The 72,089-nt window shown below is 41.0% G+C and overlaps 1 protein-coding gene across 1 annotated transcript; it reads left to right on the top strand.

Annotated features, from left to right (window-relative positions):
• Window positions 1-45,100: 45,100 nt before the first annotated feature.
• CIBAR2 (CBY1 interacting BAR domain containing 2) lies at window positions 45,101-71,447 on the top strand. Its single transcript, XM_072636229.1, has 9 exons — window positions 45,101-45,273; window positions 55,722-55,956; window positions 58,796-58,864; window positions 58,979-59,080; window positions 60,478-60,483; window positions 62,188-62,292; window positions 64,203-64,316; window positions 66,810-66,911; window positions 68,557-71,447. Exons 1-9 carry the CDS (start codon window positions 45,254-45,256, stop codon window positions 68,677-68,679), a joined length of 876 nt encoding a protein of 291 aa, XP_072492330.1. The 5' UTR covers window positions 45,101-45,253; the 3' UTR covers window positions 68,680-71,447.
• The last annotated feature ends 642 nt before the right edge of the window (window positions 71,448-72,089 follow it).

The raw sequence follows: 72,089 nt of genomic DNA, 5'->3' as shown, positions 1-72,089 counted from the left end.
TAATAGTACCTCCTTTCAGGATTGTTGTGAGGAACAAATTAGAAAATTGTCAGTCAGTAGGTCAACAAGCAGTTATGAAGCATTTAATTGACTGGGAGGCACTTAATAAATTGAAAACCATTCCATTAATGTTAGCTGTTATTATTTTCACCATTATTAAAAGATCCAATCCCTTCTCTCAAGGAGCTTACAATCTAGCAGGGGAAGCCAGACATCTACACGAGAAAAATAATTCATAGCACAACTAGGACCTGCTGTAGTGGGAAGGGCTTTGGTTCCAACACCTGAGCTCAGTACTCAGCTGACACTTGTTAACTCTGGGTGAGTCATTGAGGACAAAGTGGTCTAGGGTAGACCACTGGCTTTGGAGTCAGAGGGTGCAGGTGTTAATCCTGATCCCACTACATAGTATCTACTTGACCATGGACAAGTTACTTCTCTCTGGGCTTCAGTTTACACATCTGTAAAATGAGAAGTTGGACTCCACAGTGCATAAGGTGCTTTGTAGTTCTAACTCCGATGATGCCACAAAGATTAAATTTTCTCATCTGTTAAATGGGCAAACTTTCTAGACTTCAATATTACAGCTCATCAGTAGTCTTCCCTTGCAGCATCCCTCGGTTCCTGAGATGGTCTCATCCTGCTACCCCTCCCATTGGTGCTTCCCTTTGGGGTGTCTGTTCTGGAGAGGTTCCCAAGCTGGCCGGCCTTAACTCCCATCCCACCTGGGCTTCTGACTTTCTGGACTTCAAAACCATACCCCTCACCAGGTATCTTCACCCCACCCCTTTTCAGCTCCCTTTTGTGAATCAGCTCCCCCATTAGCTTGTAAGCTTCCTGAGGACAGGGCTGTCCATCTCTTTTGTATTTATATCCTCAGCACTTAACACAGTACCTGGCAAAGCATGAGTAATTAACAAATGGGTGAGACCTTGCCTTGCCAAATGATGCTTGAGTCTTCAGCCTTATGGGACTGTTGTGAGGAAAAATGCTCTTAATTATTATTTTAAAAACACTTTCTTACAATAATCTTGTAAGACAACCACTTCAATTATTTTGCCCACTTTACAGATGAGGAAATTGAGTCTTAGAGAATGATGGTGATGAGGATGATGTGCCAGATGACTGATACAGGCATTCAGAGAAGGAAAAATGTGTCTTGAGTAGAAATTCATGGAAGGTGCCTCTTGAGAAGGACCCAAGCTTCCAGTCCTTGCTTTTCCTTAGTCACTTCTCTCTGTTGGCCTCAGTTTCCTGCTTTGTAAAATGAGAAGGCTGAACTACATGCTCAGAAACATACTGTGATTGTGTGACTCATGTACAATGAGGCGGAAGGGAGGCTTCCCATATGGGGGAAATGTGCAGAAGAAGCAGGCTTAGACTAGGGTGACTGGGAAAGAACAGCATGTGCAGGGGGGTTGCAGAAGATAACGAACTGTTCTCCTACTGGCTCTTTCTCTCAGGAATGTGTCCTGACATTGAGCCTACCAGCCACACCAGCATCCTGTGGTTGAAAGAATGCCAACCTTCCAGTCAGGACAACTGGGTTCAAATCCTGATTCTGATGGTACTTCCAAGCTGCATGACCCCACCTGAGTTTCACTTCCCTCATCTGTAAAATGAAAGGGGTTGGACTAGACCAGGAGTTCTCAAAATGTAGTTGGGGGAGTTCTGGAGAACTCTGAGACCTTTTCAGGGGGTCCTTGATGTCAAAATTATTTCCATTCTAATACTATGATGTTTTAATTCCTAAAATGGTAAATACTGAAAAATATGACCCACATAGGGTAGCTAGGTGGTGCCATAGTGCATAAAGCCCTGGGCCTGGAGTCAGACTCATCTTCATGAGTTCAAATCTAACCTCATACACTTACTATCTATGTGACTCTGGACAAGTCACTTAACCCTATTTGCCTCAGTTTCCTCATCTATAAAATGAGAAGGAGAAAGAAATGGCAAACTCCTCCAGTAACTTTGCCAAGAAAATCCCAAATGGGGTCATGAAGTGTCAGACACGACTGAAATGATTGAGCAACAGTACTGACACATACACAAAAGCTCTTAGGGGAGGTTTTTAATTTTAATAAATTTAATAATTTTAATAATTTTTAAGAGTATAAAGGGATCGTAAAAGGGAGGGCTAAAAGAAGGAGGGGAAGGCTGCAGGAGGAGGGGGAGAAAAGTGAATACTATTGAGGAGGGGAAGGGAGACGGGAGAGCTAAAAGCACAAATGGTGGGAAAGAGGTTGGAGGGAAATACACAGATTGTAATCATAACTGTGAATGTGAATGGAATGAACTCTCCCATAAAACGGAGACGGATAGCAGAATGGATTAAAAGCCATAATCCAACAATATGCTGCTTACAAGAAACACATTTGAAATGGGGGGATACACATAGGATAAAGGTCAAAGGATGGAGCAGAATATATTGTGCTTCAGCTCATGTAAGAAAGGCAGGAGTAGCAATCCTAATCTCAGACAAAGCGAAAGCAGAAATAGATCTAATCAAAAGGGATAAGGATGGAAACTATATCCTGCTAAAAGGCACCATAGACAATGAAGCAATATCATTACTAAACATGTATGCTCCAAGTGGTATAGCATCCAGATTCTTAGAGGAGAGGTTGGGGGAGTTGAAGGAAGAAATTGATAGCAAAACTATACTAGTGGGGGACCTCAACCTCCCCCTCTCTGAACTCGATAAATCCAACCTCAAAATAAACAAGAAAGAGGTTAAGGAGGTAAATAAAACTCTGGATAAGGTAGATATGATAGATCTTTGGAGAAAATTAAATGGGAATAGAAAGGAATATACCTTTTTCTCAGCGGTACATGGAACATTTACAAAAATTGACCATGTACTAGGACATAAAAATCTCACAATCCAGTGCAGAAAGGTAGAGATAATCAATGCATAGTTTTCAGATCATAATGCATTAAAAATTACATGTAATAAAAGGCCATGGAAAGAGAAACCAAAAATCAATTAGAAACTAAATAATCTAATTCTAAAGAAGGGTTGGGTTAAAGAAGAAATCATAGAAACAATCAACAATTTCATTCAAGAGAATGACAATAGTGAGACAACATACCAAAACTTATGGGATACTGCAAAAGCAGTTATTAGGGGAAGTTTTATATCTTTGAATGCTTACATAAATAAAATAGAGAAAGAGGAGATCAATGACTTAGGCTTGCAGTTGAAAAAGCTAGAAAAAGAACAAATTGAAAATCCCCAAGTAAATACCAAATTAGAAATACTGAAAACCAAAGGAGAGATTAATAAAATTGAAATTAAGAAAACTATTGAATTAATAAATAAAACCAATAGTTGGTTTTATGAAAAAACTAATAAAATTGATAAACCTTTGGTCAATCTGATTAAAAAAAAGAAAGAAGAAAACCAAATTACTAATATTAAAAATGAAAGGGGTGAACTCACCTCCAATGAGGAGGAAATTAAAACAATAATTAGAAACTACTTTGCCCAACTTTATGCCCACAAATTCGATAATCTAAACGAGATGGATGAATATTTTAAAAAATACAAATTGCCCAGATTAAGAGAAGAGGAAGTTGAATACTTAAACAACCCCATCTCAGAAAAAGAAATTGAACAAGCCATCAATGAACTCCCTAGGAAAAAATCTCCAGGGCCAGATGGATTTACAAGTGAATTCTATCAAACATTTAAAGAACAGTTAATTCCAATACTACATACACTATTTTTGAAAATTGGGGAAGAAGGAGTTCTCCCAAATTCTTTCTATGATACAAATATGGTTTTGATACCCAAACCAGGAAGAGACAAAACAGAGAAAGAAAATTATAGACCAATTTCCCTAATGAATATAGATGCAAAAATTTTAAATAAGATTTTAGCAAAATGAATACAGCATCTTATCATGAGATTAATACATTATGATCAGGTAGGATTCATACCAGGACTACAGGGCTGGTTCAGTATTAGGAAAACTATTAGCATTATCGATCACATCAACAACAAAGCTAACAAAAACCACATGGTTATCTCAATAGATGCAGAAAAAGCTTTTGACAAAATACAACATCCATTCCTACTAAAAACATTGGAGAATGTAGGAATAAAGGGAACTTTCCATAAAATAATAAGCAGTATCTATCTAAAACCTTCAGCAAGCATTATATGCAAAGGGGATAAGCTAGATGCATTCCCAATAAGATCAGGGGTGAAACAAGGTTGTCCATTATCACCACTATTATTCAATATGGTACTAGAAATGTTAGCTGTAGCAATTAGACAAGATAAAGATATTCAAGGAATAAGAATAGCCAAAGAAGAAACTAAGTTATCACTCTTTGCAGACGATATGATGATTTACCTAGAGAATCCCAGAGATTCAAGTAAAAAATTACTTGAATTAATAAACAACTTTGGCAAAGTTGCAGGGTACAAAATAAACCCACACAAATCTTCTGCATTCCTATATATTAGCAACAAAGTCCAACAGCAAGAGATAGAAAGAGAAATCCCATTTAAAGCTAGGGTAGACAGTATAAAATACTTAGGAGTCTACCTGCCAAAACAAACCCAGGGATTATATGAACACAATTACAAGACACTTTTTGCACAAATAAAGTCAGATTTAAGTAAGTGGAAAAACATTAGTTGCTCATGGGTAGGCTGTGCTAATATAATAAAAATGACAATTCTACCCAAATTAATATACTTATTTAGTGCCATACCAATTAAACTATCAGACAATTACTTTCTAGAGCTGGATAAAATAATATCAAAATTCATTTGGAAAAACAAAAGGTCCAGAATATCAAAGGGACTAATGAAAAGAAATGCTTGGGAAGGTGGCCTAGCACTACCAGACCTCAAACTGTACTATAAAGCAGCAATTATCAAAACCACTTGGTATTGGCTAAGAAACAGAGAGGTAGACAAGTGGAATAGACTTGGCACTCAAGATGCAGTAGGCAAGGAATATAGCAACCTTCTGTTTGATAAACCCAAGGACCCCAGCTTCTGGGATAAGAACTCATTGTTTGACAAAAATTGCTGGGAAAACTGGATAACAGTGTGGTGGAAATTAGGCATAGACCCATACCTGACACTGTACACAAGAATAAAGTCCAAATGGGTACATGATTTAGGTATGAAGATTGATACCTTGAATAAACTGGAGAAGCAAGGAATAGTGTATTTATCAGATCTATGGAGAAGGGAAGAATTCTTTACTAAAGGAGAGATAGAAAGCATTATGAAATGCAAAATGGATAACTTTGATTACATTAAACTGAGAAGTTTTTGCACAACCAAACCCAATGCAACCAAAATCCGGAGGGATGTAGTAAATTGGGAAAGAATTTTTACAGCTAAGCTCAGGGATAAAGGCCTCATTTCTAGAATATATAGAGAACTGACCCAAATGTATAATCATACAAGTCATTCCCCAATTGATAAATGGTCAAAGGATATGAACAGGCAATTTTCAGAGGAAGAAATTAAAGCTATCTATAATCATATGAAAAAATGCTCTAAATCACTATTGGTTAGAGAGATGCAAATCAAAACAACTCTGAGGTACCACATCACACCTATAAGATTGGCAAACATGACAGAACAAGAAAATGATAAATGCTGGAGAGGATGTGGGAAAGTTGGAACACTAATTCATTGTTGGTGGAGCTGTGAGCGCATCCAACCATTCTGGAGAGCAATTTGGAACTATGCCCAAAGGGCTACAAAAATGTGCATACCCTTTGACCCAGCAATATCGCTACTAGGACTATATCCCCAAGAGATCATAAAAATGGGAAAGGGTCCCACATGTACAAAAATATTTATAGCAGCACTCTATGTAGTTGCCAAAAACTGGAAGTCAAGGGGATGTCCATCAATTGGGGAATGGCTGAATAAATTATGGTATATGAATGTAATGGAGTACTATTGTGCCATAAGAAATGATGAACAAGAAGACTTCAGAGAGGCCTGGAAGGACTTATATGACCTGATGCTGAGTGAAAGGAGCAGAACCAGGAGAACTTTATGCACAGCAACGACCACAGTGTGTGAGAGTTTTTTCTGGTAGACTTAGATTTTTGTAATAACACAAGAACTTCTTACAAAAAAAAAAAAAATCCCAATGGTGGATCTCAAGGCAAAATGCCTTCCACACTCAGAGAGAGAAATATGGAAGTCACTCACATAATGTAGCAGATCATGTTTGTGTATGTGTATGTGTTTGTGTATCATGTTCTGATTTGTTATACGATTTCTTTCATTTATCTTAGTCTGACTACATAGCATGACTATAGTGAAAATATACTCAATAGGAAAGTATATGTAGAATCTATACAGAATTGTATGCAGTCGTGGGGAGGGAGGGGGGTAGTGGGGGGGTAGGTGGAGGGGGATAAAATCGCAATTGTATGGCAGTGATTGTTAAACATTAAAAAATAAAAATAAAAAAAATTAAAAAAAGAGTATAAAGGGATCCTGATACCAAAAAGTTTGGGAACTGCTAGACTAGTTGATCTCAAAGGCCCCTTCAAGCTCCAGTGTTCTCTGATTCTGTGGCTAAAGATGGGCATGGGAGAAGACCTTTGCTTACCTTCTGACTCCAGGTCCCATTTATGGAATGCTCTTCATAAAGAATCCAGGTCATTTCTAAATTTCTAAACCATTATAAGGATTACATAGTACCTTCCTTATCACAACCATGAGAGGGAGGGAGGACAAATCCTATTTCCTCTATTTCTCCAATGAGGGAAATAGAGACCCAAAGAAGGGGGACGTGACCTGCCTGTTGTCACACAGTGAGTCAGTGCCCAAGCCAGTTTCAACCCCAGGTCTCCTGGCACCAAATGAGGCCCAGTTTCCATTACGCCAGCCTCTCTTCTCACTTCTAACAAGCAAGGCCCTGTCCTCCCTGGGCCAGCTGTTCCCTGGGAGTTCTGCTGTGAGAAGGAACAGCCCTGTCCCTGGCCAGCAGCCACAAAAGCCAGGGGTTTCCTCTCCCTGCCTGTGGTGAAACTTCTCCCAGCAAGACAGGGAGGGATGTATTTACACTATGCTTAGGCTATGGCCCCACAGCCTCAGGGAAGAAATCAGAATTAGGGCAGGGGTGCCTGGGATGTAAAGACTGTGAGATCCTAGAGGGAGAAGAGAGGGAGCCATGGGAAACACAGACCAGGAATGGTATGTGTTCTTCAAAGCCAAAGTAGTGGTCAGATCTGGTGAACTCAGTCAGGATAGACGGACTCTCAGGAACCTTGGGAAAAACAGTGATATCCTGGAAAAAGTACTGGACATGGAGTCAGGAGAGACCATCAGCCTTAACTAGATGTGGACCTGGGGCAAGTCTCTTAGCTTTCCTGGCCTTAGTTTCTTTGTCCATAAAATGGGAGAAAAGTCGACAAGTATTTATTCAGCACTATGTGCCAGACATTCTACCAAGCTCTGGCAAGACAAAGAAAGGCAAAGCTAATCCCTGGCCTCAAGGAAGTCACAGTCGAATAGGAGAGACAACATGCAAACACCGTGTACAAAAAGAATATATGCAGGTTAAGTTGAGGGTAGTCTCAGAGGAAAGGTACTGAGATTAAGGAGGGTTTTTCAGAAGGTGAAATTTTGAAGGAAGCTAGAATACAGAATGGAAGAGGTGAAGAGTTCCAGACATGGAGGACAGTTTATGAAAACACTCTTTCCTCCCTGGAAGGAGGTGTTATTCACTGTATTTAGGGTGGGAAAGGACTTTAGAAGTCATGATACAGTTGTAGAAACTGAGGCTTGGGAACCTTAGAGGGCATCATGTTATGGCATCCCCCAATTATACAGATGGGGAAACTGAGGCGTCTAGCTAGGTGACTTGGCTGAGGTAACATGGGGAATAACAAAGGTAGGATTCAAACCCAAGTCCCTTGGCTCTAGAGTCAGTGGTTTTTGGTTTTGTTTTGTTTTTTCCCACCAGACTGTGCTGTTTCTGTCAATCTTTGCTTGAATTTGTCCTGTTTTTGGTTTTGTTGAAGGAGACTCCCAGGAACCTTCCCTGGCTACCTTGTCTCACAGTGATCTTTCCCTATGTTGAATCCCTCTAGAACTGACTGTACATCTCACATGTTGTTTCTCAAATACTACCTTATACCATTAGTAATCTTTTGATGTATGACTATTGCATCTTCTCTATGGGACCATAAGGTCCTCAAGACCAAGAGCTGTGTTTTGAATATTTTTTTCTATGCCCCACTACACCTAGCACAATTCCAAGCACTTAGTAGGTCTTTTGCCAATAATACAAAACACAGCACAATAAGCAGTAATGGACCAGGAGCCCAGAGGGTAAGCCTTGACTCCAACTGGCTAACTACCTGTAGGATTCTGGTCAAGTAACTTAGCTTTTCTGGGTCTTTGTGTCCTCATCTATAAAACGAGCTGGGACTGTGGTGGACAGAGGAGATGATCTCTGAGTGCCTCCTTGGTTTCTCATTTCCCCCTTGCCTGAGGCCCCTAGATTCAGACAGAAGTCCTGCTCACTCAGAGGCTTGGTATCCTGAAAATGTTCCCTCCCTGCTGAGAGGGGGATGGTTTGACCCTGACTGAGAGTGGGGAAACACATGGGAACACATCCCTGGCCCTCCTTACCCCTCCAGTGTGCAAATCATATAATCTGCTGGTAAATCAGTCAGAGTCCACTCCAGAGAGGGGAGAATTCCCATCCCCCCTTTTCTGAACAGAAAGAACCACAGTCTATAATCTCCACCTTCCCCTCCCTCTACCCACACTACACAGGCTCTTAGAAATAGAAACAAACACATACCCACTGGCCCCCCAAAAGTGAGACATACACAGTCCCACATTTGTATTCGGTCTCTGGGAGACAGAGACATGGAGGGAGTGTACATGTATAGAATGTACATGTACAGAAGACAACCAGACAACACATCTCCTCACATCAGTCAGACACATTCCCTCATCACGGGTATAACTAGAAAGTTTGAGTCTCCAGCAGGGGAAACATCCACAAAGGCTCCCCTTACCTTCATTGGATTGCAAAATAATAGACCTCTGATTCCTTGCAATGCAAGGACTAATTGGCCAATATTCACCCATCCATCCATTCATCTGTTTGTCCTCCTATCCATCCATCTATCCATTCATTCATTATGTCAGATGGTTGAAAAATATCCTGAGGTGCCTACCATGCTTTCACTAAGGTCCTCTTTTGATACTTTTCCCCAATAAATTAATGAACAAGTGGTTTAAAAAGAAGAAATACAGACTATCAATGTCCTTATGAAAGAATACTCCAAATCACTAATAAGAAAACCAGCAACCATGTCAAAATAAGGAGATGGGATATCATGGAGGGGCTAATGTGCCTTTGGTGGAGCTTTGAATTGGTGTAATCATTCTGGGGAACAATTTGAAATCACACTAGAAAAGTCACTAAACTGGATGAACTCTTTGACCCGGTATATTAGCAAGGACCCCAACATACACAAGAGGGTTTGCTATACAGGTTCTTAGATCTGCTTTTCCAAAAGGAAAGCAACTTTTGAGAGGTCAGCAATCACTTTAATCAAGCACATATAGCATTCACTTAGTTTAGGGGAAATAGTCAGCACCCTGAACTTCAGAGAAAATACAAACAGAGAAATAAAGACCAACAGACAGGGCTTCTAACTATCTGACCATAAGCAATACATACATCATAGATCAACAGAGAGATAATTGTCTGATCATACATACATACTTACCAGAGAGAGAAGCACCAACATGTGGGTTTTCAAAGCTGGGGGGGGGGGGTTCCTTAGAGGCTTCCCAGAGTTTCATCTGTCCAAACAAACACTTCCAATGAGTAAGTCCCAAAGTGAAACCTCACCTCAAAGTATTTATACACTTTTCAGTGCCAGAAGGCATCACAACTCAAGAGAACCAGTGCCTCATTAGAAAATTTTAAAAAAGGCGTGGGCCTCCCCTAATCAAGTTTCCCTTAATTGGCAGGCCCAGTAATGGATGGGGAAGATCTTTAACTCTCAAAATTACCATTACACCCAGGGAGACCAAAGACATAGGAGAGGGAGATAGATAGATAGATAGGTAGATAGATAGATAGATAGATAGATAGATAGATAGATAGATAGATAGATAGATAGATAGATAGATAGGTAGGTAGATAGGTAGATAGATAGATAGATAGATAGATAGATAGATAGATAGATAGATAGATAGATAGATAGATAGATAGATAGATAGATGGATGGATGGATGGATGGATGGATGGATGCATGGATGCATGGATGCATGGATGCATGGATGCATGGATAGATAGATAGATAGATAGATAGATAGATAGATAGATAGATAGATAGATAGATAGATAGATAGATAGATGATAGATAGACATAGATAACAATGTTTTTGTGGTAGCAAATTTGTAAGCAAAGTGGATGCCTAAAGATTGGGAATGACTGAGCAAATTGTGCTATAGAAATACAATGGAACATTATTGAACTGCAAGAAACAATAAATGTGAAAAAATCAGAGAAACTTGGGAAGATTTGTATGATTTACTAATATAAAGCAAATATATCCAGGACAATTGCACAATGACCACTAGAATATAAAAGAAAACATCAAAAGATGTCAGAATATTGATTGATACAGTGACCAATCATGATTTCAGAGTACCAATTGCCAAACGTGTCTTGGGCCCTTTGGAAGAGAGGCAGTCATAGGCTATAGGCGCAAAATAAAGCATATGTTGTCATATGTGACTAATGTGTTGCTTTATTTTGTGAAATTGTATTTCCTTGTTATAAAAGTGGACTTTGGTGGAACAGAAGAGGAGTCCTTGGGAAGTGATGGCGATGTGAAAATTAAAGGATAATTGATTAAGCGTTAGATACCAATCAATAAACATTTATTAAGCACCTATTTAATAAATGTATTGTGGCCCCCCTAAAACCTCATTATGATGTGTGGGTGACTTTGTGCTTGTAAAGGTTATGCCAGCAGATTGCAACTTTTAAAGGCTTTAAATATCATCCTGATTTAATGCAACCTTCAAGCTTTTATTAAATGTCTATCAGAAAAAAAGGCAAGGGAAAATACAAGATATACAGTATATGGAATCTGTATTTATTTCCGAGAACTAACTTAGTTAGGGACAGAGAGACTCATTACCAGGTTGAGCATAGAATGGTGAATCTTTCAACCACAGTAACTCTCAAAGAGGTGCATTTTGTGGGTGAAGAAGTGATCTCTTTCCCACTGATATAATCACAAATCCTTGAAGTATTGAAGGACCGGAAACTGTGTTCATATCCCTATGTTAGAACCTACATGAGAGACGGGAGAAACTTTAGAAATAATCCCTCTCCTCAACGATGGCAGAAGACAACCAAACATACACAGGAAAATTCTACCCTAACTAGGTGGCATGTGCCAAGTGTCACCCCCATCTGCATCTCCCCAATCAGACTTCAGATATAGTAGACATTCAGAAGAGGGAGAGGATACTTTGTAAACATCAAAGCATTCTACCAAATGATCAGTCATAAAACATTTATTAAGCATCTACTGTATTCCAGGAACTGTGTAAGACACTGGAGATACAAGTACAAAGAATGAAATCATTCCCTACTTGCTTACATTCTAATGGAAGAGACAACAAAGACATATAAACGTGTGCTATGTAAATATGAAGTGACTAAATGCAAATCCATACAGTATGGTTTGGGAGAGAAGGCACTAGCAGCTGGGGGTGTCAGAAAAGACTGCATGTAAAAGATAACCCTTGAACAGTTTTAAAGGGACTCTATAAGGCAGGAGTGAGGAGATGATGCATGACAAGGATGTGGGACATCCATTGCAAAGGCACAGAGATAGGAGATCTCATGTTATGTATGGAACAGAGAGAAGATCAGTTCGACTGGATAGAAGAATGTGTCAGGGAATAAGGTCCAAAAAGACCAGAAAGGCTTGGGACCAGATTTGTGAGTCTTTAAAAACTACCAAGAGGTAGTACTACTTTAACTTAGGAGCAATAGAGTTGACTGAGTAGTGGAGTTAAATGGTCAGTTCCTGGGTTAAGGAAAATTACTTTGTCAACTATGTATAGGATAGACTGGAGTGGGAAGCAACTTGCGATAGGAAGATTGATTAGGAAGCCATTGTAATAGTCTAGAAGTGAAGTAATGAGGACCTAAACTAAGGTGGTAGCTGTGTGAGGGGAAAGAAGATTTCCTGTATGAGGGATATGGTGAAGGTGGAAGCTGCAATATCTAACAATTTATTGAATATATGGAATGGAGAGTGAGGAACTGAAGATGATATTGGGGCTATGAACCTAGAAGACTGAAAAGATGCTGATGCCTTCAATGGAAGAACTGGGGAAATCTAGAAGAGAGGAGGGTTTGGAGGAAAAGATAACACTTTCATGTATGAACATGCTGAGCACGAGGTGTCCCTGGGGCATATGGTTTGAAATGTCTCATAAGGAACTAGCAATGCAAGACTGAAGCTCAGGAGACAGAATAGGGCTTGATATATTGATATTTGTGAGTCACTGGCATAGAAATTGACAGTTAAATCCATGGGAGCTGATGAAATTAACAAGAGAGAGAGCAGCAGGAGGAGAGAGCTTAAGACAGAATCTTAGGGAATATCCACTGTTGGAGGTTGTAATAAGGATTGAGAAAAAGAGACAGAAAAGGAATGGCCAGGCAGGTAGGAAGAGATCCAGAACTATTATCACAAAAAGCCTGAGAGGAGAAGGACAACAGGCATGTTGGTGAAGAAGGATGCGAATTAAGAAAAGATGATTCAGAAAGAATTTAATTAATATTAATTAATTAATTATTAAATTAATTGAATTAATTAATTTGTTGAATTAATATTACTTTAATTTCTAAATTTCATTAATTAATGTTAATTAATCTATTAAATAATTCAGATGATTCAGATTCAGAAACTAAGAGAGCCTTGGTAACTTTGGAGTGGAGAGTTTCATTTCACTTGATTAGGTCATAAGCCAGATTGCAAAGAATTTTGGAGAGTGCCCAGTGAACGAATGGAGAGAAAGCGAGTGTAGACAGCCTTTTCAAGTTGTTTGGCTGAGAAAAAAGAAGGCATGACAATAGCTTGAGGGCATGGTTGGTGAGAACTGATATCTTTGAATACAATAGCAAAGGAATCAATTAACAGGGAAAGGCTAAAGATCTGAGAGGGGATGATTGAGGATGCAATCTGCTGGAAAAGATGGGAGGGGAAGGGATTAAGTAAAGATGTAGAGGAGTTGACCTTAGCAAGGCAAAGGACCACCTCTTTGTCACAGACTGGGAGAAAGGAGAAGAGAGTAGAAAATGGTGTCAAGAAGTCTAGAGATGAAGAAAATGAGGCAGCTTACATTGAATGGACTCAGTGTTCCCAATAAAGTAAAAAGGCAGAATCCTCAGTGGTGAAAGAGGGGAGGGAAGAAAAGAAAGGTATAGGGAGCTTGAGAAGCAAAGAGTTTTAGAACAGATTCTTTATAATATATGGAATCATTCAGGGAGGAATTTTAGGACTGCCCTGCTGCAGTTAAAGTTGGATAACACATATTTGCAATCTACTCAGTCAGTTCAATTATGGGTCTTCCTTAACAGACTTCAGTGGCTGGTGAGTAGGAGTAGAGCAGGTGGATGGTAGGGGTAATCCAGAGCTGATGTTCAGCAAGAAATGAGTTTAATTAGGACAAAGGGGCAAGGGATAGAGAAGGGGCAAAATGAAGTTACAGTAAATATATAAGAAAGTACTAAGTAGTGGAGAGATTGGAGGTGTTGATGAGTGTAAAGAATATAATTTTAAAAGGCATAGAGTGAAATGGAATGATGGGAGATTATGGTTGGATGGATTGATGTGAAGAGTTTTTCGGGGGGTGGAGACAAGATGGAGGAGTAGAAAGACGTACATACTATAGCTCTTCCCCCATAGCCCATAAAATACCTGTAAAAATGACTCTCAACAAATTCTAGAGCAGCAGAAGCCACAGAATGACAGAATGAAAGAGATTTCCAGACAAAGGTAACCTGGAAGGATGATAGGGAATGTCTATTCCATGGGATGCTGAGTGGAGCAGAGCTCAGCCCTGGCCATATGGCACCAGGAGGAACAGGACTGGAACAAGCCTCTGGGGCAGAATCCGCAACAGGGAGGGTCTCAGATCCCTCAACCCACAAAAGCCAAAGAAAGCTTCATAGGTCAGTAAAAGGGCTTTCCCAACTGGGCAAGAGGGGAGCTGGGTCCCCCCCAGCACTGACCTCAAGCAGCAGCAGCAGCAGTGGGGGCAGCAGCAGTGGGTATCCATTTGTGAAGCACTCAGCCTAAAGCCCCTGGGGGAATTGAGCAGTTGATCTCAACCTCAGCCCTGAGTGGTGGCTCTGCCCCCACCTAAAGCCCCTGGTGAAATAGAGCAGCTAATCTGAATCTCAGCCCTGAGGGGAGGAGGAGCACTAGGACCCTCCTCTTCACAAAGGATTCAGAAGTCAAGTAATGGCTGGGAAGATGCCCAAAAAAGGGGGGGAAAAAGATCATAGAAGGTTACTTTATTGGTGAACAGATATTTCCTTCCATCCTTTCTGATGTGGAAGAACAATGCATACTGTCAGAGGAAGTCAAGGCTTCTGAATCCAGTACCTCCAAAATGAATATGCAATGGGCTCAGGCTATGAAAGAGCTTGAAAAGTGAGTCAACAGCTTGCTAAAGGAGACCTAAAAAAATGCTGAAGAAACTAATACCTTTAAAAATAGGCTAACTCAATTGGAAAAAGAGGTCTAAAAAGCCAATGAGGAGAAAAGGGCTTTAAAAAGCAGAATCAGCCAAATGGAAAAGGAGGTTCAAAGACTCGCTGAAGAAAATAGTTCTTTAAAAATGAGAGTAGAGCTGAGGGAAGCTAATGACTATATGAAAAACCAAGAAATTACAAAACAAAACCAAAAGAATGAAAAAATAGAAGATAATGTGAAATATCTTATTGGAAAAACAACTGACCTGGAAAATAGATTCAGGAGAGACAATTTAAAAATTATGGGACTATCTGAAAGCAATGATCAAAAAAAGAGCCTAGACATTATCTTTCATGAAATTATCAAGGAAAACTGTCCTGATATTCTAGAACCAGAGGGCAAAATAAATATTGAAAGAATCCAGTGATCACCTCCTGAAAGAGATCCAAAAAGAGAAACTCCTAAAAATATTGTGGCCAAATTTCAGAGTTCCCAGGTCAAGGAGAAAATATTGCAAGCAGCTAGAAAGAAACAATTAGAGTATTTTGGGAATACAATCAGGATAACAAAGGATCTGGCAGCTTCTACATTAAGGGATCAAAGGGCTTGGAAGAGGATATTCCAGAAGTCAAAGGAACTGGGATTAAAACCAAGAATCACCTACCCAGTAAAACTGAGCATAATACTTCAGGGGAAAAAATGGTCATTCAATGATATAGAGGACTTTCAAGCATTCTTGATGAAAAGACCAGAACTAAATAGAAAATTTGACTTTCAAACACAAGAATCAAGAGAAGCATGTAAAGGTAAACACGAAAAAGAAATCACAAAGGACCTTTTAAAGCTGGACTGTTTACATTCCTTCATGGAACGATATATTTGTAACTCTTGCAACTTTTCTCATTATTTAGATAGGTGGAGGGATTACACACACATGCGTACATGCATGCACGCACGCATGCACACACACACACATAGACAGAGAGCACAGGTTGAGTTGATTTAGAAGGGATGATATCTATAAAAAAATAAAATTAAGGGGTGAGAGAGGAATATATTGGGAGGAGAAAGGGAGAAATGGAATGGGGCAAATTTTCTCTCATAAAAGAGATAAGAAAAATCTTTTTCAATGGAGGAGAAAAGAGAGGAGGTGAGAGGGGAAAAGTGAAGTTTACTCTCTTCACATTTGACTTAAGGAGGGAATAATATGCTCACTCAATTTGGTATGAAAATCTATCTTATACTACAGAAAATTAGGGGAGAAGGGGACAAGTGGGGTGAGGGGGATGATAGAAGGGAGGGCAAATGGGGGAAGGGAATAACTAAAAGTAAACACTTTTGGGAAGGCACAAGGTCAAATGACAGAATACAGTAAAGAGGGGACAGAGTAGGATGGAGGGAAATATAGTTAGCCTTATACAACATGACTGTTATGGAAGTCTTTTGCAAAATGACACATGTATAGCCTGTATTGATTTGCTTGCCTTCTCAGTGGGGATGAGTGGGGAGGGAGGAAGGGAGAGAAGTTGGAATTCAAAGTATTAGAAATGAATGTGGAGAGTTATTATTGCATATAACTGGTAAATAAGAAATATAGGTAATGGGGTATAGAAATCTATCTTGCCCTGCAAGAAAAGTGAGAAGATGGGGATAAGAAGGGTGGAGTATGATAGAAGGGAGGGCACATTGAGGGAAGGGATAATTAGGATGCAAGGTGTTATGTGATGGGGGGAGGAAAGAGATGGGGAGAAAATCTGGAACTCAAAATTTTGTGGAAATGAATGTCATAACCTAAAAATAAATAAATAAGTAAATAAATGAAAAAGGATTTTTCATTAGAAGTGGCCACTTACGAGTCATAGTGAGGTCCAGTGTGTGACCATTCCCATGTGTAGCTAAGGTGGAATGGAGGGCAGGTCATGGGACATAAGAAGTCTAGAGATTTGGAATTTTAGAGAGTTTGAGAGTGCAACAAGGACATTAAAGACCCCTAGTAAAGAAGACAGGAATTGGAGAGGAGAGGAAGATGGTGAGCCAGGTATGAACTCCTTGAAACAGGAGGGAGAGTAGAGTGACTTGGGGGTTGATATTCTACAGCTACCATATAAATGTGCCATCATTATTATTAAAGTTCCTTAAACAATAATAATAAAAAAGATCATTTTGTTTGTCATTAGGTCCTTAGCATCTAGCACAGTGATTCTTTGAAGAGTAGATATTTAATAAATGCTTGCTAAATTAAGTTGTATTGAAATTAATTGAGTTGAATGGAATCATTGTGGATTAGAGTAGTCAGCAAAGTTCTGGCAGAGGTAGCCCTGAGCGATAATGCCGGAGGTTGGACTAACACCATTGATCTTTTGGTTAAATTTGATGTTGGGCTGGAAGGAGGCACTCATCAGTCATTGAACAATTAGCAAGAAGAGGTTTACTTTGCCCCTCGCTTCTCTGATGTAGCTTCCTGGTTACCCAAGGACATAAAGAGTCCAAGCCACAGGGAATGTAAGTCCCTCCAACTTAGTTGATTTCTGAAGACCAGAATCAGTATGTCCTTCACCTTCTTCCACCCACTTTTCCAAATGTTGGAACTAGCTTGAAATGGCTGCTTAGTTTAGGTTCAATGTTAAAACAAAATGAGGCACTTGAAAATCACTGAAAATTTAACAAAAGAAAGTTAATTTTGCCCTAACATGTCAACAACATGCAACAAGGATGCTCTGACTTTTAGCTTCTGTGGATGCATCCTTCCTCATGTGTCAGTGGAAACCAGGGAAGAATATGGTGAAGTTCATTGTTCTGCTAAGCCCTACTATGAGGAATGATTCCCTACCTGGAAAGGTACAGGGTTCAGAGTCATCAGCCCTTTCCAATAGTGGATTCTTAGCTCCTTGCTCTCCTGCAGTAAGTGCAGCTACTGATGACCTAATCCTAGCCCAAGTGTCTTGTTTATGCCTGAGAGATGGATACCATAAGGAGATCTCGATTGGGTAGGGGTAAACAAGTCCAGTTCTTTGCTGGGAAAGATCATACTGGCAGCAAGTGAGGGATGATGCATTAATCACACTTTAATAGGGCACAAGGAGTACAGAAGCAGAAAGTGCAGGGAATAGGGTGGGAGAGGGAGGTACACAGTACAGGAAATGGATAGGAAAGGACCATAGAATCATTTATGGAACTGCAAACTAGAGTTGAGAACATTTGGGTGGCATGGACCTACCACAGTGAGAAAGGTCCTTGAGAGGCAAGGTTTGGGGACCCCATTCCTATAGGGTTCTAGTGGGGGAGACAAACTAAGTCTTATCTGTATCCCCTTAGGGTTGTCTCATTAATGTATCAATGATATCTGAGGGGTATTAGAGCCATCTCAGAGTTGCTTTATTAGCATAACATTTCTTGCTTTACTACATATCTGGTGCTTATCTGCAGCTGTAGGATGGGGGGGTGGCACTTAATTTAGCACTGTGTTGGATGGGATCTGAAATGACTGCGGGAGCAAAGGTTCAAGCTTCTGATTTATTATTGATTTATTAAGCAATGCATGCTAACTGCATAATGAATCGCAACCAGGCTGCCTCAGCTTTGGCACTGAACTCTGAATTCAGGGGGAAACAGATTTTTACTCATTAAAAACAATCAAATAAGACCAATTAATTAAAAGAAAATAATTAGTAGGGTACAAACCAGGATGCAACATTAGGTAATCTGATTTCTAATTGGAGGAAAGATTAGGGACTTTCCTACTTGGGAGAGGGAGAGTGAACAATTCTCTGAAATCAGAAAAAGAGATGTCCCATTTCCCTCACTGTCTGTATTCAATCAAAGAGCCATGGAACAATAACTGATTAACTTGTACAGGGTCAGTTTTCAAATAAGACATATGGGTTGCTTGAGATGTGTAATAGTGAGAAAATTCCTTGCATCAGTCTTCAGATCTACCTGGGTTTCTGGCCAACATAATCTAAGTCCTTAGTTAAGGGTCTTTAAGAAAGAAGTGGAGGTGGTCCAGCTTCCCAATCATGCAGGGCTAGGTTCAAACAATGCAATAAAGTTTTCTCACAATTCCCATAATTGAATAAAGTTTTCTCACAAGACAGAAATTGGACTAGACCCATAATTGAATAGAAAGGGAACTGAGCTAGCTCCAGAATTGAGTCACACAATAGAGTCAGTGTGGTTCACTCAATTCCCACAATTACCTCAGCACATAATTAATTTAGGAGTCAATTTTGGTATGGGGCTCCTATGTTTCTCCTTACGCTCAATTCCTATTTCCTACTTATTGTTACCTCATACTGGCTACTTACATACTTACTATATTTAGCTGGTGGGGTGGTCACAGGGACCTTAACAAGACATAATTTCCAGATAGCCATGATGACTTTGTGGTCATCAGAAATCTACCAAATCAGAGGGGCTCAGAAACCAGGACTCTTTGCATCAGGGAAGTTGGCAAATTAAGTCTCCAGGATGAACTTTGTCTACTTTGAGGGAAGGTTAATCCCTGTGGCTTGGGGGAAGATGGGAGACCTGAGCCTACTCCCTGTAATGGGTGAGGGAAAAGAAGATGTATCAGGAAAACAGGGATCAATCAGGAATCCTTTGCTTAGGAGGGAAGGAGGGTACAGTGGGCCTAAGTAACCTATGATGCTGGGAAACACTGGTAGCTGTCCTGTCACATATGGGTGCCATATGGATTGGATTTAAGTGTCAATTGAGGGACAAAGAAGGCATCTGGCAGTGACAATGACCTAAGGGGCAATGGGAAGAGCACTGAGATTGGAGTCAGAAGAAAGAGGTTGAAATCTTGGCTGTTACTCACCAGCTAATCTCCATGTTCTCTGTAAAATATATGGGGTAGAAAAATATAGGAGAGGGGTTGAATCGGATGATTCTAAATGCTATGATCCTATTAAATTTGACTCAGTCTCTAGTGTTCCCCTAATCCCTTGCCTTTTAAGCAAGTATTTATTAGATGCCTATAGTACACCTTCTCATAAGAGATCTTGAACCTGTAGGTAACTGATGCAGGCAGGATCAAAGGGTTCACCCCCAGTGACAGTTGTGTGAAAAAGTAAGGATTAATAGATCTTGAGAAGCTTCAGGGGATGCTGAAATAACCCTTGTTGGATTCCACAAGGCAATGAGGACTTTAGCCCAGGTCCCTCAGGGACCTTCTAGCCTGGTCTCCTTATCTCTCATTCCCTCCCCATCTTCAGGACATATAGGACTTAGAACCAAACTGGAGGCCATCATATTCAACCAGAGACAGCTGGTCATACAGGGGAATGAGAGGTGGATCTGGAGAAAAATCCAGCTTCAGACACTAACTAGCTGTGAGACCCTGGGCAAGATACTTAACCTCTGTCTGTCTCTATTTCCTCATCTGTAAAATGGGATAACCTACCTCCCAGGGTTGTTGTGGGACCCAAATGAAGTATTTGTAAAGTATTTAGCACAGGGCTAGGCACAATGGTTGATACCATATAAATGTTTGCTATTATTACCTTCTCCTTCTTCAGGACTTATAAGATCACAAACTGAGCTGGAAGAGGCCAGGATGCCATTGAGTTCACCCCTTTCATTTTACAGATGAGGAAACTGAGGCTCAGTGAAATTAGGTGACTTGCCAAGGTCCAAACATTATTAAGTATTTGAATTAGGACTCTCAAATTAGGATTTTCCTGACATCAAGTCTGGTGTTCTATCCACTATGCCCACTATGCCACCTAGAATTGCCTGGAAAAATTGTTCCAGCCTCGATCAGACTGTATTTAGCATCTATCAGAACCCTCTGCGCTAGGAATTTGCTCCAGGTACTAGAATTCCTAATTTCTGCTCTTCTTAGGACATAGACTGTGAGACTTGGGGAGGACTTTAGGCCTTGTCTACTCCATTTATAGATGGGGAAACTGAGATCACAAAGCTAGGTGATATCAGCATCCATCTAGACTTGATGATTGTTGTTCAAAGGTCTTTGCAATGCACCACAGTTGCTCAGCTAGATTATAAGCTCTCTGAGGACAGGAACTATGTTCAGAACTAGGGTGTGATTCCTGGGAGGGCTGTTGGCCTAATTGGGGAGGGGAAGAGGGAGAAAGAGAGACAAAGAAACAGAGAGACAGAGACAGACAGAGAGATAGAGATAGAGAATGAGACAGAGACAGAGAAAGAGACAGGAAGACAAAGAGAGAAGGAGAGATAGAAACAGAAAGAGAGATTCTTAATGTCCTTTTTAGTTCTGGAGTAGAGGATGTGGATTCACTTACTATCTGTCACTTACTATCCCTGGAACCCTGGGCAGATCCCTTTGTCTCTGACCCATAGTTTCCTCTTCTCTGATGTAAGGAGGTCAGACTAGGTGGCTTCTGATGCCCCTTACAGATCTAATCATGCTCCTCTGATCCTATAAATATCCACTTATCAAGGTCAGGAAATTCCATTCTCCAATCATACTTAGGGATTTATTACAGGATATGTAAAAGTCTCATGTACTACGATGAAAGAAAGTTTTCAGCTTCCAGGGCCCTGGAACAACCCACAGGAGGTACAATTTTCAAACTTTGCTTAGGGCACACAAATGCCTTCTCCTTGCCCTGACCCTGGCTGCTTCTATTTCCCCCCCAAGTCATGATAGAGGTCTCCCGCGTGGTGATGTCAGGGACCAGCCATATGGTACAGCATCCCAGGCTCATCCATCTAGACCTCATGCTGCCAGGTGAATGCCCTGACACAGCTTTAGGCCCTGGAGATGCTCTCTAAGCACCTTGGTAGACCTGTCCCAATCTGCTGAGCTAAGGAGGGAGGTAGCATTTCCCTCTCCAAATGAATCCCCCTCTGGACAGGCTCTCTCAGCTGGTCATGGTAAGAACAGCAGAGAGGATTCAAGAACTTGGCTCCAGGGAGAAGCTAGTCAGCCAAACGTGATTATTAAGGCATTACAAGTCAATTGAACCTGCCATGCTCCTCCACTCCCACCCCTTTAGGTGAGGCTTCTAATCGCTATTAAACAGCTTGCTCTCTGCTTAGGAGGAGACCCAAACTCTCACGCTGAGCAGAAAAAGCTGATGCCAACAGGAGTCAAATAGCAGAGAGGGGGGTGGAAAGAAGGGGAAGTTTTATTTGCCTGGGTTTCCTGCAGCTGTGAGTTTCAATGCAGGACTTTAATCTGGGACCTTCCAGAACAAAATTGGAGGATGAAACTGTGGTCAGATTGTAGTCAGGGATTTTTAACCCGGGGGTCTATGACCTTACGTGTAGGGTTTTTAAGAAAAAATTTGATAACTGTATTTTAATATAATGTGTTTCCTTTGGAATCACATGTATTTTAGTTTATGCATTTAAAAATGTGATTCTGAGAACTGATCCATAGGCTTCACCAGGCTGACAAAGGGATCCACAACACAAAAATGGTGAAGAACCTATGTTTTAAAGGATGCTCCCACACCTTCTGTTTTATCCAGACCAGTCTTTTCAGAATCCTCTAAACATTATGAAACAAAAACAATGCAAGAAATCCATCCCAGGTTAAAAGTCGGAAGATCCCGGCTCTGCCACAGGGGACTCACTTCCCTTGCCTGGGCTTCAGTTTCTTCTATAAAATGTGGGAATTTGAGGAGAGAATAACTAAAGTTTACCTGCCCCCCAATCTCTGGCATTCTATGTTCTAAGTGTAGATAACAGGCTCTGATTAAGGCATAAGCAAAATTGACCTTCCTGCTTCCAGCCAGCCACATATGTCTGACTCAGTGTTAACTGGGTTACTTTTGAGAGTAAGGGACTCCTTGGCTGCTTCCTGACAGATCTCTGTGACTCAGACTAGAAAAGACATGGAGTTTTGGTGGGCCTTAGCAAGCAATAAGTGATCTCTTGGCTTTCCCCTTTACCTGTGATAGCAGCAGGGAAAGAGATGGGGTAATATTAGGTACAAAAGAGAAATAGCTCCAGGCTTTTCCTTCAACCTTCCTGTGGTGGCAATTAGCCTTTTGTTTATGCTAGACTTCCTGTAAGGTAGGTGGGAGGATGAGCTGGGCTCTGACAGTTCCTATGAGATAGCTAGAGGAAAAGACTAGATGAGCTTGTATCTGGGCCCCTGGCAACCTTTTCCATTTTTCATTTTCTTTATTGAGTTGGTGACTGAACCTCAGACTTAAGAAGAATGTGCCCAAGTTTGAAAGAAACCTTATGAGTTTAAGAGGTCTGGAGATGGGTCCATTAGGTAAAACTGACTCCTGGCAAAGGGAATTATGACCTCTGGTAAAATATACAGACTGGGATTTGGTTAGACAGTGTAGAACCGAGATTAAAGATGTCATGCCTATCCAAGGAACTTCCCAGTTTGTATTCCAATGAGGCTTGAGTATTAGCTTCCTAAGAGATGGCAACAGAAGTTAAAAAAAGTTAAATTGCTGAATCTTGTTTAGTGTCATTCTGTCAATATGTACAATGAATTTTGTGACTTTAAGTGTTTCTTTTGTGTGTCAGAAATAACTTGCTGTCCCATACTTGATTCATATTTTACATTGAGAACCTTTCTACTCTCGCCTTTTAGGAAGAACCTGGACATGAACCAATATTTAAGCTTTAAATACTTTTTCCTGAATGCTTGGATGGAATTAGTATGAGGAAAGAAAGATTAACCCTTCTTGTTAGAAGCCAAAATGTTATAAAATTTAACCCAGATGAGATTAGAGCAGAAGGAACCTATGAAGTGAAAAAGGAAATGGGCACAGAGCCCCCAGTCCCTGGGCTCAGCAACAGGTTTTAAAATAAATCATCTGCTTTTACATCATCCATTTTTCTATCTGTATCTTTCCCCCCATCCCCTGCTAAGAGTCATCATTCATCACAAAGAATTTTTAAAAGTGAGGGGGAAAAGTTCACCAAAATTAGCCAACATATCCACAAGGGCTGACATTATATTCAGCAATCCATTCTCATAGTTCCCCACCACTTCAAAGAAGTTGGAAGGGGTGTCTTCTATCTCATTCCTCTTCTTTAGGCCCAATTTTGGTTATGATTTTGCAGCATCAAGTTGGGATTGTTTTGTTTTTCTTCCCTATTCTCATATTCCCTGCTTCTTTGTCCTATTGCCAATCACATTTCGCCAAACCCCAAGCCCGGATCACTCTCACCATCTGCCTCCTCTTCATATGCTGCTGAATGGAACTGGAGGAAATCATCCTGAGCTTCCTCCCAGCCCTGACATTCTAGGCACTAAGTTCCATTTCATCCTGAACATCTTGTGTTCTATGGTTCTTTCAAATTCTGACATTCTGTGTCCTAAGGCCTCTTCCAGCTCAGAAGGCCTGATACTTTCTTAAAATTTGGTCTGTAAAATAATTCAGTTAATTAGTTAATCCTAAACTTTTAGGTACTATAGCTAACCAGGGATCAAAGCCCAGCTCCGCTCCGGTCTCATCTCCTCCAAGAAGGCTTTCCAATCACCCCCAGCTCATGATGATCTCTTCCTCCTCTGAATTCTGATAGCATTAATAGTCTACCACTAATTTGGCCTTTATAAGATCAATGAGCATTTATTAAGCACCTCTTATATGCCTGGATCTCTGCCACATCCTGGGGATAGAAGGACAAAAAATTAAAGTCCTCTCTTCAAAAAACTTCCACTTTACTGGGGTGGGGGAAAATAGGAAACAAAGCACAAAAGATATGCAAAATAAATACAAAGCAATTTCTGGGGTGGGGAAGAGTGTTACAACAGCAAGAACCCTGGATGGCTTCTCATAGAAGATGACATTTGAACTGACCTTTGAAGTGTATTTGTCCTTCCTTGCCAAAGAAGACCACGCCATCAAAGAAATGATGACATGACTTGCACTTGACTTTGTTTTTGAGTGAGGGAGGGCTGTGCAGGTCACCAGCCTCACTTCTCCTCCAGAGCCATCTGAATCCAGTGACCAGATATTCATCAGGATGACAGGAGATGACCCAGGATGAGGCCATTGGGGTTCAGTGACTTGCCCAAGGGGACACACCTAGTGAGTGTCAAGTGTCTGAGGTGAGATTTGAACTCAGGTCCTCCTGACTCCTGCACTGGTGCTCTATCCACTGCACCACCTAGCTGCCCCAGACCCTTGAAGTAATGTTTCAAGAGATGGATGAGACAATGAAATGGAATGAAATAGAAAAGCATGAATTAAATGCTTATATAAGATGTTTGCTGTCCATGTAAGTAAATAGGTCCATGTGGGCTGTCAACATGTCACTATTAGAGAGGCATGATTAGATAGCTCTGTAATCTTATTGGTACCTTTCCAAGGGAGATTGAAATTCCTGCTTTGAGAAGAGCAGCAGAAGGAGCCATGAAGCTGGCCACTCTGAGATAACGGAGTAACTGGACTAGAATTATATGTATTTTCTCCCTTAAATGTCACTTGTCTAAGAGCATGATTTTTAGGTTCTATTGAGGTCCTTAACTTTGTTATTGTTTGTTTCTTGGTTATATTTGTCTAGGTCTGAAAGGAGTACATTAAGACCTGCCACTATTGCCATTGCATTATCTACTTTTCCTTCCAATTTGATTCACTTTTCCTTTAGGTAATAAGATACTATATTATAGGTGTGTGTATGAAGTATTGATATTTATCTGTTATCTATGGTCCTTTCAAACATAATGTAATTTCACTGTTCATCTTCTTTAACTTATCACCACTTATTTTAACCTTATCTGAAATTATTATTGCTACTTCTGCTTGTTTTTGTTCAAATGAAACACAGCAGATTTTCCCCAAGTTTCTCATTTTAACCTATGTCAATTTTTGTGTTTCATAGTGTTTCTTGTAATTAGCACGTTGTATGATTCTGCTTTTTAATCCATTCTGCTATTCTCTTCCACTTTATAGGTGAGTTTAAGCCATTCACATTCATAGTTATAACTGTTGCTTGCTTTCATCCTATCTCCTCATACTTTTTCCTCTCTTTGTTCCTATCTCCTTCTTTATAAATAAAAAGCAGGTAACATAAGAGAGGGATTTTACCTGACAATTGTGATCTTATAAGTGAAATGCTTCTCTGTTTCCTCTGTTTTAGCTTTCCTCTCTGTTGTAGCTCTCCTTTTTTCTTACTCCACCTCCATCCAGATTTTTACTCTTTCTTTCTTTTTCATCCTCCCTTTATGTTCTACCCTCTAACATTTCAGTTTATTATAATAATGACTTTTCTTTTATCTATCCTCCCCTCTCCCTTGACCCCTTTCTCTTAATTCTTCTCTATCCCTCCTTTGTCCTTATTCTTTCTTATTTCACTTTTGAGTTTAATGTATTTCTTTCCCAAAATCTGTATGTATGTATTATTGTATGCAATCTTCCTTCATCCAATTCAGGTAAAAGTGAGATTCATGGATATCTGTCCCTTTTATTCCTTTTATTGTGGACATCTATTCACTTCTACTGTACAATTGTGATTTTCCTCCTTTCCTCCTCAGTATAGTCTCTTGTCCCTACCCTTTTTGTTTCCCTGAGACCATAAAGCAGGAGAAAAGCACCAACTGAACCTTTATCATTTTAACCTTTCTTTATGGTCCTTAAAGATATTTGGATTCCGAGATTTTTTTTCCTTCTCTCCCCCCCCCCACCATTTACATTTAAAAAACTCATCCTCTCACATTGTCTTTCAATTAAATAAATTTTTGTATTTTTTTCTGTTTCTCCTGGTGCCTGCATTTCCATTTCTAAGTGTCTATTCATTTCTAGCCTTTTCATCAGGAATATCTGAAAATCCTGTATTCTATTAAAGATGCATTTTTTCCTCTGTAGGATTATACTTAATTGTCATTGGTAGGTTATCCTTGGTGGTAAATTTATACCTTTTGCCTTTTGGAATATCATATTCCAGGCTTTCCTTTCCTAAAATGGAAGCTGCCAAGTCTTATATAATCCTTTTTGTGGCTTGTAGTAATTTTTCTTTGACCTGGAAACTGGGTGTCAGTGGTGATGTTCCTGGGAGTTTTCATTTGAGGTTTCTTTCCAGAAATGACTGGCGAATTCTTTCTATTTTCACTTTGACCTCTGGTTCTATGACTTCTGGGAAATTTTCATGTATAATTTCATGCAATTCCATTTATAATTTCATGTAAACTTTTATCATTTATAATTTTCTGAAATTATAAATATAAACTTTTTCTGATTACAGTTTTCAATAATTCTTAGATTGTCTTTTCCTGACATGTTTTCCAGGTCAGTTGTTGTTATTGTTCTATTTCTTAGAAAACCTAGTCTAACTCCTGCATTTTACAAAGAAAGAAACTGAGACCCATAAAGAAGTGATTTACTCATGGTCCTATAACTAGTTGGTGTCATTGCAGGGATCTGAAGTCAAGCCTTCTGACTCCTTTCTATTATGCCCCATTTTCCTCCTTCACAGTCTGACTTACATTATTACTTAAGTTGCCAGCATGTATGTCTTATCTCTCTAATTAGACTATAAACTCCTTGAGAGCAACAGCTGTATGACTTTGTATTTCCCATCCCCCACCAAAGACTCCTTCACAGAATAAGTGCTCAAATGAACATTTATCAAATGAATTAAACTTGGTTATTGAAAGTGACTTACTCTGAAGGAGCTGATCTCTACAGGGAAAGAATAAAAGACAATAGAGTGAGAGACAGCCACCCTGACAGTTGCTGCCTTTGTTTCTCTCCTGGGTCATAAATATTCTACCAAGATTCCTCTAGATAATAGAATGGTTGGTAAAGTATAGTAGGAAGATCCTTGGTGTAAGAGACAGGAAACCCATATTCTAATTCTCTCATTGTCACCATTTAATTATATGACTTTGGACAGATAAGTTCCCCCTCTGACCCTCTTTCTTCTCCCATACAAAAATGAGGGGATTGAACTAGAGGTTCAATCTAGTTCAGTTGGACTAAAGGTTCTGTAAGGTTCCTTCCCACTTTGTGATTCAATGAAGTCCACTTATGTTTTAGTCTATAAAGGCTTAGGGGATCACTTGTAACTGCCTTTTTGCCTGCAAGTTCTCAAATTCATAGCTACTCATTGCCTTTCCACTTACTCTATTAGTAAAAATTTTAAATCACCATTGAGAATTACACACACACACACACACACACACACACACACACACACACACACAATTGAAGTTAAGTTAAAGTCCATACATACATATGTGTGCATATGTAAAAACTTTGGTTTCTATCCTTCCATTGCCCCTCTTCTACCATGAGGAGTTCTATTTCAAGGAATGTGATAATTGATCTCTATTTACGTATACTTTAGTTAGCGATGTTGTCGTTATTCAGTTGTTTCAGTCACGTCCTGCTCTTTGTGACCCATTTAGGGTTTTCAAAGACACTGGAATGGTTTGTCATTCCCTTCTCCAGTTCATTTTACAGATGAGGAAACTGAGGCAAATAAGGTGAAGTGACTTGCCCAGAGTCACACAGTGATACGTATATCTCAAAAATTATCCCAATAATTCAGTAAATGATGGCAGTCCATTCCCCTTGATGGAATGGATGGGCTTCATTCATTTATTCATCCGTTCATTCAAAGATGAAGTGTGGTACAGTAAAAAGAGCAAAGTCACGAGGGACCCAGATAAAAATCCTAGCTCTAATACTTAATACTGTACTTGTATAATCATATAAACATCAAAAATACAATAATTAATATTTGTCATATGAGGTTCTTGTGAGAAAAATATTTCTTAAATCTCAACATGACATCAAAATGTGAGTTATTATTCAAAAAACACCGATTGACCGCTTACTATGTACAATAACCAGTTCTAAGCACTCCAAAGAATGCAGTACAGAATAGGACGCAGTTCCTGGCTTCCCAGAGTTTACTAATCCAGGAGATAAGGCACATTCACTAATTACTATAATTCAATATAGAATGGGATTGGCACCCTAGAGTACCACAGAGGTCAGAGGAGGGAGGGAGTACATCCATCTGGGAGCTAGAGGAGAACAGAGAACAAGGAGGGTTTCATAAAGGAGGTGGTATTTGATCTGAGACTTAAAGGATAAATAGAATTTGTACAGGGGAAGATGGGGAAAGATGATGTTTCAGGAAAGAGAACTAGCATGAGCAAAGGTGTGGAGAAGGGATTTCTGAGGCACATTCAGGGAAAAGTAAATGGCTGGATTTGACAAGAGCAGGGATGGGGAACCTGTGGTCTAGAGGCCACATGTGGCCCTCTAGGTCCTCAAGTGCGACCCTTTGACTGAGTTCTGTGAAGTTTGGATTCGGTCAAAAGGCTGCATTTGAGGATCCAGAGGAAAGTTTGGATTACATCCAAGGGCTGCACTTGAAGACTTAGAGGCCACATGTGGCCTCAAGGTCACAAGTTCCCCACTCCTGGCCTGGAACATGGGATTCACATAGCAGAGAAAGCATTATGTAATGATTACAAAGAACAGTCTTGGAGTCAGAGGACCATATAGTCTGAGTCCCTATTGATGCTAGCTGTATGACCATAAGTAAGTCATTTCCCTTCCTCTGAACCTGTTTACCTCTCTGCAAAATGAAAATACTTGTCATACCTAATTCATTGGGAGGGATGCATAATTTTGATGATGATGATGATATGGGGAAGTAATTGGTGAATATAACAGTATGAGAAAGTATGAATGCTCCATTGGAGGAAATAGATACAGATCTATCAAAGTATTTTTACATGATGGCGGATATACTTTGAATAGTGGATTCAGAGGATCATGTAATTTTAAACTGGAAAAGACCTTAAATTTCATCTATATCAGTGCCCTAGTTTTACAGATGAAGAAACTGAGGTGCAGAGAAATTAAGTAATTTGCCCCAGGTCACACAGTCATGCATTTGAACTCAGGTCCTCTGACTCCAGATAAGTCGTACTGCAAGCTCACAGAGTGGGTAGATTGGGGGCAGATTGTGAAGGATCTGGAATGGCAGTTTATCACAACTCAGTCATTTCCCCATGATGTTAATAACTCCTTGAATTGAAGGCAATTTTGAAAAGCTCTCCGTGGTTTCAATTACACACTGCATTCTTAAACTGCGGGTCTGGGTTTTTATCACCTAGAATGTACGTCTCTAGAGAGTCCCTCCCTGCTGTGCAGATGCGGGCTTCTTAGCTCTCCATTCCTAAAAGAAAAGATCTCCTGTAGAAAACCTTCTAAACTTGCTGCACTGGTCTCATGGCGAGTGCGAGGTTATCGCTGGAGAGGCTAATGGGAAAAACAGATGGTATGGGACATGTGGACACCAAGGGGCTAGCTTGGGGTCCTGAGATCAGGGAAAGAGTGATAGAAGAAACAGACTAAGAAGTAAACCAGATTTTCCAAATTCCAGGCATAGGACAGCATCCAACAGCCAACTGGAATGCAAAGAGACTCTGGGCGGGAGGCAAGAGAGGCCTAGAGGTATTTGGGAGTGTTAGTCACTCTTTACACAAACATATCATAGAACGTCGGAGCTGAAAGGGGCCTTGGAATCTCGACTCTGCTGTTTCCCATCTGAGAGACCCTGGGAATGAACCTTAACCTGTTTAGAGGAGGAATTTCATGTGGAAGGAGTGGCAAGGCCAGTGTGGCTGGACCAGAGTAGAATGCTTGGGGGACAATATATCTTAAGAAGATGGGGAAGGTAGGCAGAGGCCAGGTTGTGAATGGCTATTCATGCCAAACAAGGGATTTTAAATTCAATCCACTTACTACAGGATGGACTGTGCTATGTATTAGAGAGACAAAGATTAAAAAAAAAAAAATCACTGTCCTCAAGATGCTTACAAGCTCTCAGAAGTAATATGCACACCCATAAGTAGATGACAGCTAGGTGGTATCATAGAGCATAGAATACTGGCCTTGGAGTCAGGAAGACTCATCTTCATGAGTTCAAATCCAGCCTCAGATACTTACTAGCTGCATGACCCTGGGCAAGTCACTTAATCCTGTTTGTTTCCATTTCCTCATCTATAAGATGAGCTGGAGAAGGACATGAGAAATCACTCCAGTATCTTCACCAAAAAGCACCCCAAAAGAGTTGTTGTTTGGTCACTTCAAGTCATGCTTGACTCTTCATGACCCCATTTGGGGTTTTCTTGGCAAAGATTCTGGATAGGTTTGCCATTTCTTCCTCCAGCTCATTTTACAAATGAGGAAACTGAAATGTCTTACTCAGGGTCACATAGTAAGTGTCTGAGGTGGGATTAAAAGAAGGAAATGTCAAACTAGTATCTCTAATATCTTTGCCAGGAAAAAGACTGAAAAAGATTGAACAACAACAGCTTCTTGACTCCAGATCTAGCACTCTATCCATTGTGATGCCAGCTGCGGGTACAGGTCTTATATTTCGTTATTATAGGGAATTCCTGGTGTGGAACATTTCTCCACTGATACAGATTGCCAATTTATCTGCAGCTTTGAACCTTAGGGAGTTGCCTGGAACACTCAGAAGTTAAGTGATTGGTCAGTTATCAAGAAAACTGAGGTCCTGCATTGGAGGTTTGCCTCTTCTTTCTATGTTGTCACATCAGTTTCCTCACTCTCACCCTCTTTGCTCCAGACTCAGAGGAAAGAATAGATCCTCACTGCACCAAGGCCAGTTCCTTTACCAATCCCTGGATCCCCTCCCCTTCTGTCTCCCTTTGTCCCTTTCTTCCTTCCCTCTCTCATTATCAGCTGAAGTTGATCTATCCACTGGCTCCTTCACTACTACCTACAAATATTCCTAGATCTCCATCCTTAAGATCCTTCTCTTGATCTTGCATTCCCCTCAAATTATTGTCCTTTCTCTCTATTCTCTCAATAAAGGCTTAGAAATAACATTCCACACTCCTACTTCATCACTGCCCAATCACTTCTAGAAAGCTCAGAATCTGGTTGTCACTCAATAAAAGCAATTTCCTCTGAGGTTACCAGCATCCTACCTGTACCCACCATGTCCTTTCCCAGCCCTCATACTCCTGGAGTCTCTGATGCACTGGACCCTATCGACCATTTTCTCACCTTGGACACTCAGCCCTACCTGGGTTTTGGCGGCACTGGGTTTTCTTCCTAAGTGATGATTCCTTCTCAGTCTCCTTGGTGGAGTCACTATCCATGCCCTAGTACCTTCCTTTTCTCTCTTTATACTTTCTTATGAGTTCATTAACTCTGATGGATTCATTTATCTTTTCTAGGCAGATAAGGAACAAGTAGGGAGTGCAATGGATAGAGTTGAGGGCCTATAGTCAGGAAGATTCATCTTCTCAAGTTCAAATCTGGTCTCAGATATTTTCCAGCTGTGTGACCCTGGGCACATCACTTTACCCTGTTTGTCTCAGTTTCCTCATCTGTAAAATGAGCTGGAGAAAGAAATGGCAAACCATTTTGAAATAAAAGAAAACCCTAAATGGGGACATAAAGAGTCAGACACAGACAGAACTGAACAACAACAAGTCTGATCATTCACAAATCTGCAAATCCAGGCCTTTTAAATTCCAGTCTTCTCATAACCAATTGCCTGCTAGGTATCTCTACTTAGATGTCCCATTGGCTTCTCAGACTCGCCAAATCCAAACAAAATATCAAGGACATCACCATCTTTCCAGTTACTCAGGTCATCTTCAACTCATCAATTCCACTACTACTCCCCTCCCCCATATCCAATCAGTCGTCAACCTGTTCTATTGTACTACTCTATCATCTCTTCTGCCTATCTCCTTTTGTCCAACTACATGTTTACCACCCTAGTTCAGGGTCTGAATTATTGTAATAATCTTCTCATTGGATTCTCTGCCTCAGCTCTCTTCCCTCTTGGATACTTTCTCTACACCAGCAACTAGCAAACTACAATCTGTGGGCCAAATCTGACCCATTGACTGCTTTTGTATGGTCATAGTTTGCTGGTCCCCTACTCTACAGAACTGCAAAAGTAACATTCCCAACATGCATTCTGGCCATGTTATCCTCTTGGTCAAAAAGCTTTGATGACTCTCTAGGACCTCTGGTATAAAATAGACTCCACTGTTCAGCATGGAAAGTCCTTCCCAGTATGATTTCAACCTATCCGCCCCAGCTGATTTCACAGAGCACCCCACCCTGTACTCTGTGTTCCAGTCAAATTGCCCTATGATTTGAAAAACATTAGAGATGAGCGGAACTGTAACCGGAGCTCCATCATCCAGGGAGGATGTGCTTCAACCCCATACCTCTTGGTACAATGCCAGCCTGCCTAGGACACGCAGTACAGTTTCCCCATCCCTGTGGCTTGTCCTGGACTGCCACCCCCAGGGTTTCATGTTTGTGATCTTTCTCTTCCAGGGAATTGTCCTCCCCACCACCTCCATGGCCCTCGACCTCAACCAAGGTGCTGGTAACCATTGGTCATGGTTCAGGGGACCAGACTAGACATTTTGGGTACTGAGAAAGCCCCTCAATATTTCCTCTTCTTTCATCCCCATTTAACTGAATCTGTTCCAAGAGTAAGAATGTTTAATTACAGTTTAGCAGAGGAATATGCCAGAAGATTATGAACAATATCACTTTACAAAATAGCAAAAAGTGGTGGAGAAGAAAACAGTTCTACAGAAACCTTTGTGTGAGATCCAGCTATGCCTGATTAATTCAAAACCATTTATCAGTTACACTGGAAGCAGGTTGGAGCCTTGCATAACTGGCTTCCCCCTTGACCTTTCCAGTCTTCTTACACCTTATACCTTCCCCCCTCCTGGAGGACTCTTCCATCCAGGGACACTAGCCTCCTGGCCATCCAATGAACAAGACATTCCAGCTCTTGGCTCCCAGCATCCTCTCTGGCTGTGCCTGGAACAGTGCCTGGAACATCCTCCTTGTCTACACCTCCCTGACTTCTCTCTCTTCCCCCAAGTCCCAGGTAAAACCCCACCTTCTACAGGAAGCTTTCCTGATCCTCCTTAATTCTAATGCCCTCCCTCTGTTGAGTATCATCAATTTATCCCATAAATAAATACCTTGCTTGTCAGTAGTTGTCTGTATGTGGTCTCCCCCATCAAACTGGGAGCTCCTTGAGGGCAGGGACTGTCTTTTGCCTTGCTTTGCATCCCCAGGGCTTAGCACAGAGCCTGTACATAGTAAGTGCTTAATAAATGTTTGTTGACTGACTAACTGATTAACTACAAGCAGACATGAAATAGAACAGCTTTTCTGGTTTCCAGTAAGAATTAATTCTGCTCTTTAAAACTAACCCTTATTTAAGCCCTTAGTTATACGCCTTTTTATGTTGTTCCAATGTTTTAATCTTATGTTCTCAACTAGACTCTAAGTTGCGCAAGGGCTGAGCCTATGATCTTCCCGGCATAGGGCTGGGCACACAAACATTTAATGAATCCATTGATTTATAGAGGTTCATATTGGTAAGGGGAATTCATTTCTACTATTCCTTTGTTCAGAAAAAAACTGGGAGGTTTGCACAAATTATGGGCTCCTGTGGTACCTATTTATTCTCATTTGCTCAGAGGTTTAAATTTTTGTATGCTTAAGTGTTCCCTAGCTGCATTCCTAGTATTTAATTCTGCCTATTGAAAGGGGCCCCAGTAGACCTCCCAGAATCATATAACTAGGACTTGAAAAGTGAGACTTTGTCCCGGGTGTGACCAAATTTAGTGGGCATGAAATTGGCCTTGGAGGTGTGAGGGGTTTGCTTAGTAATCCATATTCTGGAGGGTGTTAGAGAAGCCAACATTCTAAGCTTCTCCCCTCCTCTAGGATCCAGGAAAGACATCTCCTCCTACTTCATTGATTCTAATACCTTGAGCATCTCCAACCCATGCCAGGGTTGTAAGAAGGATGGGCATGACTATGGGGAGGGCAGGAAGCACCTAGTCTTCAAACCTCTTTGCCAAGGAAGAGCTGGGAACTTAAACATAAAAAGGTAGGGATAGGATTGACCTGCCCCCAAACACTGGTCTCTAGTGAGGGCAATAGCTATGTTATACCCTGTCATACTGGTTCCCTCTACCAGTGCCCACCTGCCTCCCACATGAGACATTTGAACCAGAAGATCCTCAGAAGTAGATTCCTAGTAGCCAATCTCAGCAGGGCGGGATAGAACAGGAAATCCTTAGGGCATTAGGAGTACTACCACAAGAATCATTCATCCTCTCCTGGTTCAGATGAAACCTGTAGTGAGAGGAGAAAGAGGCACTTTGTTTTACATGTTGTACCTCCTAGTAGAATATAAGCTCTTTGAGGGCAGGGCCTGATTCACTTTTATCTCTGTATTTTTATTGCTAAGCATAATGTCATCTTGCGCTTATTAGGAACTTTAAAATGCATACTAGGTCATATAGGAAGCTGCCGGATGATCTAGCTTCTCCCCATCCCTAGTGCTAGCGTCTCAAGGGTCTCCTGTCTCCCCTCTTCCCCAAAGAAGAATGCTTTTTCTCCCCTTTTCCTCAGGTAAAAAGATACATACTTACAAATGCTCTGGACAGCTCCTTCTACATAGAGGTTCTCTTAACTAACCAACTAGGGATATTTATAGAGTCTAATCAGAGACTTCTTAGGCCATAAATATAAGCCATAAAATACTTCATTTACATATAGCACCATTTTAGCTAAATCTCAATTTTCTAGGATTAACCCACTGGCAGAATCAAAAAAATTGAAGGTTGGAAGGTCAACTCCTCAGCGTGATTGGAGTTAATTACTCATATGGACCAATTCTGTTTGTCCCTCCCCAAGCTTCAGAAAATTAGTGCTTAGGGTAGATGGGTAGGGCTGTCCTTTCTCTCAATGACTCTTTTCAGTCTACTAACAGCAACTCAAATTTGTATAATTCTTCCTATGTATGTATATACATACAGCTAGGCAGCTCAGTGGGTAGAGTACTGGGTCTCAAGTCAGGAAGACTCATCTTCCTGAGTTCAAATCCAGTCTCAGACATGTACTAACTGTGTGACCCTGGGCAAGTCACTTAATCCTGTTTGCCTCAGTTTCCTTATGTGTAAAATGAGCTAGAAAAGGAATGGCAAATTACTCTAGTATCTTTGCCAAGAAAACCCCAAATAGGGTCACAAGGAGTTGGACATGACTGAAATGACTGAACAACAAAGTTAAATTAGAAATGGAGACTTACTTGTCTTTATGGCTTTGATTTCCTGTCCAAGTCTTCTATTTCCTTCCTTCACTATAAGTAAAGGGCAGCTATTATTCCTCCACTGACTGATCTGCTTATAGTTCCTCAATTGATACCTTAGAAAACATTAAAGCCTTAGATGAAGACTTTGAATTCTAATAGAGAACCTGGGAGGAAGGATTTGGGAGAAAGGGTTGGATCTGTGCCTTTCCTGGCCCCTGAAATCCCTCCCCTATTCTCCCTCCACATCTTGCCCTCCAATTGCCTGGAATTCTCATGAGAGATTTGGCACAGATCATTCTATTTTCAGAAGAGGACCGAAGCCCCCTTGCTCAGAGATACACAGCTCTCTTCACATATCGAGTCTCTTTCTAATTAGTTCAGCAACAGAGCTGCCTAATCCCCTTAAACAACTTCATTTCAATCAGTTTTATGTCTTACTATATGGCTCATGTAACCAGAGTAGAGTTCAAATGATCCAAGAGGGGATCAATGCTCTCTTAAAGCCAGCCTGACCTGCTCCCTAAGGGCCAGTTCCACCCTCTGATTGGCTTTTTTTGTAGGCTATCCCATCCTTCATGGAATACCTTCTCTTGTGCTCTCTGCCCATCTAAATGCTCCTTTGTCCTTGGAACCAGCATATACAGGGGAGAACACACTGCTTCTAGAGACAGAGAACCTGGCTTTACCTCCCTGCTCTGACTCTTAATATCCATGTCACCTTGAGCCCATGCTTCAGCTACCTCATCTGTAAAATGGGGGGAGTGGGGGTGGATCTAAGCGGCCTCTGAAGGACCTGCTGGCTTTTCTCCTGTGAATAAACTCAGACTTCAGCTCTTCTGGGAAAGCTCTTCTTGACCAACTCACCTTCCAGAAAACTTTCCTTCTTCTAAATTCTGGTAATGCTGTTTGTCTAGATCACTTACCTAGGATTACAAATCCTAGGATTTAGAACTGGAAGCATCCTCATGAAAAATATGTTTCAGGTACCACCCTTTCTTTCATTTTACAGATGGAGAAACTGAAGCCAGATAAGTTAAGGAACCCAGGCAACGTGTCACAGCTATGTAGTGAGTGATAAGGAGTTGGACTCGAACTCGTATCCTTACTCCCTGGGACTTATTTGATACTTACGTTCTGAATGGTGTATGTTTCAGCTCACAAACTATACTGCAAACCCCAAGAAGATATAATAATAATAGCAATTAATAGTAATTGTTTAATAATAAACACCATTTAATAATAATTTAGTAATTGTTTAATTAATAGTAATTATTATTTTGACAACAATAGCACATTTATTTATTGCTTCAGTGTTGGCAAAGTATTTCACTATGCTGTCTCATTTAATTCTTTCAACAACTCTGTTAATTAGGTGCTATTATTATCCCCATTTTACAAATCAGGAAACTGAGGCCAAGGGAGAGGAAAGGACCTGCCTAGGGTCTAATAAGTGTTTGAACTCAGATCATCCTCTCTTTAAGTCAAATACTATCCACTGGACCACCCAGCCCATAAAGCCTGGGCTATAATTCTCCACAACCAGTTGCACGACCTCCGCCTAGAGTGGGTGTCTGAAAAGTACTTCCTAACTGATTGACTTTTTGTGAGTCCCTTAACTACAAAGCAGAGCTCATTTGTTTCCTATTTCTTCTGGGGCTGAAGGTGATTATCACCCAGAAGAGCCAAGGCAAGTATTTGAGATTTAATAGGCTTATTCTCCAGTGGTTACATCCTGTGCAGAAATGATCCCAGCACAGAATGGTTAAGATAAAAGTACATAGACTCCTGAAAAGGTAGGTAGGTTGTGGAAGACCTTGAATTGAGAAGTGTTTAATGAGCATCTGTTCTGTGCCCAGGCTCTGTGGCCAGGCACTGATACACAGAGACAAACACGAAGGGCCCTTCTGCCCTTTTGGACCTTACATTCTATTAACACTGAGTACACAAAAGAGATGCAAAATAAATCAAAGTAATTTGAGCATATTGGGAAGGCATCTGCCCCTGAGGATCAGGAAAAGGCCCATATAGAAAGTGGCCCTTGGGCTGAGTTTGAAAGGAAACTGGGAATGCTAAAAGAGAGCAGTGAGAAGGGAATGTATTCTAGGCAGGGGGTACAGCCTGTGCAAAGATACGGAGGTGGGATACGGAACGTTGTGCATGAGAAACTACTCTATTAATGAATTTGGACTTTATCCTATAGGTCACTGGCTCCCAGTCACTAAATGGTAACCACTGCTGTCTATGACAAAGGAGGAACCACTGGCAATTTTTGAGGGGGGAAGTGGAAACCTGAATGGATGTTTAGAGCTTAAAATGAGGGAGATTTGAGGTGGAAGAGAATGGAGGCTGTAGTTCAGTAATGTGAAGGCTGATAGTCTAGCTTTAATAATGGAGTAGTTTGCTAAAGAGAAATCCCAAAGTTGTCCTAAGATAACTTAATCATTATATAACATTAGTGATGATTCCCCCTTGATTTCCTCTTCACTTCCCTGACCTCCTTCAAGTCCCAGCTAAAATCCCATCTTCTATCTTCTGATTCCCTCTAGACCCTTCTCTCTCTTAATTGTCTCCGATTTATCTTTTACATATCTTGTTTGTAATATTTGTTTGCTTGCTGTCTCTCCCACTGGAACTCTGACAACTTCATTCGTCTTTCACCTTTCTTTCTATGCCAGCACTTAGCCCATTGCCTGGCATACAGTGGTCACTAAATAAATGTTTACTGGCTGACAAAGCACTTTTCTTACTTTTTGATGTAGGTAATGTAAGTATTAGGGGCAGCTAGGTGCTATAGCAGATAGATCACTGGGCTTGCAAACAGTAAGACTCATCTTCATAAGTTCAAATCTGGCCTCAGACACTTATTAGCTTTGTGACCCTGGGCAAGTCACTTCATCCTATGTGCCTTAGTTTCATCATCTGTAAAATGAGCTGGAGAAGGAAATAGCACACCACTCCAGAATCTTTGCCAAGAAAACCCCAAATGCAGTCATGAACAGTCAGAGATGATTGAAATGACTCAATAAAACTAACCAAAATATAAATATTACCACCTCATTTTATAGATAAGAAAAGGGTAGCTCATAGAAATTACTTACCCAGGGTCATGGGTATCAAGCTATAAAGTTTCAAAGTCAAAATTTGAACCCCAGCCCCTTATTTGAATTCCAGGGTACTTTCCACCATAGTCTGCCTTGTTGCTAGACTGAACAGAGCCCTAAGAACTCAGGATGCCAGAGCTGGAAGGCACATTCTCAACCCTGTCATCTAACAGCCTAACGTGAGGAGCTGATCTGCCCAAGGTCACAGAGTGACTAAGCAAGGCCTGGATTAGGGAGGTGGCAGAAGGAGAGGAAGGGAGGTCCTGGAGAGACAATCTTAATTATTGTCCCATCTGGGTGGGGAACCTTTAACTCTCCAGCCCACTTCATCCAAGCGCTTGGCAAGGTGGCTAAAAATAAGTGTCTATCGGGTTTACTCTGAAAAGACAGAGAGCTCAGCCAGGCTGTCTGCCAGAGGTAAAATCAGGCAGGTGGCTTGGAATGGGAAGGAAGGGAACGTGGGGAGAGTGGCTGTGTTCATGCAGTTCAGGCAGGTGAGAGATTGGGAGGAAACAGGATTTTTTCTCCTGATGACTGGTAGTTTGTGGTTGTATGGGTCTCTGCTTCCCTCTCGTGGCCATTGAGAATAATGTAAGAACTTTCCTACAGTCACCGAGCCCTAGAATGCATACACAGGGGGTTTCTTTTGATCTAGGGTCACAGATCCAGAGCTGGGAGAGACATTAGAGGGCATCTTGTCCAACCCTCCCATTTTTTGGTTGAGGAACTGTGGTCCAGAGAGGGGATTATTTTCCCAAAGAGACACAACTGGGAAAAACAAACTGCACAAAGTGAAATTTTAAAAATCAAATCTTATTACCCTTTTGATTCATGCGATACAATTGTTGATGTGTTCTTGTAGGGGAAAGAAATGCCTTAATAGACTGAGTTGAAAACTCTTGGAGAAGGATTACGATTACTTCTTGGTGGGGCATTAAAATGTCCAGGTCAGAATCACTCAAGCAACCCATCAGCAAGCATGTATTAATTTAGTACCTTTAGTTATTCATTGTTTTTTAGTCCTGTGTGACTCTTCCTGATCCCATTTTGGGGTTTCCTTGGCAAAGAAATGGGAGCGGTTTGCCATCTCCTTCTCCTGCTCATTTTACTGATGAGGAAAATAAGGCAAACAGGGTAAGTGACTTGCCTGGAGTCAAATAGCTAGTCAGTGTCTGATGTCCGATCTGAACTCAGTTCCTCCTAATTTTAGACCTATTAGCTCTATGCACTTCACCACCTAGCTGCCCCTTGAAGTCAGGAAATTTGAGTTCAATATTCTGCCTCCGATACTTATCAGCTGTGTGTGACTCTAGGAAAATCGGTTAACCTCCCTTAGTCTCAATTTCCTAATATCTAAAATGGAGATAATAATAGTACCAACCACACTGGGTTGCTGTGAGAATAAAATGAGCTAACAAATGAGATAAATAAAGCATGTTGCATGCCTTAAAGTGTGGCATTAATATTGGCTATTATTATCCTCCCTGACCATACAGTTCTTCAAATTGGCTGCTTAGGACATGACCTTAACTTCAAGTTCCCTTCCCTACTTTCCCTCCCCTGCACTGAGTTGTAGGCTGGAGAGATAAAATGATTAGATGGAGAGGTTTTGACCTAGCATAAGAATCCCAATTTCAAATGGCTGTGCCTAGGAGAGGGATTGGGGCAGCCAGGTGACACAGTGGATACAACACTGGGCTTGGAATTAGGAAGACTCATCTTCCTGAGGTCAAATCCAGCCTCAGACACTTACTAGCTGGGTGAGCCTGGGCAAGTCACTTCACCCTGTTTGCCTCAGTTTCCTCATCTGTCAAATGAGCTGGAGAAGGAAATGGCAAACCACTTCATCATCTTTGCCAAGAAAACCCCAAATGGGGTCATGAAGAGTCAGACAGGACTAAAACAACTCAGCAACAATAAAAGGACAGAGTTTAAACTGTAAGACTAGAAAAAATTTTAATAATAATTAATGATAAATCACTAATAGCATTATTAATAAAAGTCATAAAAATTCTGAGCCCTGGGGCAATTTTCAGTTGCAGAGTGAGGCTTTCTAAGTGATAAGATTCCATTCAGTCTAATATCTATTGACTTTCTCTCTTTTTGACATTCTCTAAAGACCCTGCCCCAGGACTCACAGAAAATTATCTTTATCTAGGAAGACCATCATTACAATCCAATCAAGAAGCAAATGCAGATGAGCACAGAAACACTTAGTAGTTGGCAAAGTCGCTCCTTTGACTGGAAGGATAAATCAAGAGGCACAACCCCAGAATGGAAGTGGAAGGATGGGGATAATGGCTCGGTCCCTCCCTAGTGAATTCTCTTAATAAGCCCAGGAGTGAGCCAGGGAAAGAAGAGGGGGTGAGCGGCTGCCAGCTTTGGGGGCAGCCCTCTTCTATAGCTTCTTTCATTGGCTGCTCTTGCTAATGGAGTGGCTGCTCTCTGAGTCTCTCAGCACTGCAGCTAAAAGCTCTTCTCTCCAGTTCTGAGCCTGGGAAAGCCTCATCTCTTCTAGGTCTGGGCAAAGGCTGTGGGTCTCAGGGCCTTTAGTCACTTGCTTCCCCGCCCCTAACCTCTCCCCACCCCAAGGCCAAGCCATTTCAGACTTCTCTAAATGATAGAGATGTTTGAACTGAGCCCTAAGGAAAAGGATGTTTTGAATGAGCAGAGATGAGAAGGTGGTGCATTCAGACTGAGGAGTGGGTTTGGGGAAGGGAGACACATGATAGATGTCCTGTGGTCCAATCTGGTTGGAACACGGAGTATGTAAACAGAAGGAATAGGAAAAAAGCCAGAAAAAAAAAAGAAAAGCTTGGAACCAGACAGTGGAGGGCCTTGAAGACCAGACTAAAGAATTTTTATTTTGTTTTATAAGCAATAGGGAGAAATGGATGATTTTTGAAGAGGGGAATGACACAGTCAGACTTGTGTCTTAGAAAAAATTATTTTGGCAGGCATATGAAGACAAGACAGAAGAGGAAAGAGATAAAAACCAGAGAGGCTATTAAAATACTCCAGTCAAGTGAGGATGAGGGCCTGAACTAGTGCTCTGGACTTTGCGATACTCACAGAAGGTGTTTAGAAGTTCATCGTGGGGAATGTTCGTAGACAGAGTGTCCCAAAAGTCTTAGTGCGGCTCTAAGGCTCAATAGCTTTTTGGCAGCTATGTTATCCTTTGAAATAGTTTATTTGTATTTATTTAAAGAGTTTGTTGATATTTAGAGTTTAGGTATCTATGGCACATTTATATTTATGGCTTATTTAAATAGTTTCCATTTGTAGTTTATAGATATAGTATATTTACGGCTTATTTATTGAAATGGTTTGTTTTCTTTAATAGCTTATTTGTATTAGTAGTTTCTCTAAAAGAGTATATTTACAGTTATGGTTTATTCAAAGTTTAATTTATTTAAATAGTTTACTTATATTTAGAGCTTACGCATATACATATAGCACATTTATATTTACGATTTATTTATTTAAACAATTTATTTAATTTATTTGGATAGCTTATATTTGTTTAATGGTTTAAGTTTTAAACTTCAGTAGCTTAAAATTGCACTAAGATTTTTGAGACATGCTGCATAATAAACTCATTCAGAATCTAAGCAATTAGAAAGTTCACATAGCTGGGCTTTTTCCATGGGTAGAGCCTGGGGTCTTGTGTAGAAAGGGGGCTATCACTTAATCACTATTTATTAAATGCCTGCTATGGACTGGGCACTGTTTAAAGTATTGGGGATACAGACAGGAGAGTGAGATTAGTCTAGGCTCTCAACAAACTGACATTCCCTGTTTGCAAGTAAATGATGGGATTGGATCTATTGGTTTGGATGTGTGATTTCATCAGGGTGGGGATTTCCCTGGTGAGGAACCTCTTTGCCAGTGCAGGTATACCAGGGGTGGGAAACCTGAGGCCCAGAGGTAGACCATGGTTCTGCAGCTCAGGATACTTAGTCACTCAAGATACTGAGTGGTTAATGACATTGCCAAGGTCACAGGGCCAGAGGAATGACTTGAACCCTTGAAGAGTCCTGACTTTGAGGGCTGTTTTCTATCTGCTGCTTCATGAAATATGAAATTTTTCTGTCAAATAAATAAGTTGTGATGGGGAGGAGAATGGTGGACAAGGGAAAGAGTCAAGAAATCCTCTTAAAGGAGTTAGCATTTGGATTGAACCTTGAGAGTTCCAAAACACAGATATGGGGAGGGTGAGCACGCACAGCGGCTCACTGGACAGCCTCTGTAAAGAAATGAAGGTGGGAGATGGAATGTTATGGAGAAAGAACAGAACAGAAGCCCAGTGTGGCTAGAGCTCCTTTATTAAAAACTGCAGTTCTCCTAGGTGGTACAGTGGATGGAGCTCCAGACCTGTAGTCAGGAGGATCTGAGTTCAAATCCAGCCTCAGCCATTTAGTAGCTGTGTGACCCTGAGTAAGTTACTGTTTGCCTCAGTTGACTCATTTGTAAAATGAGCTGGAAAAAGAAATGGCAAACCACTCCAGTATCCCTCAAGAAAACCCCAAAGGGGGCCGTGGAGAGTTGGACACAACTTAACAGTAACAATACAACTCCTAGTGATGGGGGGAGTAAGAAGGAGACTGAGTTTGGGGAGTCAAGAGCCTAGATTTAGCTTTAGAAATGCTGAGTGATAATAATACCTACCAATGATATAGCATCTTAAGTTTTGCAAAGCACTTTACAAAGACTATGGCATCTGATCCCTCAACACCCCCTGAGAAGTGGGTGAGATCAATGATCTTCATTTTACATACAAATCAACCGAGGCAGACAGAAATGAAGTGACTCACCCAGCTAGTAAGAGGATTTGATGAGTCTTCCTGACTCCAGGCCAGGCTCTCTAACCACTATACCCTATAGCCAACCATCATAATAGCTAGCTTTTATATTTCACTTTAAGGTTTGCGAAGCACTTTACAAATACTATCTTGTTAGATCCTCACAACAACCTTGGGAGTTAAATACTGTTATTATATCTACTTTACAGATGAGAGTTACCCAGGGTTGCTCAACTAGTGTCAGAGTTCAAATCTGAGCTTAGATCTTCCTGACACCAGGTCCAGTGTTCCATCTGGGGTTCAGGGACCCTCCAAAGACCTGAGTGCTGGACAGCATCATCTGGAATGAATTCATGGACTCAAGCATTCTTTTGTTCAAGTTGGCCAAGGTTTATTATAATGCCAATATGGTGGGCAAAGTTCTTTAAGGAACTTGCATTCCTTAAGGAATCTGCAACTTAACAGGAATGATGCTAAAGCTTATATAGGAAAAGTATCGGATTATCTGGCAGATATGCTAATTAAGTGATAACTTACAACCTTGGTCATTTGCATCGTTCACTACTGGAAATGAGGGGAAGGGGTTTCTCAGGTATTTTTGGTCTGTTACGTCTGTAGCAAGAGAGCTTTGAGAGTTGATGTCTATAGCTTGACCTCTGGACTGAATATGATAACTTTGGAAATTAATACACGATAATACTGTGGTTACAAGATAGTCCTGTTTTTATAAAAGAATTTCTTCAGAGGTCAGCTTGTTCCTGTGATGGGGAAAGATAGCTTGTTTTACTGAGTCATACTGAGGCATAGTGTTCTTGGGCTGGGGAGAAAACTGTCAGGGATAGAGTTTTGAGCCTAGAGAGAAATGTGACCTTGGAGCTGGGGTCCAAGCACAAGCACCCAAGTGCCCTATCACATCCATTGCTTGTGATAAGACTTTAAAAAATGCAGATGTCATTAGAAACACCTCTGAACCTAAGCTAGCTAGCACCCTCACAAGACTGCTACGAATATCAGACTCTGGGGACAAGCAGGTGTGTTGCCAGTCGCTAACTGAGATGCCCCCACTATCCCTTTCTTTCTGTCTCTAAGAAGTCTCTGCCTGAGGAAAATCATCTACTCCTCCAAGCCTTCCTCTTGCTTCTGCTCCTTCCCCCTCATTGCCTTCGCTCTCTCCCTAGTTCCATAAGAATCTAAGTCTGTAAAGGCCTAATTCTTGGGGGGGGGAGGGATGTTGAAAACAGGTGGGGCTATCCTCTGGGAGAAAAGTCTGGAGGAGTGACCTCAAAGGCAGGCTGGATCCAGGCCCAGCAGGGCTGGCCTCGTTACTGGGACAACCTGCCTGACTCCTCCCCTAGCCCTGTGCTGTTGGGAGCATTGCCCCAGCAACGGCCTCCAGCTTCACCTGAGCCAGGTGACAACAACTGTGCCTCATCTGGCTCTCTTTCCACCCTGCCTGGAGGATTCATTGTTATTTATTTCAAACCAAGTTCTCATTCTCACTTCTGAAGCAGATCTGGCTCCTTCTGATCGCAATGAACATTGTTCTGTCCAGGTGAGTGGTTTCTCTGTAATCTCAGTCTTTTCTTTGGGCCCAGCCATTGTCTCTGGCATTCTGGATTTCCCCATCCCTGAAATTTTCCCATATTAAGGAGAAAAGGGGAAAAACAATAGGATGGTTAATGTCTGGGTTTCTGTCTCAATGACCCCTAGACCATTTGTATAAGCTGAGCCTCAATTTCTCCGTTAAATAGGGATAAATAATCCCTGCTTGACACTGCTTGTCTCACAGGATTATCATGTTGAAAGCATTTTGTGAACATTAAAATGCAATATGAATGGAGTGTTTATTACGTTTGCCTCAAAGGAGACTCAAGCAGATTTTAGAATTAATGTGTTTGCACTCATCAGATCAATAAGATATAGCTAGAATAGACCTTAGACATCATAGAGTCCAGCAGTTTTCAAACTTTTTGGTCTCAGGACCCCTTTCCACTCACTGAGGAATCCTACTGAGCTTTAACTTACTGGGTTATAGCTCTCAATATTTACTATATTAGAAATTTAAATGTCTCAGTATTATTAAGAAAATGGTTTCTTAGATCCCCTGAAAGGACCTCAGGGAACCCTAGATCACACTTTGAGAACCACCTGGGGCACAGAGAAATGATGTGACTTTTCCAAGGTCACATGAAGTTTCCCCATTTATAAAGGGAATAAGTTAAATTAGACGATCTCTAAGGTTCTTCTGGGTTCTAAAATAAGGTTGTTTTATGATTCTATACCTTAGGGAATACAATGATCCCTTTCCTCTCCCCTCAATCTGACTTTTACCTATGACTTTAACCTCAACCTCCCATGCAGACGTTCATTCTATCAGATTGATCTTGTTCTTCCAAACGCATCATGTGCATCCTTGGGCTCCCACCAACCTGCTTCTCTTCCCTTATCCAAATCCAATTTTTTCTTCAAAGTCCAATCCAAGTCCCAGCCTTTCCTCAAAGCCTTCTCTGATGGCTTCAATTCAGTGATCCCTGGTGCCCATGAGCTGTTGTCTCCAACATTCATTTGTTGTTTAACCCAAGCAGCCTCATGCCAACCTTTGTCTCTTGGTGGCTTTGTCTTGCCCCTCTAGCTAAAAAGTAAGAAATTGCTGGGTAATGTTGGACTGGAGTCAGGGGATCTGGGTTTGGAGCCCAGTTCTATCATTCCCTACTTTGGGCCTTTCTGATTTATGCAATGAGAATGTCGGACTGACTGACCTCCGAGGTCCCCATCAGCTCTAACTATGATCCTATGATCTGTAAAATGAGGATGTAGAATAAATGAAGTTTAAGGTTCCTTCCAGTGATAATTGTGGGAAGTGATCAATAAATGTGGAGTCCCACAGGGAAAGTCAGTAACCTTCAAACCCCTCCCTTCAAACTCACATCAAATTTCGTTTTGCACTTTTAATGTATTTATCGTGGACTACATCATCATTATTGTTGTGTATTGTATTTGACTATAAACTCCATGAAGACAAACACAAAGTCTTTTGTAAACTGTGTGTCAACAACCTGCCATCCAACCTCCCCACACCTAGTACAGCATTTTGTTCATAAGTACTTGAGGGATATCTGTTGAACTGATGCATCAGGGAAGCATCAGAATGATGTATACTAGGAAGAGACTCAGAATCAGGAGATTGGTCTCCACTCCATTACTAAGTATCTTGGTTTGTCCCTCTGTACAGAGGCTGGATTAAATTCTCTTCTTGCTCCAACCTGTTTAGTCTCAGTGAAGACTTTGGAAGTCTCCTAAAAACCAATGTGTAGAAAACTAGGGGACAAAACACTTGGTCAGGAGCATGGAATTACCACCAAGTAAGTGACCACCCTTTAACTTGGCTGTAAGCTACAAAAACGCTATTGCTGCAATTGTTGAGTTGTTTCAGCTGCACGTGACTTTTTGTGACCCTATTTGAGGTTTTCTTGGCAGAGATACTGGAGTGGTTTGCCATTTCCTTCTCCAGCTCAATTTACAGATGGGGAAACTGAGTCTTGGTGGAGATGCTGGAATGGTTTGCCATTTCCTTCTCCAGCTCAATTTACAGATGGGGAAACTGAGTCTTGGTGGAGATGCTGGAATGGTTTGCCATTTCCTTCTCCAGCTCATTTTATAGATGAGGAAGCTGAGGCAAACAGAGTTAGGTGACTTACCCAGAGTCACTCAGCTAGTAAAGGTCTGAAGCAGGATTCCCTTTCAGGTCTTCCAAGTGCAGCATCATATCCATGGTTCCACCTACAAGCACAAATTCATGGCAGGGTCTTGGTGCCATAAGAAGGACTTCTCAACTGCTAGCAGGGCAGATGAATTGGAACTTTGAACTCTTCATGTAATTATTTGACCCATACTGTTATTCTTCCTAAGATTAAAAACAATATTACATTTGCATGTACCTTTCTGGTTATAAGATGTTTTATATACATCCTTTCCTCTGACTCATATGGCAGCCCTGGTACAATAAGCAGAGCAAGGTAATATTGTCCCCATTTTGCAGGTGAGGTGATGGTCACTCAGTCAGAGGGAGGTAGAACCAGGGCTCTTCTGAATGCTGGCCCCTTGAGGAAGCCCTTTCTAGGGTGACTGTGTTAAAGAAGAGCTATGGATTGACAATCAGGAAACCCAGGTTATTAATTAGCTGTGAGGTCTCGTCTTCCCATGCCTCAGTTTCCTAAAATGTAAGAACCTCCAAGATCACTTCCAGTTCTAACACTGTGGGATTTCAGCTCGGGGTGTTTCGACTCCAGACCATAGAATGTATTGTTTTCTGTAGTTTTGACAGAAGAACAAAATACTTTGAGTGGCATATTGTACCTGATGATTATTCAAAGTAGGCCTGCTGTAGGAGTTAGCATTTTCAATGATGAATGCAAATACCTTTCCTTCTCCAAAGTCACTTCCGGCTGTAGAGAAAGCATGGAGAGATGGAAGACTCAGCAGGGGGCACTATTACTATTCAGAATCACACATTTCATTTTCCAAAAAGTGAATAAATGATGTTTTGCTTCAAGGTTCAAGGAAGCCAGCTATTACTTTTAAGGAAAGGAATCACCTGAACCACAGGCAGAATGCACAGAAGCAACTCTTGAGTATGCAAAGGATACAGTGAAAAGAAATCTGACCTGGACACTAGTCCAGGTTTGGCCCCTTTCTCTCTGTGTGTGACCTTGGGTAAGTCATTTCCCTCCCTGAGCCTCTATTCATCAAGGGGCTAGGACTGGTTGATCTTTATGATTCCGTATGGCTCTAAATTCTATAGTCCTGATTCAGAGAGAGGTTGAGCCTGGAATGAGAGAACCAGCATTTCAATCCTGACTGTGACCTAGGTCAAGTTATCAAGCATTTATTAACCATGTGCCAAGCATGGTGCTAGGTAACAGGAATAGAAAGAGGACAATGTCCTTGCCCTCAAAAAAGCCTATGGTTTTTTCCAAAGAGGCAGAGGAATTGTATGAGATTGGGATAGAAAGCAAGCTGGCATGAAGTCTTAGCAGGCTTTGAATGTCAGGCCAAGGAAGGAGTTTAGATTCTAATTGGTAATAAGAATCCAGAGAAGGACTCTGAGTGAAGAAGCAATCTAATCAGATAGATATCTGACTGCGTAGATCATTGGCTGCACAGAGAAAGGAAGACCTAGGTGGAGGTTATTAAAATAACCCAGGCGGGTGGTGCCCAGGGCCTATATAGACTATTCTGGGGGCAGTGGAGGAGAGAAGAAGGAATGGATATGAGAGATTGCAGAGACTGAATCAGCAATACTTGTTCATTGTGTGAGGGGGTTAGAAAGATAAAGCATTTATCAAGGTTTTACTAGTATCGGGCATTGTGCTAAGGGCTGGGGATCAAATATAGGAGAAACCATCCCTACCCTGTGGTCACAAAGTTTACTTTCCATTGTGGGGGGGGGGGAGCAGAAGTCAGGGAGAGAGGTGTGTGGCTTGAGGGTTTATAGAACCAGTGGATCAATAAATATTTATTAAGCCAGTGCCAGGCACTGAGCTTAGTGCTAGGGATACAAAGAGGCAAAAGACAATGTCTTAGCTCAAGAAGCTCCCAGTCTGATGGGGGAGACCACAAGAAAAACAAATATGTACAAACAGGATAAATGGGGAATAATTAACAGAGGGAAGGCATTGGAATTAAGAGTTTGGGGAAAATTTCCTGTAGAAGATGGGATTTTAGTTGGGACTTAATGGAAGCCAGGGAGGTCAGCAGGTAGAAAAGAGGAGAGAGAGCATTCCAGCGATAGGAGACAATCAGAGAAAATGCCTAGAGCCGAGGAATTGAGAGTCTTGTTCATGGAATAGTTGGGAGGTCAGTCACTGGATCAAAGAGGACATGTTGGGGAGTAAGGTATAAGAGGAATGGAAAGGTAGGAGAGGGCTATGTTATAAAGGGCTTTGAATGTCAGAGCATTTTGTATTTGATGCTGGAGGTGATAGTAGCTCAGTGCAATTTATTGAGTGGGGGAGTGACATGGTCAGATGTACACTTTCATAAAATTTCTTTGGTGAATGATTGGAGGATGGGTTAGAGGGGGAGACACTTGAGGCTGGCAGACTTCCAGCAGGCTATTTCCACAATCCAGGTATCAGGTGATGAGGGCCAGCACTGGAGCAGAGATGGTGTCAGAGGAGAGAAGGGGCCATGTGAGAGATGTTGCAGAAGTGAAAGCGCCAAGCCTTGACCACAGATTGGAGATGGAGGCTGAGGGATAGTGAAGAGTCCAGGGTGACTCCTAGATTGTGAGCCCAAGGAAATGGGTGGAGAGTGTTGTCCTCTACAATAATTGAGAAGGTAGGAGGGGAGGAAGGTTGAGCAGGAAAGATAATGAGTTCTATTTTGGACATGCTGAATTTAAGAAGTCTACTGGACATCCAGTTCAAAATGTCTGCATGATCACGATGAGGAAATGTCCAGGAAGTGGCAAGTCTTGGCAGGACAAGACAAAAGCTCACTCATCACAGCTGGTGGACCTAGAAATATCTAGGGTAGGATAATCACTGGAGAATAGGTATCATGGTAAGAAGACAGCCATGAAATGAATTGAGTGGAAAACCAAAAATAGCACTGAGGTTTTAAGAATAGGAAATGGGGTGAATGATGGCAGATGAGAGGGTGCCATTGACAAATATGGGAGTCAAAAGAAGGAATCTGTTTGGAGAAGAAAATATAATCACTTCTGTTTTAGAGGCGTTGATTCTGTGTTGCTCCCCAGATAAGCAGTGCTAGTAGGCAGCTGAAAATTGGGATATGCCACAGTTAGTGGGTGCCCCTTCCAGCTACACATGTGTGACTCTGGGCACATGAACAGTATGAGCCAGTGTGTTCTGTCCAAGCTGTAATCACACATCTCCCTGTCTGTAATCACTCCTTGATAAGATGACCGTGAGGTTTATGGGCCAGATTCCATGGCAACCACATCCAAATGCATCAGCCTCAGAGGGTTGGCCTAACCAACACAGCAACTACTTTATTCCATGTCGCTGTGGGTAGACAAACCCCAAATCTTTTGTATTGAAAGTATTATGGGAGTTGAAGCTGAAAATGACTTTAGAATTTATTATTTCATTTTTTTTGTACCTATAATCCTCAGCACTAATGCCCATGGCTAGGGAACATGCAGCCTGAAGGTCACGCGTGGCCTTCTAGGTCTTCAAGTCCACTTGAGGTGTACTTGAGGACCAAGGGTCACATGTGGCCTCCAGGTTGCCGATTCCCCACCCCTGGGCTAGGCAATTGTAAACACTTGTTCACTGACTAGTATTCCAACACTCTCATTGTCCAGAAGAGAAAGAGATGGGAAGGTGACTTGCCCAAATTCACATAGTGAGGATATTAGCAGAGGAAAGATTCAATACCTAGACCGTGTAGATCCAAGGATCATCCTATTACATCATGTATCCTTCCTGGGATATGTTCTGGTCTATGGCCTCGAAATTAACAATATTTAAAAAAAGATAATGAAGCTAGACTATCAATAAACCAACAGGTATTCCTTAAGCACCAACTGTGTATTCTGGCCTCAGACAATTATTGATTGTGTGACCTAGGACAAGTCACTTAACCCTGTTTGCCTCAGTTTCCTCATCTGTAAAATGAGCTGGAGAAGGAAATGGCAAACTATTCCAGTATCTTTACCAAGAAACTCCCAAATGGGGTCAATGAAGAATCAGATATGACCAAAAATGACTGAAAAATAGCAAGGGCAACACGTGCCAGACACTGTGCTGGCCTCTGGAGATACAAGTACAAAGAGTGCATCCTAATGGGAGAAACAACAAATACGTAATAAAGAAATCCAAACCCAGATCTCTTCATTTCCAATGCAGCATTCTTTTCACTCTACCACTTTAGAAGGAGGAGATTATTAGGCTAAATTACCCTTCTTGGTGGAATTTTGGGCAGTGCAAGAAAAGGTAGTCAAGACTTTCAGGAAGTGAGAAGTGTAGGGGCCTTCCCCTCTAGCTTTTCTTTGTATCTATTTTCTATGTATCATGCATAAATATAAAGTGAAGAAATACAGTTACAGAGTCATTGATACAATGTAGCTTGAGAGGAAAGGCACTAGTTATTGAGATCAGGAGAGCATTCACGCAGACCATGGTGCCTGAGCTGTATCTTAAAGGAAGAGAGGTACTTTACGAGGCAGAGGCAAGAAGGGAAAAACTTGGCAAAAAATAGACCGAAAGCCTGTTTGGCTGGCTCAAAGAGTGAAAGAAGGGGGATGGAAAAATTGCTGCCTCAAATTCTTCCTTTTTCCCCACTACATGTAAGAGAGAGACAGGGAAAAAGGAAGAGAAACAGAGAAATAATGAAAAAGAGAGAGAAAGAAAGAGGAAAGAAGGCAGGGAAGGAGAGAGGAAAAGACAGAGAGAGACAGAGAGAGAGAGAGAGAGCATCCTATCTAAAATCAATTCAAAGCACCAGCCTACTACCAACCTTGGAATAAAATGGTGTTTTGGTTTCAGAGGCGTCTTACAAGGCTACAGACGTATTAACAGGAAATAAGAACTGGTGAATTATGTTAACATAGGCCTTAATCACATGCTGTCTTCTTGGCCTAGTTAGGTTATGAGACTTGGAAGCAAGACACTTCAGTTTTCCTGGCATTTTCTTTTCCCAAATAGAAGTATCAGGTCAAATTACAGGATGGGCTGAGACTCTGGAAAGACCATCATTTCCACCTACTTGTGACCATTGCCTCTTTTCAGAATTGTTACTGAATGAAGTGTGGCACGGGTATTGGAAACACATTGGTCTGCCAGTCAGGAGGTTGATATCAAGCCCAGCTTTGATGTTCTTTCACCCTGGGACCTTGGACAAATTAATTCCCCTCTCTGGGGCTCAGCTTCCCAGTGATGGGGATGACTAGATGCTAAAGTCATACATTTGGAGTTAGAAAGGTTATCAGGGGGCATCCAGCCAAACTCCTTCCTTCATAGGGGAGGAAACTGAGTCCAAGAGATACTAAATGATTTGCCCAAGGTCACACAGGTAGGAAATAGTGTCATCTGACCCAAATCCCACTGCCCTTTCCATACTGCCCCCAAGGGTCTATGCTCCCTGGTCCCCTCGAGGTTGGAACTTTCTGTGGTTCTGAATGAGTGACTCTTGCAAGACAAGGGTGAGCAGGTCAGAGGTGGAATTTGAAGAAAGAAGAAAGGAAAGGAGGAAAGAATAGAATGAGGGGAAAAAGGAAAGGGAGATGAGTAGTTGTATCCAGGAATGGTTTTATCTTTGTAACTAACATTGGCATAGTATATATTTTTTTAATTAAATTTTCTTTTCAGTTCCATATTCTCTCTCTCCTTCTCCCTCCCATTAAGAAAGGAAGAAAAATAAAATGGGTTACAAATGTGGATACTCAAACAAAAAAAACTCTTCATTGACCATGTCAAAAAATGGGCATACACACATGTATATACATATATAGATTTTATATATATGTATATGTTATATCCCCACATACATGTGCATACATGTAAATTATGTACATGTCTTATCTATGCACACATGTTTGCACACATGTATGTGTATATATGCATGTATAAATCTATACATATGTATACACATACATACATACATACATATATTGATTCCATCATTTTCTACCAGGAGATGGGCAGCATGTTTCATCAGGAGTTCTCTGTAGTTCTTTGGTCATTGACTGGTTGATCAGATTAATCAGTATTCCTAAGTCTTTCAGAGTTGTTTGCCTTTACAATGTTGCTGTCATCATATTGTTCCCCTGGTTCTGCTCACTTCATTAGGCATCAGTTCATATAAGTCTTCCAAGGTTTTATAATATTTCTCAAGTTTACAAAACATGTGACATGCATGGTATTAATTGATCCACATAACTGGGAAGTGAATATTACCAATTAATCAATTGTCATTCAGTCATTTTCAGTCATGTCTGATGGGACCCCATTTGGAGTTTTCTAGTCAAAGATACTGGAGTGGTTTCCTTTTCTAGTTCATTTTATAGATGAGGAAACCTGGACAGAGAGGGTTTAGTGACTTGCACAGGGTCACACAGCTAGTAAATGTCTGAGGCTGGATTTGAACTCAGGTCTTCTTGACTCCAGGCCTGGAACTCTTTCCACCAAGCCACCTCAACATAACATAACTAAGAAAGTATCTGAAGCAGGATTTGGAACCAGTGCCTCTGGGGAAAATATGTTCATGGTACATAGACACAAAGCTACTGCACAGTCTACAAACTTTTGATTTTTCCATTATATTTTTCACCATTTCCCCTGTACCTACCTTTGCATTTAAGTCTGGAAATATTAAAGCATGTGTTGCTTTGGTTTGGAGGTCTTATGAAGTCTTTCATGGAATTTTTCTTTTCATCTTACACAACAGATTGACTTCACTTTAGTTGCAATGATCTTCATGGTGACTTACTGTGAACACTACACCATTAGATGAGCAAGCATCCTGTGAAATAATTTCTTGTTGCCTTTGGATGTATAATAAAAGTCAACTCTGCCAACTCCTTTATTTGCCTCTCCAAGAATCCCCAAGTTATCCTTATAATTATCATCTCCTTCCTCATAACTTCTGGTTTCATTTACAGTGAGAATGCCAATATTGACATGACTCCATTTCTCCAGTAGAATGAAAATTTGTTAATCAATTGGACAAGGATCTCACATTTAGAATACCAGCAGCTGTTCATAGGATCTTGGTGGCTGGTTGTTAGATATAATCTTTAGAATTAGTCTAAAGACTTATAGTTATTAGTTTTATCTGCACCCTTTCCTTTTTCTCTACTCCTATCACTACAGAAGTCGAAGGGGACCATGCAGGGCTAACAGCAATGGTGTATATTTTTTCTCGCTTGTTTCTTGGATTTCCATGGCCAAAGAAGATATCCCCTGGTGACTAACCTTCTGGTGGTGAGCCTCTCTGTACTTATCTGGGTCAGTCCTTGGAAAGTAGACACAATCTCTTGCCAGGACCATACTTAGAGGAAGCTAGGTAGTGTGGTAGATAGAATGCTGGATCTGTAGTCAGGAAGACCTGAATTCAAATGTCGTCTCAGACACTTACCAGCTGTGTGACCCTGGTTAAGTCTCTTAACCTCTGACTCAGTTTCTTCAGTTTTAAAATAGGAATAAGGTTGTCATGAGGACCAAACGAGGAATTGTAAAAGTACTTAGCATAGTACCTGGCATATAGTAAGCAGGGAAAGAAGTACCTGTTCAATAAGGAAGGAAGGAAGCATTTATTATATTATTATATTGATTATCTTCCTGACTTGGTAGACCCCACCAGGGCTGATACTATAATGGGATAGCCTTGAGACTCTGGGATTACCTTCATTCCTTGATGAAGTTTTGGATTTAGGATTACTCTTATAAAATACAAATATCCTTGAGAGGGTTAGGAAAGTACTCGGATACTCACACTAATACCTAACAGATAAAAGACTTACTGAGGAATTAGTAGTTTTGATGGGAAGATGGAAGAGGGAGAGGTAATTTAGGAATCTGGAGGATTGGGTCCTGGATGAATGGAGAAGTGGAGATAGAATGCTTTAAAAGGTGCTGCTGCTAGAGGATGGTAAAGGTGAGCTTGGAAACCTACAAGATGGCAGAATGGTCCAGAAGATGGTGCAAAAAGGAAGGTAGGAGGGTATTCAAAGACCAATCCCACTTACTTTGCAATTTTTCTTCTAAGTGTAGCTAAAGGAAAGGTGAGTTTAGATCTTCATGAGACAAATATATGAAAATACTAAAGATTTTATAAATATATTCTGATTGGGGAGAGGGGTATAGGGGGAAGAGCCACGTTCAGGATCTAATGTTACTGTAAACTAAAGGGTGGATCAGTGCTCCTCTAAGAGACTATGCGATATCAAGGAAAGAACAGTGGAGTCGGCAGGACCCAAGTCACTTCTGCAATTGCTATCCACACCAGATCAACTCTCTTTGCTGTTCTCCTCAGAGACAGCCAAGTTCGGGTGATGGAGAACACAGTGAACAATGCTGAGAAGTACTTTGGCCAGTTCTGTGTGTTGTTGGCTGCCTATACCCGGAAGACAGCCAAACTGAGAGATAAGGCAGACCTGCTGGTCAAGCAGCTCTTGGATTTTGCCAATACCGAGAATCCTGAAATGCGCACCACGCTGAAGAATTTTGCCGAGGAGTTGGCCAAGGTGCAGGATTACCGGCAGGCGGAGGTGAGCCCCTATGTCCCTGCCTCAAATGCCACATTTACTAAGCTGCCTACCTGGAATGCAATGAAGATTTGATACAACTCTGTTCAGAAAGCATTTATGAAGTGCCAACTGTGTACAAGGCAAAGGGCTAGCTGCTCGGTATACATACATACAGAAATAAAAGTCCTCAAAAAACTTTCACTCTTTTTGGGTGGTGGGGGATACAAAACATACAGAAGAAAGTAAATGCAAAGTAACTGCAAGAGGGAGAAAATGCTAATAACTGGGGAATGAGCAGGAGCAGCCTCATGGAGGAGGGGTACTTTGAAGAAAGCCAGTGATTTGATGCAATGTAGGTAAAGGGAGAGGGGATTCCAAAAACCCCAGACTACTTGGGCCAAAGCACAGGAGATGGGCTCTCAGACACTGAGAACAGCTAATAGGCCAATTGGACTGAAATGTAGAATCTATGAAGGGGAATGATAATAGAAAACAAGACTTGAAAGATAAGTGGGAACCAGAGTGTGGTTTAAATGTTAGGTTATAGAAATAAGGTGTTACTGTGAAAGTAGATCAATTTTAAAAGAGTTTTTAAAAAATCATTTCAGAGTTGGTAACTCTGAAAGAGCTTTGCCATAAAACCTGAAAATGTTAGCACTAGAAGGAACCTCATGGATCAGCCCCTTCATTTTACAAATGCGGAAATTGAGGCACAAAGAGAGAAATGAGTTGCCTAAGGTCTCCTCCAAAGTATATACCTTCATTAATGAAAGCATTCAATACATGCCCAATAAATATTTTATGGATATATGTCAAAGGGTCTAGAAACTATATCTTATTGAATATTCAATGAGTATTTATTAAATGCCTGAGACCTGGGTTTAAATCCCATCTCTTCCATTTGCTACTCATTTGACTTTGGGCAGGTCACTTAACTTCTCTTTCCTTGTCTGCAAACTGTAGGGGTTGGATTAGGTGATGGATAAGGTTCCTTCCAACTCTAAGTATGGGAAGAAACCAAGAAAATTAAGCTCCAGAAGTGGGATTTGTTCACAAAGACCTTGAATGCAAAATAGATGTATCAAAGGAAAGCCCTAGCGAGGAATAAGCTAAGGATCAACTGAAGGAACTGATGATTTTTAGTCTGGAAAAGAGGAGTAGCTAGGTGGCGCCATAGTGGATAGAGCAATGAGACTGAAGTTAGGAAGCTCTGAGTTCAAATTTGATCTCAGGCACTTGCTAACTGTGTGACCCTGGGCAAGTCACTTCACCCTGTTTACCTCAGATTCCTCATCTGTAAAATGAACTGGAGAAGGAAATGGCAAACTACTCTAGTATCTCTGCCAAAAAAACACCAAATGGGGTCGTAGAGAGTAGGACACAACTGAAATGACTCAACAACAGCAAAGTCTAGAAAAGAGACCTGTATGGGACATAGTTACTGTCTTCAAATATCTGAAGAACTGTCATTGCACTTGTTTTACCTGTCCCCAGGGAGACAAGGACCAATGAGTGGAAGTGAGAAGAAAAACAGATTTTGAATCAATATAAAATGAAGAATGACCTAATAATTAAGCTGTTAGGCAATGAAACAGGCTGTGATCACCCTGTCACTAGAAGTATTCAAACACATCACCAATCAAGTATTTTGCAAAGGAGATTCCTTTAATGGGTGGAAGGGCTGTATGACCTCTACCCCTTGCCCTTCCCCCACCATTCCATAATTTTATGATATTTACTTCATTATAATTCATTCTGTAGCTATCCATGCTCATTCTGTTTTAAAATAGAAAAGAAAATAAACCCACTTGATTTAAGAGTCAGAGGACCTGGGTTTGAGCCTAAAGTGGCTTCCTGATGTTAAAACATGGTATGGCCCTAAGGAAAGAGCTGCATATCCTCAAAGCATAGGGTGGTTTAGCCAAGAATATAGGATGGTGGAAAGAGTATTGGATGGGGTATCATAGGACCTAGGTTCAGATCTCAATTCTGTTACTTATTAGCTGTGTGATCAAATCATTTTACCTTTCCAACCCTCAGTTTCTTCATCTGTAAAAAAGAGTTGTTTGGAATAGATCTGTATTAAAAATCCTTTCTCTTATGTTCAGATTGTTTCCTGTCCATCACTGCAAAAATCAACCCTTCTCTGAAAATAAAACAGTTTATAAAATCCTATCAGGCTACAATAAAGATCTAGCTCATAGTTCCCCCTGTGCCTCACCTATATTAGTGTGTGTTCGTCCTTTATGATTGACACTGGGGCAATGTTCTCTAATTACTCTGGCCGTACTCGCTCCTCCACCTATATTATAGTGATAGAGTTAATGGTGCTATGGTGCAGAGGCTAGAGCATTGGGCCTAGAGTCAGGAAGATCTGAGTTCAAATATAGCTTTAGACACTTTTGAGCTGGGTGATCCTGGGCAAGTCATTTAATCTCTGACTCAGTTTCCTCAATTGTAAAATAGAGAAAATATTAGCACTTCCTTTCCGGGGTTTTTCAGTTGTTTTCAGTAGTGTCTGACTCTTAGTGACCCCATATGGGGTTTTCTAGGAAAAATACTGGAGTGGTTTGCCATTTCCTTCTCCAACTCATTTTACAAATGAGGAAATTAAGGCAAACAGGGTTCAGCATCTGAGGCTGAATTTGAACTCAGGAAGATAAGTCTATCTAGCACTCTATCACTGTGCCACCTAGCTACCTAGAGTTATATGAGGCTAAAATAAGTATCCAGCACATAGTAGATATTTAATAAAGATTTATTTCCTTCTTTCCTTCCTTCCTTCCTTTAATCACATTTCCATGGCACTTTTTACGCTAATTCTTTCTGAACCATATGTTCACTTTCCCTTCTACTTCAGGTTGAAAGATTTGAAATGAAAGTCATCCATCCACTGAGACTCTATGGAACCCAGATAAAGCAAACCCGTGTATGTATGAGAGGACACTTCTGACACCATGGTTGGTCACCTCACCCCATCTCCTGTTTTTCTCCTGCCTTCAGTGATGCTGGATGTTAAGTACTACTAATCTGTTCCCTTTAGAATGAGATCAAGAAATTCAACAAGGTTCGAAATAATGAAATCAAACAACTAGAGAAACTGGAAAGACTGAGGCAGAAGTCACCTTCTGACCGACACACAATCGTATCCTTCCATAGAGTCTTCAAGCTAGTGTGGTGGCAGGAGGAGGAAGAAGAGCTATAGAATGATGATGTTAATAACAATAACAATAATTAGCTCTTTAAAGTCTATAGAGCCACTTTACAGGGTGTCCCAAAAATCTTAGGGTGGTTCTAAGTTATTAAAGCTGTAATCCCTCATTCACTCCTCACAACAACCCTATAAGGTAGGTACAGTTGTTGTCCTGATTTCACAGATGAGGAAACTGTTAACTGAGAAAACAAAATGACTGGCATGGAATCCCACAGCTAGGAACTATCTGAAGGAGGATTTGAACTCAGGTCTTTCCATCTCCAGGTTCTAAGCTCTGTCCACTATACCCCTGATAAGAAATCAAAAGATCTAGATGCAAATCCTGAATATAGTATTTGTTATTAATGTGACCCTGGGTGCATCTGTCTCTAAGTGCATCTATCTACTATACCTCAGATATGAAATTAAAGGACCTGAATGTAAATCCTGAATATAATATTTGTTACTGGTGTGACCTTGGGCATATCAATTCCCTGTTCTTGGCTTTGGTTTCCTAATCTGGATAAAGGGATTAGATTTGATGGCCTTTGAGGTTCCTCCAATACATCTTCCACTTGGCTGCCATCATTGTTTATCTGTGTCACTCCCTTGGTTCAGTCAGTTCCCAGTGGCTCCCCATTACCTCCAGAATAAAATACAAAGTCTTCTTTTTTATGGCATTAAGCCTTTGCAACCTGGTCCTTCCCTACCTTCCCAGTCTCCCTACTCTTTACATCCTTCCATGTACTCGATGGGTTCAGCCACACTGGTCTTCTTGTGGTTCCTCACACATGACAACCCATGTCCCAGTCCATGCCTTTGCACTGGCTTCCTCCTGTGCCTGGAACGCTCTCTCTTCTCACTTCCCTGGCTTCCTTCAAGACTCATCTGGGAGCCTACCTTCTGTGAGAGGTCTTTCCCAGCCATCCTCACAGCTCTCCACAAGTGGCTCCTGTCTCTCCTTTCCAATTACATTCCATCCACTCTGTCTCTACCTTGTATTGCCTCATTTTTAAATTTCTTCCTCCTGCCCCAATGAGAACAAATGCTCTTTGAAAGCAAGCACTGTTTTGGCATTTTGCTTTCTCTTCTGTTATTCTGTATCCCTAGTGCTCAGCACAGTTCTTGGTGCAGAGTAAATACAGTCAATGCTTAATTGACTGATTGACTGAATAAACCTATGATCTTGTGCTAGTGGTCTTTCAACTTTGGTTTTGGGAGTGAATTTTTTCCTTTGTGGGAGGGATAGCTCTAATAATTTCCCTCTGTTGCTTTATACTGGCTCATTAAAAGTTTCCATGATTGATCCTATAATTTAGATTTCCTTAATAACTGGTTTTTTCTCCCAGTCCCAGGTAAGTGTAGCACCTGCAGGGTCACTGCTGTTATGAAATGGTAATAAATCCCCCTGCCAAACCACAGGTGAGTATTGTATTAGGTAACGAGGCCTGGATAGAACTCAAGGGAAAACAATAAACATTTATTGAGCACAAAGATGTCATGGAAAGAGCATAGTCCTGAGAGATTAAAGATCTAGTCTTGGTTTGGTTCCATGATACAGGGTGCATCATTTAATCTCTCAACCTCAGTTTCTCCATCTGTACCATTATGAAGAGGCTAGACTGGAAGATCTGTAAGGGCCCTAACCAGTTCTGAGGTTCTGTGAGACAAAAACCCTGTGGCTGACCTCACTGATCTTTATCATTTTGTTTGGTAGGCTGAGACCCTAGAGATCATTTAAGTCAAGTCAAGTAAAGCCAAGTCAACAAGGATTTATTAAGCACTTACTAAGTACCAGGAACTGTGATAAGTGCTGGAAATACCCTACTTGAACTGGTGTTCAAGCCCCTTATCCTCCAGATCAGTCAATCAACAAGCATTTGTTAAGCACCTACTGTATACTAGGCTGAGCTGGGTACTAGGGATACAAAATCCAAAAAAAGAAAAAGAAAAAGAAAAGAAGCAATCTTTGCCCTTGAGGAATTTATAGCCTATTGGAGGAGAAAACGTATAGCTATGCAAGTACATACAGAATAAATATACATAGAGTGAGTACAAAATAAATACAGGGTTACTAGGGATAGAAGGCATTACATGTTGAGGGAAATTAGGGCAATGCTTCAGGTAGTAAGTGGTCCTTGAAGAGAGTAATTCTACATAAAAAAAAAAGGAGAGAGTAATTCTATGAAATGGAAGGGAAAGGGAGTGCAATCCAGGCTTGGAGCCAGTGGTTCATGCCAATGGGGACTTGAATTCTTTCCCATCTAGATCCCACCCTGGCCATGTGTCAATGTGCCAAAGAGAGAGGGACCAAACTTATGATTTCATTAGTATAGGGTAGGTTGGCACCTTCTTGGTACCTTCTAGACTTAGAGTTGCCTAGAGCTCTGAGAGGTTGTAGATTGTCCAGAAGCACATGACCAGTATGTGTTAGAGGAAGGACTTGAACCTAGGGTTTTCTGGCCTTGATGGCAGTTCTTTCTCCACTAGAGCAGGCTGCAAAAAAGCAATGGCAAATAATGAACCAAGCCAATAATTTCTGCTAAGGAATTCTAGCTGGTGAATGTCTTGTTTTTCTCCCCATTAATTAATCTGGATGGCATAGTGATAAGAACACTGGATTTGGAATCAAAGATCCTGGCTTTGATTCATTTTCTATCTATGTGACCTTGAGCAAGTTAATTCTCCTCTCTGGGCCTCATTTTTTTCATCTGTTAACAAAATAAAAAGAGATGTTCCCTTAGACCCCTTTTAACTCTGGGATTCTATGTGTATATCTCTCCATTATAGATATCTATAATGGTGGAAATCTCAGGCCAGTGAAAGAGAGATAGATATTTAGTTAGATAGGACTTTTGATGCCTAAGAAATTACACCATGTGGGTGACCACCTACTTGCCCTATGCATGGAGCCATCCCTGAATCAATCATTTAAGTCCATTCTCTTTACTTTTGTCTTAGCAGCAAATTTTGGTAAGTAGAGAGTTGTGGATTTGGTACCTGGATTTTGGTAAGTATAGAGTTGTGCTGAAAGTTAACCCCTCATTCCTATTCCTCAGGCTGAGACAAATGTGCAGAAAGCTTCTGTGGATGCGAGCCGAACCACCCACCAACTTGAAGAGACCATTGACATATTTCAGAAGCAGAAGCTGAAAGACATCCAGGTATATAACACACTCATTGTTCTCCCCTGGAATCACTTAACTCTCTCCACCTTGGAACCAGTGCATTAAAGAATGCATCTGATTGGCCAACAAAGAGATCTCAGAAGCACCATCTTCTGGTACTGCTACTTCTGGCAACAGTGGGATATAACCAGACTGGAGTAGACAGGGATTGTCTGCTTCCCATTAGGTGCCAAACATGATACCCAGTGAGACAGGAAGAGAGAGAGGGCCAAGAGATTCCAGTGGACAAAAGTGAACAGGAAAGAGTTTGTGTAGAAGTTGAGTCTTGAAGAATGGTAGGATTTAGAGTTGCCTAGAGCAACTGAAAAAGAGGGTGTTAGCAATAAAAATGGGGTGGTAGAGAAACTCACCTGAGGCTAAACACCAGAGATACACCTCAGAGTCTCCACAGAGATCCAGTAAGTCAATAATCCAGCTAAGGCTGCTATACTTCGGTCAGACTGGTCCAAATCTTGGGAGAGTCTCAGTGCTAGGTGTAAGAAGGTGAGGAAGTGGATAGTCATGAAGGCTCTAAGTTTATAGTGGTTCAGTTGTGGTCATGTAGGGTTTTTCCTTGCCATCTTCTCTGGTACCTCTGGGAGGGACAGTCCATCAGGAGTTCTCATCTATTTTATCTTAGGGTCTCATGTAGCCCACAATCTGACCTGGAAGTCAAGACATATTATATCATAGGGGGAATCTGACTGGAGATTTTCATGCCCTTCAGATTAGGCCTTAGAGCTATGCCTGTGATTTTTCACAACTAAACTCAATTTCCAGTTGCTGGGGAGAATTACCCAGAGGCAGCTATCTTCATGACAAAGGAGGAGGGCATTTCAGGAAGGTGTAAAAACCTAAGACACATTTAAGAGTAGGGGTGTGGATGGAAGAACATGGCTTGAAGCAATCGTTCTGAAAAAAGTCCAGAGATTTTAGAGGACTCAACAGGGGTCAGCAGTGTAATTTTGAAGATGGAAATGCTCACAGGTCCTTACAATGCTCTTAGACAGACATCACATCTAGGACAAGGAAAATAAAAATAGCCTTCTTGTTGTCTTCCCTGGCCAGACTGCATTCTGGGGTTTGTGTAGTTCTGCATTGTTTGGGGACTGCATTTTAGAACAGACATGGATAAGTGGTTGGGCTCTTGTGGGTGTTTAGTTCAGAGGAGATTTAAGGAAACATGATGGTTGTTTTCAAGAGCTTTATGTGAGAAAGGACTGATTCCTTTGCTTTTTTTTGCTAGGTAGCACTAGAAGGGAGAAAGAGGCAGATTCAGGCCTCTATAGAAGAAAGAGCATTCTAATGGAAGTGCTATGGGTTGCCTCAGTAGACCAAGTAGACTGAGAACTGGAAAACACATGAGAGACCTTCAGTTTACAAATGAGGAAACTGAGGACAGGAGGTGTAGTGATTTGCCCAAGGTCACATGAGTTATAAGCATCAGGGGTAGGATTTGAACCTAGGACTTCTGTACTCCATAATCAGGACTCTTTTCATGGTAGGTTTGGTTATAGATGAGTGTCCCCCTCCTCACCTGGGGCTAGGAGTACAAGTCACCTCCAATCCTATTCCCTGCTACTGATTGGCACAGAAACTTGAGCCTGATACACTTCTTACCAGGGCCAGTTCATCCCTCCTTAGACAGCCTGCTGGTCCCTTGCTCCCAGGGGCTCATCATATTGACGTTAGACTTGGTTCAGACACCTGATTGACTTAGCTCATTGCAGCTCAGAACTCCCAAACTCAAGGGATCCACCAGCCTTAGTGTCCTCAGATATAGGGATTACAGGTGGCCACCACCATGCCAGGCACCATAGTTGCTGTGAAGAAGATTTGTAAAATTGAAAAGCTCTATAGAAATACAGGTTATTAATAGGGGGATATTTGGGGGCTTTTCTCCCTAGAAAATTTTCTCCGACTTTGTAACCATTGAGATGGTTTTTCATGCCAAGGCTGTGGAGGTATATTCCAAGGCCTTCCAGATATTGGAAAACTATGACTTGGAAAGAGATCTAGAGGTGAGTAAAAAATGATCTTTCCCCTTACTTCCCCACCCCCACTACATAGACGAATGACTTTTTTAAAAATAATTTTTAAATTTATTTTAAACAAATAAAAAATAAGAAAAGAAAAAAACCTTTGCCATTTACACAGTAGAACAGGAGGATTCATTATAAAGCAATAAATTTCTATTTCCATTGCAGATGTGAGTACTAAACATTATTTTCAAAGCTTTCCATCTTTTCTTTGCTTCCTTATAGGTTTTCTTTTGTATTGTGTTGTGTGCTCTTTACTTTATTTTTCTCTTCCTCCCCTCCTCCTCACCTCCCAGGCTACAATTAAGTGCAGAGATTGGTTATATACACACACATACACACACACACACACACACACACATATCCATAAACATACACACATATACACATATACGCTCAAACTCTTTTACATAAGACTATACTATGCTTATTTCCACTTGTCATCTGTTTCTCTGTAGAATAACATCTTCCTTCATAAATCCAAGTCTTTCCATGTTTTTTCTACAACAGTATTCCAATCCAATCCCATTCTGTCTGGGAGACTGTCTATGAGAGGTTTTTTTGCCCCAACTTTTCCATAGTCTCTCTATTCTTGGCTACACAGACTTTATTTACACAGGAAATTTTAAATTTAAAATAATCAAAATTATCCATTTTACATTTCAATACTGCTTTCACCTTAGAATGTGGATTAAAGTCTGATACTACTGAATCTAGTTCCTTCACATCTTTTTCCAAGAATAACTTTTGTTAATTAAAAAACCACATTATTCATTTTAAAACCTATTCTAAGGAACTTGAGACACTGATGTCAAATTTCATGAATGGAAATTTCCTCTTGACGTAAGCACTTTACAATTTTCAATGGGTTTGTTTTGCTATCAATGGCTATTAGGTATTTGATCATCAAGGAACAACACACGATCAGAGAGAAGGATGGTGTAGTGACAGACTGATAGCCAAGGGTTGCCCTGGTACCCACTGTGCCACCCAGCTGCCTCATGTATAAAGGAAGCACTTAATACATCCTTCATTCATTCATTTTCATGTTCTTGATGGGGATCAAATGGGAATAGCTCTAGGACAAGTCAAAGTCTTACTATTATTCCATTATGTTTAGTGTTCTACAGACAGTTGTACAGGTGAGTAAAATAATTGCTTCTTGAAGTTAAATAAAAACATTAAGAAGTAAACTTATCCTCTATAGACTCCCTGAAAACATTCTCAAGCAGCAGAAGGGATGATAAGAATGAGCTTATCCTATTTCCAGCTGATTTTGACCTTCTCTGCTAGGTCAATCCATCAATAGTCAATCTATTAAGTGCCTACTATGCGTCAGGCATTGTGCTAAGTTTCTATATTGAAGGCTTAAATTCCACATAGCTTGGAAACTGAGTATTGAGATAGAGATAAAATTTTGTTTATGTCAAATCTTAAAAATCAGGTTAAATTTTTAACAAGTTTTTATAGATCAATATTATATCCGAGTGATTTAAGGCAAAAGCTTGGTCTGTGATAAGGCTTTAGTGCTTGTAGAGTTTACTGGTTGACTTCTTGGGGATGCTTTGAGGTAATGGTAGCTCCAGGACTTGTCATCTGTCAGTTCAAGAAGCATGGTGAGCTTCATATATATAACTCCAGTCATGAGCTCATGTCTTGCTAAGTCTTTGGTAGAGACTAAATTTTTAAAGTCTGTAGTGATATATTTCAGAATTCTGACCCTTTCTTTGAATGATTTGCATTAATTTTGGCAAAAGAAGGGAGCTGCATTTGAGATGTGATGATAATGACGATGATGATGATGATGGCGATGATAAAAATTATAATAGACGGGACCTTTGATTTCACTGAAACAGGGAACTCCCTAGTGAGGGAACTTCCTCCACCAGTGCAAAGTTTTTCTGAAACTTATAGACAGTTGCCTACAACACTGAGAGGCGAGGTTACTTGTGGTTCAGTGACAGTTGAGTCAGTTACTTGCTGATGAGGAAGCTAAGGCAAACAGGGTGAAGTGACTTGCCCAGAGTCACATAGCTAATAAGTGTCTGAATCCAGATTTGAACTCAGGTCTTCCTGTCTCCAGGCCCAACACACTATCCCCTGTGTCACCTAACTGCACCATGGCTCATGTCTAAATCTTCGTGACCCCATTTGGGGTTCTTGGCAAAGATACTGGAGTAGTTTGCTATTTTCTTCTGCAGCTCATTTGACAAATGAGGGAAGTGAAGCAAACTTAGTAAGTGACTTGCTCAGGGTCACACAGTGTCTCACTTGTTCTGGGGTTATACAGCCAACATGTATCAGAGGCATGACTTAAACTCAGGTCTTCTATTCACTTCTACAATACCATGGAACTTCTTTATTTACGAAACAAATCTCACAATTATCTTCTTTTGCCATCCTTCCCTTTCTTATTTCTTGTTACATTGTCCTTTGATACTAAAATCCAACCAAGACTGTTTTTTGCTTCTGCAGGATTTTAGAGCCAAGATACATGGTGTCAGTGGGAATCTTGATGCAAGGCCCATCAATGCTACCAACCCCTCCTCATCCGTACCATGGTCTTTTGCTAGTCCGGTAAGTGTTGGGAAATGTTCAACTATGGTGAACACAGTAAACAGGACCAAACTGAGAACCTGTAAATTATTCGCAATCAACTTAAAACCATAGGCATCAAAAATTATGCTTACAGTTCTAAGCTCAAACCAAGTTCTAGAGAAAGATTAGGTTCGTGTCTATAGATATCATATAGTCGAATTCCAGAATCTAAAATGGTTACGTGACTTCTCAACGTCCCATGAGGGATTACTTCCTTTCAAATATCTGGGATTTAGGATCTTGGATCTCAAGTTAGAAGACATCTCGGACACCGTCTTGTCCAATACCCTCACTTTACAGATGAGGCAACTGAGGAGACCTAGGGAGGTTAAGTGATTCGCCCAGCATCACAAATAGCATTAGAGGTGAGATTTGAACCCAGGTCCTCTGGTCCAGAACCAGTGGTCTTTCCACTATACCATTGTTTGAAACAAATGGTTGCTTTTAAAAACAAGCATATTTAGGAAAAGCCAGATGGTCTACAGCAAGCATTGATTTTCCTCTACATTTTTTTTCAGGCTTCTCAAAATCCTTTGGCATGCTGCATGTTGTGCAGGCCTGGTCTAATGGAAAGAACAGCATGCTAGGAATTGGAAGACCTGGGTTCAGTTCCTGACTCTTCCACCCCCTAGCTGGATGACTTAGGCAAGTCACTTCCCTATTCTGGATCTCAGTTTACCTATCTGTAAAATAAGAATAAATGAGTGCCTTTTATGGTATGAAATTCTGAGAGTTGTGAGGAAGGAAAAAAGTTTTGAGAAAAAAGACTAGTTTACTAGTCTTTCTCTTTTTATAAATAATATTGTATTTTCCTCCCAATTACATGTAAAAACAATTTTTAACATTCATTGTTTTCTTTTTAATTATGTCTCTTTTGAGACATGCAGCTGAATAAATATGTCCATTCCCTCCAAAGCTATGTCTTCATGTTCCCAGGACATAGAATGTTAAATGTGGAAGAGATCTAGCCTAACCCCTTCCATTTTCCAGATGACTAGACTGAGTCCAAGAGAGGGGAAGTGATATCTCATAGCTGGCACAGATAGGACTTGAACTCAGATTTCCTGAGTTCGTGGTACCTCATAACCTCTCCTGTAGCAGTGACATACTACTGAACACCCTGAAAATGGAATTTTAAAATGATTTCACTTGGGCAGCTGGGGCTTAGAAGGAATTCTTGCTAATCTTCTAAAAGCCACCAGATCCAAGGCAAGTTGTGCCTCTGAGGTTTACAGTCGCATCAGGCATAATTTCAGTATTGCTTGGCTCTTGGGCTCTCTCTCTCTCTCTCTCTCTCTCTCTCTCTCTCTCTCTCTCTCTCTCTCTCTCTCTCCCTCTGCTTTTTTCCCCCTTTCTTCTCCTGTCTCCAGGAGAAAATGGTCCTATTGATGTACCATGACTGTTTTCTTCTCCTGTCCCCAGACTCTTGCTATCATGGGACAGCACTGGATTCAGGGTCGCAAGACCCAGATTAAAATTCTGATCGTGCTACAAGTCTCTGAAGGTCTCCAAAGACTCTTCCCACTCCAAATCCAATGGCTGCCATCTAAGTGAGATCAGCGATGCCATACGGTAGTCTGTAATGTGGAGTAATACGTGATGATGCTTCTCTTTTTTTTTAAAGAGTGCCCAGAGCACCATCCAGACCCGGAGACAAGAGGAGGAGACAATAAGTGGCGAGGTCTCTGTGGAAGAAGACCAAATAGAAGATCTCAGAGAAACAAGAACTTCTCAGATGAGAAGATAACTGTGCCATGGCAGTCACCAAAACTGGAGCTTGAATGTGTATTTTGTATCTTTCTTAATAATGCCTTAAGTTTATTCTTCATCCACAGAACTCTTTGACATCCCCTAATCCAGAAATGACTACTAACATGGGTCCCTGTGAGACTGGCAACACTCCCCAGGGAAACCCGAACCAGATCAAGATATAATTGGGAAATACTTTAAAAAGTAAATGAAAATACAATAGAACATAGATGACGTTAGTATGTGGTTTTATAAGTCAAAATGTGGCCTGCAGGGATCCTTGTATAGGTGCATTTTAGAGACTCCTTGTTTCTATTTGAGTTTGACCCCATTTATCTAAACTGTTTAAATGTGGAGGGGCTTACCGACTGGAAGTGTGTTTTTGGACAGAGAGACTCTGGGAAGCCACTAAGGATCCCCCTGACTAAAACCCAGAAGTTGAGGCTTCCCTCTCTGGTAATTGTGTATAAATGTAATGGCCAGACATTTTGGAAGCATGTCTGTTGACTTTTGATTTTGATTTTCTCTGATACCTGTGCTTGAGTAAAGTGATTGTTAACCCCTTGATTAAAAATTAAATGTGGAGACCAGAGGGACAAAGCTTATCCATAAAAATAACCTGGGTACTAAGAATCCCTCCCATAATGCAATGCTGAACTCAGAGAAAAGCTGATTCATGAAAAAATTGAATGGATAGATTGAGTTCCGCTGGTGGTAATTTAGAGTTATTACGTGCCCATGGTACATCAATAGGACTGGTTTTTTAGCTCACCTAGAACTGTATGGATTTTACTGTGGAAAGCAAATTCCTGTATTCTTTATTTGTTTTTGTCTTGTGGGGTTTTTTTAGGGTTTTTCTTTTCATCTCTACATCTGGTTTCTCTGGTGATAGAGAGGTGGCTCTCGCCAGTCACTCTGAGCTTTGAAAGCTGTGTGACCCTGGGCAAGTCACTTAACCTCTCTCAGCTTCAGTTCCCTCATTTGTAAATGGGAGATAATAAAGACATAAAATAATAACTTATCATTATCTAAAATAAGATATAATTAATAACATAATAAATAAAAGGGGATAATAATAGCACCTCCCAGGGTTATTATGAAGATCAAACGAGATGATATTTGTAAAGTGCTTAGCAGAGTTTCAAGTGCTATACAAATACTAGCAAGGATGATGATGACGACAATGGTGATAAGCCTTGTTAATATTTCTTAAGCTGGTAATTTTCAGAATGTTTTTGTTTACTGTTGTCAATTCCATTTAACAAGCATTTACTAAGCACCTTCTGTGTACCAGACACTGTACTAGGTACTGGGGATAAAACAAAATACAAAAAAAGCCCAGTGCCTGCCCTCAAGGAGCATGTCTTCTACTGGAGGAAACAGACAAGGCAGAAGCTGGACCTATTACTTCGTTCATGTCATCGGCAGCCCCCAGTGAGGAATTTTCCTGCATTGGTGTAAGCTGGCCCTATTTCTGCAACTTTGTACATTTGAGAGTTCCCTAGAGCACTAAGAGGTTAAGTTATTTGCTCAGGATTTGACTGCAAATATATGTGGGAGACAAACCTGGACCCCAGGTATTCTTAGCTCAGAGGCCAACTCTTTCCCTTACACTGGCTCATTAAATAAATGCAAAATATTTGCCAAGTGTTATCCAGGAGAATACTATAAACTTAGGGGGATTAGGAAAGACCTCTTACAGGTCGTGGTACCTGAACTGAGGCTAGAAGGGAATTAGGGAGTCCAGGAGTTAGAGATGAGGAGGGATGGCATTCCCAACAACCTCTTGTGCAAAGTCTCAGGGAGATGGAAATGTCTTGTAAAGGAAACAAGCAGGATAGTTTGGTTGGAAGAAAATAGAGAATGATGTTAAATCAATTCCAAAAGCAAAGTTATGGGCAGAGTCAGATTGTGAAGGGCTTTCCATGCCAGAGTAGTTTGTATTTAAATGTAGAGGGAAGAGGAGGCCTCTTGAGCCAGGGAGAAACATGGTCAGTCCTAATCAGTTGCTTCATCTGTAAAATGGTGGCCTCCAAGGTCCCTTCCAGGGGCAACTCTCTGATCCTGTGATTGTTGGCAACACTGCAGACTGAATGGGTGCTGTTCATCTCTGAAGTCATTCAATTGCTTGCTATTTATGAAATGAGAGAGAAGTAGGTGTGAGGAAACTGTGGTTCATGGCAAACATAATGGAGTTAGACCCAAAGAACCCTGGTTCAAATCCTGGCTGAGTTTTGAATGCTATCCTTGCTACTTGTTTCTTACATGACCTGAGTCAATTAACCTGTGGGGCCTCAGTCTCCTTATTTGAAAAACGAAGAGGTTGGACTAAGTTTCCTCTAAGTCTTCCCTTCCAGCTCTAACGCTATGATTCTGACATGTTAATTCTTTAGTTCCAGAAAACTGTATTGAACAAAGTTGATCAACTGGAGAGTGTCCAGAGAAGGGTCATTCTGATAAGAAAGAGCCTTGGGATCCTTCTACCTAAGGGTCATTTGAATAAACTAAGAATGTTTAACTTGGAGACTCATAGACTTTGGGGTGGAGTCAGGTGAGAATATGACAGTTGTCTTCAAGAATTTAGCTCCCATTTATCTCGTAAATCGTGTATGCACACAGTGGTTTCTGTGTTGTCTCCTCTATTAGAATGGAAGATCTTCAAGGGCAGAGACGATGTTTTTGTCTGTCTTTGTATCCTCTGCACCTAGCACAGCCCTGGCACATAGCAAGTGATTCATAAAGCTTAATAAATGCCTATTGATTTGACTTGATTTGAAGGCCTGCCATATGGGAAGAGGGATTAGACTTCTTTTGCTTGACCCCAGTGGGTAGAACTGAAAGCAACAGGTGGAAAGTCCAGGGAAGTAGATTTGAGCTTAATGGAAGGGAAAATGCTTCAGTGGAATAGGAGGCCTTGAGTTGTCATGGCCTCACTAGAGTGAAGCCTGGATGAGCCCCCATAGGCTATGTCACAGAGGGGATTCTTGGCCAAGTAGGGGTTGGGTGAGATGGCCGAAAGGGGTCCTTTCTAGTTGTGAGATTCAGTGAAAGCACCATCTGGTGCAAAGGAAGACGGAACACGGGACAACCATCACTCATTATTATTAGAGGATAAAAATCAAGACAAAGACAAAAAATGTCTTTTGAATGGGAGAATGAGGCAAAATAAATGTCTCTATTGTCGAGCAGTACAGTAATCCCTTCCACATTGAGACTTTCCTCATTTTCTATATATTATGGGTTGACACGTGAAATTAAATAAGAATTTGGGGGGTATTTTGCAGAAGTCACAGACATGGGAAGGCCAACAGATGACAAAGGAAAAGTTTAGACATTCAGAAATGCATAAAATATATGTGAAGCATTGTATTATATCAACATTTGATGAAATCATGTATCTTCCTGTAT

The sequence above is a fragment of the Notamacropus eugenii genome, chromosome 1, assembly GCF_028372415.1.
Source record: "Notamacropus eugenii isolate mMacEug1 chromosome 1, mMacEug1.pri_v2, whole genome shotgun sequence".
In the NCBI taxonomy this organism is placed as follows: domain Eukaryota; kingdom Metazoa; phylum Chordata; class Mammalia; order Diprotodontia; family Macropodidae; genus Notamacropus; species Notamacropus eugenii.
The sequence above is the reverse complement of the archived record's forward strand: the minus strand, read 5'-3'. Positions and strand labels throughout refer to the sequence as shown.

Bases quoted from the DNA above. Each gene is read 5' to 3' on its own strand.
- CIBAR2 (XM_072636229.1), top strand. From the start codon at position 45,254: ATGAACATTGTTCTGTCCAG. The intron at 45,274-55,721 runs GTGAGTGGTTTC...TGTTCTCCTCAG, and splicing joins ATGAACATTGTTCTGTCCAG to AGACAGCCAAGTTCGGGTGA. The intron at 66,912-68,556 runs GTAAGTGTTGGG...TTTTTTTTAAAG, and splicing joins CATGGTCTTTTGCTAGTCCG to AGTGCCCAGAGCACCATCCA.